Source organism: Triticum aestivum, chromosome 3D (genome assembly GCF_018294505.1).
Source record: "Triticum aestivum cultivar Chinese Spring chromosome 3D, IWGSC CS RefSeq v2.1, whole genome shotgun sequence".
In the NCBI taxonomy this organism is placed as follows: domain Eukaryota; kingdom Viridiplantae; phylum Streptophyta; class Magnoliopsida; order Poales; family Poaceae; genus Triticum; species Triticum aestivum.
Genome location: NC_057802.1, coordinates 106,436,184 through 106,508,272, shown reverse-complemented (window position 1 = coordinate 106,508,272; position 72,089 = coordinate 106,436,184).

Here is a 72,089-nt window from a genome sequence, read left to right as displayed (position 1 = left end):
CTAGTGTTATTTCTTTTTGAATCTTGTCCAATTCTTTTAGGATGTCCCTCAGGATAAAGTGGTTCCTGAGTCATTTTACCTCCTCTAGTTGCAACTCTAACAGCAAAGTCATGCATATTATGATTCACTTCATCAAGCAATTCTCTTTGTGAATTAGCAACTTTTTCTAGCTGAGTTTGAACCATAGAAGCATGGTTTCCAACACCTCTAACATCATTTGAAATTCTAAATAACAAGTCACTCAAGCGAGCAATCATATCAGAATTATATTTCAATTGTTTCATAACATTTGCATTGAAGTGATCTTGTTTTCTAATGTAATTTTCAAACTCAAAAAGGCATTGGCTAGGATGCATATTGTGAGGACTATCATTTTCATTGAACTTCATAAGACAATTTACCTCTACCACCTTAGGCATTGGTGGTGTATTAAGCCCATGTATTTCTTCAATATGAGGTAAATTTTTAACATCCTCAGCTTTAATACCTTTTTCCTTCATAGATTTCTTTGCCTCTTGCATATCTTCAGGACTGAGATATAATATACCCCTCTTCTTAGGAGTGGCTTTAGGCGGTGGTTCAGGAAGATTCCAATCATCATAATTTTTCAATATTTTAGTCAATAATTCTTCAGCTTGAGCAATAGTTCCTTCCGTGAAAACACAACCAGCACAACTATCTAGGAAGTCCCTAGAAGCATCGGTTACTCCATTATAGAAGATATCAAGTATTTCATTTTTCTTAAGAGGATGATCAGGCAAAGCATTAGTTAACTGGCAAAGCCTCCCCCAAGCTTGTGTGAGACTCTCTTCTTTAGTTTGCACAAAGAAAAATATTTCCTGTAAGGCAGCTTGTTTCTTATGAGCAGGAAAATATTTTTCAGAGCAGTAATAAATCATATCCTGGGGACTACGCACACAACCAGGAGTAAGAGTATTGTACCAACCTTTAGCATCACCCTTTAACGAGAAAGTAAATAATTTGAGAATAAAGTAATAGCGAGTTTTCTCATCATGAGTAAAAAGGATGGCTATATCATTCAACTTAGTGAGATGTGCCACAACAGTTTCAGTTTCATAACCATGGAAAGGATCAGATTCAACCAAAGTAATTAACTCTGGGTTGACAGAGAATTCATAATCCTTATCATCAATAAAGATAGGTGAAGTAGCAAACTTAGGATCACATTTCATTCTAGCATTCAGAGATTTTTCTTTATACTTGCATAGTAATTTCTCTAGATCATCTCTATCTCTACAAGCAAGAATATCTTTAGTTGCCTCCTCATTCATAACATAACCTTCCGGTACCTTAGTCAATTCATATCTAGGAAGGCTAGTTCTAGCAGGTGTTTCAGGAGATTTAGTTTCAAGCTCATCATCAGATTCAACAACATCATGTTGTATTACTCTAGCAATTTGTGCATCAAGAAAATCACCAAGTGGCACATCATCATTATCAAGCCAGGTACTAGCATCATCATAAGCATTATCCATAGCAGAAGTAGCTTCGTCAATAACTTGCGACATATTAGAATTGATAGCATGTGGTGGTGTTGCAAGTTTACTCATAACAGAAGGTGAATCTAAAGCAGAACTGGATGGCAGTTCCTTACCTCCCCTCGTCCTTGAGGGAAATATCTTAGTCTTTGGATCCTTCAGATTCTTCATAGTGATAAATTGATAATAATCCCAAGTGACTCAACAAATATAGCTATGCTCCCCAGCAACGGTGCCAGAAAAAGGTCTTGATAACCCACAAGTATAGGGGATCGCAACAGTTTTCGAGGGTAGAGTATTCAACCCAAATTTATAGATTCGACACAAGGGGAGCCAAAGAATATTTGAAGGTATTAGCAGCTGAGTTGTCAATTCAACCACACCTGGAGATTAATTATCTACAACAAGTGATCGGTAGCAAAGTAGTTTGATAGTTCTAATAGTAGTGACAGCAGCAATGGTAACAGTAACTGTGATAGCCGTAATTTGGTAGCAAGTGTAACAGTGATGATAGCAGTAGTAACTTAGCAGAAACAATATAAGATAAATTCGTAGGCATTGGATCGGTGACTTGTTGGATGATATTCATCATGTGACAGTTATAACCTAGAGCGATACGGCACTAGCTCCAGTTCATCGATATAATGTAGGCATGTATTCCGTAAATAATCATACGTGCTTTATTAAGATAACTTGCATGACATCTTTTGTCCTACCCTCCCGTGGCAGTGGGATCCATATTGGAAACTAATGGATATTAAGGCCTCCTTTTAATAGAGAACCGGAACAAAGCATTAACACATAGTGACTACATGAACTCCTCAAACTACGGTCATCACCGGGAGTGGGCCCGGTTGTTGTCACTCCGGGGTTGCCGGATCATAGGTGACTATAACTTGCAAGATCGGATCTAAAACATGGATATAATGATGAATTCATAAACGGTTCAAACCTGAGTTCGTGGCACCCGGGCCCAAAGTGACAAGCATTAAGCACGGCAAAGTCATAACAACATCAATCTAAGAACATAGTGGATACTAGGGATCAAGCCCTAACAAAACTAACTCGATTACACGATGAATCTCATCCAACTCCCGACCGACCAGCGATCCTACGAAGGAATTACTCACTCCCGGTGGGGAGCATCATGGAATTGGCGATGGGGATGGGTTGATGATGACGAAGAACGAAGACCCCCCTCTCCGGAGCCCAAAACGGACTCCAGATCTGTCCTCCCGAGGAAGAACGGGGCTTGGCGGCGGCTCCGTCTCATGGAACGCGATAATTCTTTCTCCTTGATTTTTTTCTAGAAATATGTGATTTTATAGTATCAGGGGGTCGTCAGCGGGGCCACCAAGTGGGTACAACCCACCTGGGCTTGCCAGGAGAGGGGTGTGCGCGCTGGTGGGTTGTGCCCACCTAGGTGCCCCTCTCCGGCAGGTCTTGGCTACAGAAATTCTTATTATTGACATAAAAAATCCTCGCAAAGTTTCGTTCCATTCCGAGAACTTTCATTTCTACACAAAAACAACACCATGGTAGTTCTGCTGAAAACAGCGTCAGTCTGGGGTTAGTTTCATTCAAATCATGCAAATTAGAGTCCAAAACAAGAGGAAAAGCGTGAGAAAAAGTAGATACGTTGGAGATGTATCAACAAGCAGCAAGGATCCCGGCGACATCGCCGTGCAGGAGCTGACCTTCTTCAGAGTTCCGCCCAAGCTGTTGGCTGGGGCTAAGCTGGTGTCCCTCCACATTCAGATTGACAATATCACGTCCTAAATGATTCTACAGTGCCTTCTGTTTATCTTAGTTATATTCTAATATAGAGGTTAGCTTGGTCTACTTTAGCTTAAGAGATGGTGGGTTTTGGTGGTGATGCAGCAATTACTTCGACATCAGATTAGCAGTTAAAGTAATTTCCAACAGTCCAACGGATATTTTGCGTCTGTTGGATATAAAGATCCTTTGGGTAAGAAGTATAACATCTTATAAGAAGTATAGCAGCTTATATGCTTGTTTGTTCAGGAAGTGTTGCATACTTGTGCGAGTTGACGCGACACATCAAAGTAGTACTACTACTAGTAGTACTCCCTCCGATCCTATTTTTTCTGCGCATAAGGCTGGTCATTGTGGGAGTAACATACACTAGGTAGTAACATAGATGCCACATAAGCAAAAATGATGAGGTGGCATGTAATTAATGAGGAGAGAGGCAAATAGAGTAACATAAATATGTTACCATCACATAGCGCTTTCCAATGCAAAATGAGTCTACAAAGTAATAAATGAAGACATCTATGTTATCACATACTGACACTACCCACTATTAAGGTAGTAACATAGACTAGTAACATATGCATGTTAGTACTAGTCTATGTTACTATCCACTATGACCAGCCTAAGTCGAGGCGCAGATACCAAGGAGGGCCTGGTTGTGTGTATACTTGGACAACTCGCCCGATTGCATGCGCACCAGGCAGACGAAGTTCGTGTCGTGTTGGTGCCGTTTGCGGCCCGAACATTAACCAAAACCTCGCACCTCCAGCTTAGCCTCCGTGTTTTAAACTTCTCAATCTCAAGGCCAAGGAGCAAAGTGAAACCTATGATAGAGCCAATCGGATGGTTGAGAACACTACAATTCATAGCTACACATGGGTGTGTGAGAGAGGACGAGTGCGTGCGTGCACCTCTTCTCTTCTTGTAGAATGTACTAAACTGTACAAGTGTATGTGGGTGGCATCGACCTAGGGAGCTAGAGATGGTGCGAGCGAGAAGTCTCGAGAGATAGGTGTAATGCGTCTGGAAAAAAGACTAGTCTGTAGCTCGCCACAAGGCTATTCCTGTCGAACACCCCAATAACCGTAAGATATGTATCCGACGGTGCCAGTTATTGCACATACACAGCAGTAGAAAAAGAACTACCATGGCATACGCTACACCACGGCCGAGAACACGGGCCCACGTTACGCCATCCGGGAATAGTGCCGCACTTCGAAACTAGAACCGTCAATAAATTTTGAGCTTTCGTCTCGTCACATTTAAAATTACTACTACCATGCTATATTTAATTGCAAACTTGTTCACACCGATCACAACCTAAATGGTTTCCCACTTAGGAGCGTATTATAAATACTACTATGCCAAGATGAGTGCACATTCCTCCTCAACTCATCATCCACAAAAACAAACAAGCCATTCAGCATCCTTCCCTTGAGTCTGACATGGCGAGCGTGAGTTCTGGGTCGAGAGATTACCATCAGGGAGAGGCGAGCATGGAAGCGGAAGCACGAGAGATGTCCCGCCTCGCCGTGAAAGCAGCTGACATGTCCCGCCGCATGAAAGTAGCAGCACAGAGGTCCTGCTGCGCCGCCGAAGCAGCACGGAGGTCCCGTCGCGCCGTCGATGCAGCAGACTGGTCCGGCCGCGCCGCGGAAGCAGCAAAGATGTCCCATCGCACCGCGGAAGCAGCAGAGATGTCCCACCGTGCCGCGAACGCAGCAGATATGTCCCGCCGCACCACGGCGGCCTGGGAAAATGTCTCGCGGGCAGGCGACGACTCTTACAGGCGCATGCATGCGATCGTCCATAGCCAGATGGATCAGATCTCCGGCTGGGCGAGCTTGCAAGACGACATGAAAGCCTTGTTTGAACAGGCTACCGGCGTCATCCGGCAACTAAGGGAGGGCAATGAGAGGCTCCGGGCTGAGCGCGACCTGCTGAGGGCGAAGATCGTCCGAAGTACAGAGCAGCAGGAGGAGACCAGTGCCTTGTTGAAGAGGACCGGCGTCATCGTTAAGAAACTTATGGACGAGAATGACATGCTCCGCATCGAGCGCCAAAGGCTGGTGGAGGAATCTATGGATGCTCTCAAGCAGCATCTTGAGGACACGACAGAGCTCATCGCCGCTCGCCGCGGAGACTAGTTCCCGCGGCCTGCAGCAACGCATCAAGAAACTAGAGACTAGCGAGCCAGATCGTTGTCTTCCTTCTTATTTTGCCCTTGTGTATTTCGGGTATAGCCACATGTCGCTTTTTTAATTATCTTCCTAATTATGTAAGACAATTATTATCCACTGTTGTCGTCCTTATATATTCATCAGTCCTGCTATAAGTTGCAGTAGATGCTATATAGGTCCGTCGGATCTTACATCAAGATCCGTGCAAAATATTCTTTTCAGATTTTCTTTTTTCTCTCTTAAATCTCAGTCGAGTGAGACATAGCCACGCCATTAAACAGAGGCTCGGGCGCCATTAATGGAGACCTTGGGAGAGAGGTGGACGACAGATGGAGGTCAAAGGGCTCTCCTCCCGATAAGCACGCGTAGGGCTCTGATTGCACGCCTCCCGTACTCAAATAGCTACCTTGCACGGCGCCTCCTAGCAAATAAAAAAAGGGAACGCGTGGCGGCAAGTAAATGGTAAATATAACGCCCACGGTTTCAATAATACTTGTGTTTCCGACTGTAACGTGACAACATTTGTTCCAAAATGACTTTGTTGATTATTAATGTGTGCGCCTTCGCAAATCGGACAGCAAAATTACCACAGCATGTTGGTGCACCAAGCCAAGTTTCATGATTTTCATGTGTGTTTTGGATTTACAGGAATTAAAAAACCAAGTTTCTCAATGCTTCCAGCCGAGCCACGACGCCCAGATGTTTGAATTTCATTCCCATTTCTTGCATGGGACCTAGTTTTCAACCAACTTTGGTGCACTAGATCATGTGCTTGTATTTCAAATTTGAATTATGCACACAAAGGTGACACGTTCCCTTTCAGAACCACGAGCCTTCTTGAGAGAAGCTCCGGTTTGCAAGAAACTTATACCAAAACTTGTTCCTATTCTGCCATTTTTTTACCACAGCATGGTAGTACCATGGCATGACACCATGCCATGGTTCATGATTTTCAGGCGTGTTTTGGATTTACAAGAATTTTAAAACCAAGTTTCTCAAAGTTCTCGGCCGAGCCACGATGCCCAGATGTTTGAATTTCATTCCCATTTCTTGCATGGGACCTAGAAATTCACCCGAGGACACACATGTGATCTTTCAAACAACTTTGGTGCACGGGAGCATGTGCTTGTAGTTCAAATTTGAATTATGCACATTAAATGACCAGAAACTCAATTAATGTATAAAAAAGGCCAAACGAACCGGGAATAATTACAAAATTTAACAGGGCGCTCATGTAGTTCTATGTTGCCTCTGTAAAGAAACTCAAGGGGGGGCAGCGTATATCGTTTCACACTCAAAGGTGACACGTTCCCTCTCAGAACCACGAGCCTTCTTGAGAGAAGCTCCGGTTTGCAAGAAGCTTATACCCAAACTTGTTCCAAATCGGCCCAATTTTTTACCACAGCATGTTAGTGCCATGACATGACACCATGCCAAGTTTCATGATTTCTAGGCGAGTTTTGGATTTACGAGAATTAAAAAACCAAGTTTCTCGATGTTCTCGGCCGAGTCACGATGCCCAGATGTTTGAATTTCATTCCCATTTATTGCATGGGACCTAGAAATTTACCCAAGGACACACATGTGATTTTTCAACCAACTTTGGTGCACCGGAGCTTGTGCTTGCAGTTCAAATTTGGATTATGCACATTAAATGTCCAAAAACTCAATTAATGTATAAAGAAGGCCAAACAAACCCGGAATAATTCCAAAATTTAACAGGGCACTCATATAATTCTATGTTGCCTCTGTAAAGAAAATCAGGGGGAGGCAGTGTATATCGTTTCGCACACAAAGGTGACACGTTCCCTCTCGGAACCACAAGGCTTGTTGAGAGAATATCCGGTTTTGCAAGAAGCTTATACCAAAACTTGTCCCAATTCAGCCAAAATTATACATATGAAAACAGGGTTTAGATCATCCCGAACATCTCGCCACCTAGACCAGTGTACTCTGATTTGAATTCAACATAAAATGGATACAAATATTTGAATTGGAGATCGTATGTTACATGTAGTTCATAGTGAAATATGATTACTGCTATATGCATGTTTTTTGTTATCAAGATAATATTTAAATGATTGTATAACTTGACAACAATCGTATTCAAATAAGGAAAACTGATTCAAATTTAGTCCATATGGTAGACGACAATATATATGTTCGTAGGGTGGATTAAAATGTTCATATATGATGGAAGATCAAAATGTAGGACTACATCCATTATAAACCGCAAGGTCGCCTAACGATATATTCGAATTCAACATAACGTGGATTCAAAAATTGAAATTCAAGATCCTGGCATTTGTAATCATATAAAAAGGGACATGACTCTTTCTTTTGGAGGGAATTGATTTGTTTTTGTTGTTGTAGAGGGAAGTGCGAATCGGTTTGGTACTGTACAGGGTAATCTTGTTCTCCTGATTTTTTTTACATTTTTCTTGTAGTTTTTTCAATGAAATTTATAGCAATATAGTAAAAGGGGACATGACTCTCTTGTGTCTTGTATGAATTGTATTTTTGTACACGTTAAGTTTGTTCTGCCGAACAAGGAATTCGCGCTTTGTTATCCCAAAATTTTCAAGCTCGAGTATCTTTTGTCTCATCTGCTTTGAAACTCCCGCCTCTTCAACCCGCGCCGCTCCTTGTTATCCCGAAATTTTGATGCACGCGAAAACACCCTCCTCATCCGAAATCGGTCCCGCAGCCCAAACACGCGGAATCCCCCTTCTACCCCTCAGCCAGAAATGTCGGCTCGACGTGGCGGTGTCAAAACCGATGGGGCTACACTGGTAACTTACCCTACATTTCGGACAAGCACGGCCCTAAGCCATGGCTCCCCTTACATTCCCCTTCGCCCCCCCCCCCCATTCGTACACCGAGGCTGCCAAAACCCATGAAACCCCAAGCTCCTCGCTCGGCCTCCCGATCGCCACCCAGCCGGAGACTCTTCCCCGACGACGTCGTCCACTGCAACAGCTCGCCGTCCCTCATCCACTGCATCGGATGAGGATCCATCGTCGATCTCGTCATCCCGTCGGATCAGCCGCCCCATCCTCCACCTCCAAGGAGCTGCCCCGACGTTCGCCTCATCTATCGCGCCACCTCCATCCCCACAGTGTTGTCTTGACCTACCCCACCGGAACCGCAGCACCCTCACCAGTTCCTCCAATGAAGCCGAGGCCAACTCGGCACCACCAAGGAGGTTCTGCACTCACCGCTGCATTTTATCTTTTATTCGATCTCACGGGGCTGCCGGTGCTCGATGCTGAGCAGCCATGGCGGGTCTCCATCGACGGCGCCGTCGCCGGCCACTTCGTGCACGGCATCTCTCCCCCATGTTGTTGCTTCCTCGGCGGCGACTTCCACACCGGCACTAGCTGCAGCTGCTCCAGCTCTCGCTCGCGCTGCTGCTGTTGCTGCTGCTCCGGCTCTCGCTCGCGCTGCGGCTCTGTTCTTGCTGTCGGTCGCGCTGTTGCACTGATCTTGCTTTTGTTTGTGTTGTTGCTCTACTCTGCTATTGCTGTCGGTCACACTGCTGCTCCGCTCTTGCTCTCATTCGTGCTGCTGCTCTGCTCTTGCTCTCGCTCGCGATGCTGTTGCTGCACGACCTCCGGCAACTACAGGAGTTGCTGCTTTAGCACTCGCTCGCGGTTCTGCTGCACGAATTGCTCCCTGCTAGTGCGTTCCCTGCTCGAGCGTCTGCTGATTTAGATCACTGCTTCTCTGCTACTAGTGCTCGAACGCCCTAAACATCTATTGCAATGGTCTTCTACTATTTCAATCAGTTTCAATAGTAAAATTCAGTTTCGACTGTAAAGTTCAGTTTCTTCAGTTAAGTTCAGAGCAAACAGTATTTACAACAACTGTCGGGGTGGTCGTGGCACGGCTGATGTGTTTTACATCTAGCGCTTTTTGGTGATGTATTTCACATCATCTATTGCAGATGATATTAGAGTCCCACTTCAGATTAACGTTGTGTCTTCTCCTACTTCAACCTCGCTACCGTACACCTCAACGGAGCTACTCCAATGACGGAACCATCCATCACAGCGGAGCAGTACCCTCGGCACCGTTTCCAGAGGCCTTGGATCTTCTTCCCCGCCTCTGACAGTCACACCAGCATCACCATCCTCCACGTCCAACCCAATGATGCTGAGGTCGACAAGGCTATGCCAAAGAGGTTGTACACTCGTTGCATCACTTTGTTACTCTGCATTCATGTCGATCCCTTAGGGATCCTTTGCTATGGAACTACTATGGTGCTACTATTCATGCATTTGGTTAGGAGTGGAGCAAAGCAAAACTAGGGGATTTTTTCCTTTGGTGTCTCTTTCAAAGAAAAAACGTAGGAATTTTAATATCCAGTTGGACGTCCTTTCCAAATTAATATGCATGAAGAACAGGAGTAATTGCATTACTGGCATAATAAGATTCTCATTTCTTCATTTTCACGTGGCTTGACCTTAATTTGACCATGTTTCTCCATTCCTGTGTTCTTCCAATTCATGTGAACCAAACACCCAGGTTCACAGAAATCCTATGTTTCCAAATGCTCTGTTTTGCACGTGCATTCCTATCCTATTCCTGTGTTTTTCCTGTCCCTGCGTTTATAGAATCCTCCAATGCTAAGGAGCCCTTACAAATTTACTTCATTTATAGATAGGCGTCAAAGAAAACTCTGTGTGTTATGTCTTGCTCCTGCCGTGCCGTCATCCACCCCACCTGAGGTGCACCATCGACAGAAGCGTTCACTGCATTAGAGATTCCCCCTGCAGACTTTCTTTCGCCGCCTCAGATCATCTTCCCCGTTGCCGGCAGCCACGCCAACTGCATTACCATCATGGACTGGGCAGATGAACCTGGGGACTACATAGTTCCGGAAGAGAGGTCGCAGTCTTTCGTGTTTGCTTACGTTATACATCGGGTATTATTACCTGCTACTTTATCGTTCAAACTTGAGTTTTAAAATGCCCGTGGGTCTCATACCGTGGCAGCAACGAATAGTATCTGTCTACTATATGGTTCATCTGGGGTCTTCTGTGTGGTTCTTGTTGGGTGGGCAACAGACAGTAGATGATCCATTGTCTATCTTTTTAAACTGAAGCTATAATCTACCTGCTATCATTAGTTTTGGATCTATCCACTCGTCTGCTACCATCAATCTTGATTTCTGCATGCACCCCTTAGGCCTTAGAAAAAGTATCTAATTTTTTGTTATGCATGTCAGTTATTGTACACAATCGTACTGAACATGTAGAGAAAAAGAGAAGACCGTTGCGTGGGAATATAATGTCATGCGGACGCCGCTTCATTGTGGGTGAAGTGCCCCCCTCCCGCCATTCCAGATTGTATTCCAGAGGAAGATAATGTTCAGATGGGGATTCAGAGGGAGCCGACCACTCCTATTTACTACCTGAGGTGTTTACTCTAACCTGGCATGCTGATGTTGGTCATATCATGCATATGGCGCCTCGCATTGCTTACATTATACATCTCATATGTCATCAGCTTAGTTTACATTTGCTTTGCGTGAATGCCACCTATTTGGTTTCTATTTCATACTCCCATCGTTCCTAAATATTTGTCTTTTTAGAGATTTCAGCAAGTGACTACATACGGAGCAAAATGAGTGAATCTACACTCTAAAATAAGTCTATATACATCCGTATGTGGTAGTGCATTTGAAATCTCTAAAAAGACAAATATTTAGGAACGGAGGGAGTATATGGGAATTATGCAATGCCATCTTCTTTAGCCAGCCATCATATACGTGAATCATGCAATGCCATCCTATTTAGCCAGTCATCATATATGTGAATTGTATCGTGCCATTTTTTTCATAATGTATTCCATTTCTCAACAATGTTTATACATTCATCTACTCTTCCTGTGCATCAGCCTTTTGAGTCGGTCTTGGGAAAATGTGGAGTGAAAACAAGGTCTTCTGAGCAGTCAGTGCTACCTGTCGATGCAAATTTCTTGCTGGTTACAGATAACTCCTCGGAGGAGAACTCAGAGACAGATGACTCCGAGGTGCATGCTCTAACTTGGCAGGGTTATATTGCTCATATCATGCATATGGTGTCTTGCATTGCCATGCCATCTGCTTAGATTAGACATGCTTTGTGTGAATGCCTCCTGTTTGCTTTCTATATCAGATATGTGAATTATGCAATGCCATGTTTTCAGCCAGTTATCATATATGTGAATTATGCACCGCCATGTAGCCAGGCATCATATATGTGAATTATCTCATGACATCTTTTTTTCATTACGTATTCCATTTGTCGACAATCTATGTATATTGAACTACTCTTCATGTGTATCGGCCATTTGAGTCGGTTATGGAAAAATCTGGAGTGAAAACAAGGTCTTCAGAGCAGGCAATGGTACCTGTTGAACCATATATCTCGATGGTTACAGGGAGCTCCTCAGAGGAGGATTCAGAGACAAATGACCAGTCCTATATCCCACCTGAGGTGTATGCTCTAAGTTGCAATGTGTATATTTCTCATATCATGCATATGGTGTCTTGCATTGCTTAGTTTAGACATCAGATGCACAATATTGAACTCCATCTGCTTAGTTTAGAGATCATACATGCGAGTGCTAGCTGCTTAGTATATGAATCAATTATGTCAATTATATCGTGCCATACTGTATACTTAGACAACATTTATGTGAATTATTTAATCCCAACCTATTTTAGAAAGACATCATATAGTTTTGTCATGTCATCCAGTTTAGATACTCATCATATGTTGAATTATGCCATTATATCTTGTTAAGTTATTGATAACCCACAAGTATACGGGATCGCAACAGTTCTCGAGGGTAGAGTATTCAACCCAAATGTATTGATTCGACACAAGGGGAGCCAAAGAATATTCTCAAGTATTAGCAGGTGAGTTGTCAATTCAACCACACCTGGATAACATAGTATCTGCAGCAAAGTGTTTAGTAGCAAAGTAATATGATAGTAGTGGTAACGGTAAAAAAGTAACGGTACCAAAAGTAATATTTTTGGTGTTTTGTAGTGATTGTAACAGCACCAACGGAAAAGTAAATAAGCGAAGAACAATATGTGAAAAACTCGTAGGCATTGGATCGGTGATGGAAAATTATGCCGGATGCGGTTCATCATGTAACAATCATAACATTGGGTGACACGGAACTAGCTCCAATTCATCAATGTAATGTAGGCATGTATTTCGAATAAAGTCATACGTGCTTACGGAAAAGAACTTGCATGACATCTTTTGTCCTACCCTCCCGTGGCAGCTGGGTCCTAATGGAAACTAAGGGATATTAAGGCCTCCTTTTAATAGAGAACCGGAACAAAGCATTAGCACATAGTGAATACATGAACTCCTCAAACTATGTTCATAACCGGGAGTGGTCCCGATTATTGTCACTTCGGGGTTGCCGGATCATAACACATAGTAGGTGACTATAGACTTGCAAGATAGGATCAAGAACACACATATATTCATGAAAACATAATAGGTTCATATCTGAAATCATGGCACTCGGGCCCTAGTGACAAGCATTAAGCATAGCAAAGTCATAGCAACATCAATCTCAGAACATAGTGGATACTAGGGATTAAACCCTAACAAAACTAACTCGATTACATGATAGATCTCATCCAACCCATCACCGTCTAGCAAGCCTACGATGGAATTACTCACGCACGGCGGTGAGCATCATTAAATTGGTGATGGAGGATGGTTGATGATGACGACGGCGACGAATCCCCCTCTCCGGAGCCCCGAACGGACTCCAGATCAGCCCTCCTGAGAGGTTTTAGGGCTTGGCAGCGGCTCCGTATCATAAAATGCGATGAATTCTTCTCTCTAATTTTTTTATCCCCGAAAGCAAATATATAGAGTTGGAGTTGAGGTCGGAGGAGGTCCAGGGGGCCCACGAGGTAGGGGGCGCGCCCTAGGGGGGAGGGCGCGCCCCCAGCCTCATGGACAGGGTGTGGGCCCCCTGGTCTTCAACTTTTGCAAGGATTTTTTATTATTTCCAAATAGACGTTCCATGGAGTTCCAGGTCATTCCGAGAACTTTTGTTTCTGCACATAAATAACACCATGGAAAGTCTGCTGAAAACAGCGTCAGTCCGGGTCAGTTCTATTCAAATCATGCAAGTTAGAGTCCAAAACAAGGGCAAAAGTGTTTGGAAAAGTAGATACGACGGAGACGTATCAACTCCCCCAAGCTTAAACCTTTGCTTGTCCTCATGCAATTCAGTTGATAAACTGAAAGTGATAAAGAAAAACTTTTACAAACTCTGTTTGCTCTTGTTGTTGTAAATATGTGAAGCCAGCATTCAAGTTTTCAGCAAAGATTATGACTAACCACATTTGCAATAACTCTTAGGTCTCATGTTTACTCATGTCAATAGCATAATCAACTAGCGAGTCATAATAATAAATCTCGGATGACAACACTTTCTCAAAACAATCATGCTATGGTATAACAAGATGGTATCTCGCTAGCCCTTTCTGAGACCGCAAAACATAGACGCAGAGCACCTTTAAAGATCAAGGACTGACTAGACATTGTAATTCATGGTAAAGGAGATCCAGTCATAGTCATACCCAATATAAATTAATAGTAATGGATGCAAATGACAGCTGTGCTCTCCAGCTAGTGCTTTTAAATAAGAGGGTGATGACTCAACATAAAAGTAAATAGATGGGCCCTTCACAGAGGGAAGCAGGGATTTGTACAGGTGCCAGAGCTCGGTTTTGAAATAGAGATAAATAATATTTTGAGCGGCATACTTTCATTGTCAACATAACAACCAAGAGATGGCGATATCTTCCATGCTACACACATTATAGGCGGTTCCGAAACAGAATGGTAAAGTTTATACTCCCCCTCCACCAACAAGCATCAATCCATGACTTGCTCGAAACAACGAGTGTCTCCAACTAGCAACAGTCCTAGGGGGAGTTTTGTTTGCAATTATTTCGATTTAGTTTGCATAAAGCATGGGACTGGGCATCCCGGTGACCAGCCATTTTCTCGTGAATGAGGAGCGGAGTCCACTCCTCTTGAGAATAACCCGCCTAACATGGGAGATACGGACAGCCCTAGTTGATACATGAGCTATTCGAGCATACAAAACAGAATGTTAATTTGAAGGTTTAGAGTTTGGCACATACAAATTTACTTGGAACGGCAGGTAGATACCGCATATAGGAAGGTATAGTGGACTCATATGGAATAAGTTTGGGGTTTAAGGGATTGGATGCACAAGCAGTATTCCCGCTTAGTACCAGTGAAGGCTAGCAAAAGACCGGGAAGCGACCAACTAGAGAGCGACAACAGTCATGAACATGCATTAAAATTAATAAACATTGGATGCAAGCATGAGTAGGATATAATCCACCATGAACATAAATATCGTGAAGGCTATGTTAATTTTGTTTCAACTACATGTGTGAACATGTGCCAAGTCAAGTCACTTAAATCATTCAAAGGAGGATACCACCCCATCATACCACATCACAACCATTTTAATAGCATGTTGGCACGCAAGGTAAACCATTATAACTCATAGCTAATCAAGCATGGCACGAGCAACTATGATCTCTAATTGTCATTGCAAACATGTTTATTCATAATAGGATGAATCAGGAACGATGAACTAATCATATTTACAAAAACAAGAGAGGTCGAGTTCATACCAGCTTTTCTCATCTCAGTCAGTCCATCATTTATCATCATAATTGCCTTTCACTTGCACGACCGAACGATGTGAATAATAATAAGAGTGCACGTCCATTGGACTAAGCTGGAATTCCCCCAAGCTTAGGCTTTAGTTGGTTCATTGCCACGGATGGCCTGGCGGATACCCGTAGGTGTAGCTGGGGTCGTACTACGATGCAGCGGTTATCGCCTCCTGAGCTGCAGCGTGGCGGCGAGTTGCTTCCGCTCTCCTCTCGTACTCATCTGCCTCCTCTATGGTGATAAAATGTCTTCCTTTTGCCTGATAATCAAAGAACGCAGGAGCAAGAAGAGTAATACGGAAAGCATGACGTCTGTAAAAGATTAAGCAATATCGGAGAGGTGATTCATTCCTCTCGACAAACTTGTGATAGACCATAGAATTGTAGTCTAAATAAGTAGGAGGCAACTCAATGTCATCCTCATGAACGTCCACACCAAGAAAATCAGCTAAGCGGGTTGCATAAATTCCACCAAAGAAATTGCCATTAAATCTATTATTATGCAACCTACGTGCAACAATGGCTCCCAAATTATAAGATTTGTCTCCTACACAGCACTCCTAAGAATACTGAGGTCAGGCACACACATATGACATGCTTCATCTTTACCATTTATGCACCTACCTATGAAGAGAGCAAAATAATGTATAGCAGGAAAATGAATGCTCCCTATGGTAGCTTGTGCTATATCTCTAGATTCCCCCACGGTTATACCAGCAAGAAAGTTTCTAAATTCAGATTTACGGGGTTCACTAACACTACCCCATTGTGGAAGTTTGCAAGCAGAAGTAAAATCCTCTAAGTCCATGGTATAAGATTTTTCATAAAGATCAAACAGGACAGTTGGAGAATTACGTGAAGATGAAAATTCAAACCTCCTCACAAATGTACTAGTGAGATAGTGGTACTGGCGGCATTTGTCTATCTCAAAGCTCACAAGATCAGCATTACGCAAATATGCGTTAAATTCTTTCTTAATTCCCGCTCGATCCATAAAATTTTCTGAAGGCCATTCACAGGGCTGCACTGGAGCCTGGGCCCTTGCTTCCTTGAAGAACCACCTTGGAACATTTTCCTAAGCATATTTCTTCCTCTGAAAAATTTCTGAAATTTTTAGTAACTTCAAACAGAAGTGAACCAACCTTAATAGAACTGATAGCAACTACTCCTACAAGTGCCTAGAGATTATATCAAGCATTAGAACTACTTGGAACCATATAAATTTGACATGCAAGCTCAAGAACATGGTCACCTAGGCAGCACAAATTTGCAATGAATAAAGCACTAGAGCAAAAACTAATTGGACCAATGGAGGAGTCACATACCAAGGTACAATCTCCCCAAGCAGTTTTGTGAGAGGTGCTTTGAGCAAGGAGATCGAAAATCGTAGCAAAATGAGCTAGAACTCGTGCTTCAGCTGGATATTGGTGTTTGTGGGAGGAAGAAGGAGTGTACGGGTGCAGGAATAAGTGGAGGAGGGCCACCATGGGCCCACGAGGCAGGGGGCGTGCCCTGGGGGTAGGGCGCGCCCTCCACCCTCGTGGACAGGTACTTGCCCCTCCTGCTGTGTTCTCAGTGCCAGAAATTCTGAAATATTCTAGAAAAAATCATATTCCATTTTCAGGGCATTTGGAGAACTTTTATTTTCGGGGTATTTTTATATTGCACGGATAAATCAAAAATACTATTTTTACTTTATTTCAACTAAATAACAGAAAGTAGAAAGAGGGTACAGAAGGTTGTGCCTTCTAGTTTCATCCATCTCGTGCTCATCAAAAGGAATCCGCTAACAAGGTTGATCAAGTCTTGTTAACAAACTCATTCCGAATAATCATGGAACCGGAGAAATTTTGAATAACACTATGTTACCTCAACGGGGATATGCACATCCCCAATAATAAGAATATCATATTTCTTCTTGACAGTAGGAAGAGGAAATTCAAAACCTCCAAATATAATCGATGGAATTTTTCCAATAGAGCTGATACTATGAACTTGAGGTTGTTTCATCGGAAAGTGTACTGTATGCTCATTACCATTAACATGAAAAGTGACATTGCCTTTTTTGCAATCAATAACAGCCCCTGCAGTATTCAAAAAAGGTCTTCCAAGAATAATAGACATGCTATCGTCCTCGGGAATATCAAGAATAACAAAGTCCGTTAAAATAATAACGTTTGCAACCACAACAGGAACATCCTCACAAATACCGACAGGTATACAAGTTGATTTATCAGCCATTTGCAAAGATATTTCAGCAGGTGTCAACTTATTCAAGTCAAGTCTACGATATAAAGAGAGAGGCATAACACTAACACCGGCTCCAAGATCACATAAAGCAGTTTTAACATAATTTCTTTTAATGGAGCATGGTATAGTAGGTACTCCTAGATCTCCAAGTTTCTTTGGTATTCCACCCTTAAAAGAATAATTAGCAAGCATGGTGGAAATCTCAGCTTCCGGTATTTTTCTTTTGTTTGTCACAATATCTTTCATATACTTAGCATAAGGATTCATTTTGAGCATATCAGTTAATCGCATACGCAAAAAGATAGGTCTAATCATTTCAGCAAAGCGCTCAAAATCCTCATCATCCTTTTTCTCGGATGGTTTGGGAGGAAAAGGCATGGGTTTCTGAACCCATGGTTCTCTTTCTTTACCATGTTTCCTAGCAACAAAGTCTCTCTTATCATAATGTTGATTCTTTGATTGTGGGTTATCAAGATCAAGAGCAGGTTCAATTTCTACATTATTATCATTACTAGGTTGAGCATCATCATGAACATCATTAATATTTTCACTAGGTTCATGTTCATTACCAAATTGTGTTTCAGCATCAGAAATAGAGATATCATTTGGATTCTCAGGTGGTTCAGCAATAGGTTCACTAGGAGCATGCAAAGTTCTGTCATTTTTCTTTTTTGCTTTTTAGAAGAACTAGGTGCATCAATGTTATTTCTCTGAGAATCTTGCTCAATTCTCTTAGGTTGGCCTTCAGGATACAAAAGGTTCGTGAGTCATCTTACCAGTTCTAGTAGCCACTCTAACAGCATAATCATTTTTCTTACTATTCATTTCATTGAGCAAATCATTTTGAGCTTTAAGCACTTGTTCTACTTGAGTGGTAACCATAGAAGCATGTTTAGTAATGAGTTTAAGTTAACCTCTAACATCAGCCATGTAATTACCCAAGTGTTCAATCATATAAGCATTTTGTTTTAATTGTCTACCAAAATGAGCATTGAAATCTTCTTGCTTAACCATAAAGTTATCAAACTCATCCAAGCATTGGCTAGCAATTTTAGTAGGAGGGATTTCAGCTCTATCATATCTATAGAGAGAATTTACCTTTACTACCTGTGTCGGGTTATTAAGACCATGAGGTTCTTCAATAGGTAATAGATTAAGATCATATGTTTCTTCAACGGGCGGTAGATTAAGACCATGTATTTCTTCAATAGGAGGTAAATTCTTAACATCTTCAGCTTTAATACCTTTTTCGTTCATAGATTTGTTTGCCTCTTGCATATCTTCAGGACTGAGAAATAGAACACCTCTCTTCTTCGGAGTTGGTTTAGGAATAGGCTCAGGAATTGTCCAATTATTTTCATTTGTCAACATATTATTCAATAGGATTTCAGCTTCATCCAGTGTTCTTTCCCTGAAAACAGAACCAGCACAACTATCCGGTGTTCAGCTTCATCTCTGGAAGCATCGGATAGTCCATTGTAAAAGATATTAAGTATTTCATTTTTCTTGAGAGGATGATCAGGCAAAGCATTAAGTAACTTGAAAAGCCTCCCCCAAGCTTGTGGGAGACTCTCTTCTTCAATTTGCACAAAGTTGTATATTTCCCTCAAGGCAGCTTGTTTCTTATGAGCAGGGAAATATCTAGCAGAGAAGTAATAAATCATATCCTGGGGACTACGCACACAACCAGGATCAAGGGAATTAAACCATATCTTAGCACCACCCTTTAATGAGAACGGAAATATTTTAAGGATATAAAAGTAGCGAGATCTCTCATCATTAGTGAACAAGGTGGCTATATCATTTAATTTAGTAAGATGTGCCACAACAGTTTCAGATTCATAGCCATGAAAAGGATCAGATTCAACCAAAGTAATTATATCAGGATCAACAGAGAATTCATAATCCTTATCGGTAACACAGATAGGTGAAGTTGCAAAAGCAGGGTCAGGTCTCATTCTATCATTAAGAGATTGCTGATTCCATTTAGCTAATAATCTCTTGAGCTCATATCTATCTTTGCAAGCTAAAATAGCTAAAGAAGCTTCTTTATCAAAAACATAACCCTCAGGAATAACAGCCAAGTTTTCATCATCACTTTCATCAATATAATTAGTTTCAATAATTTCTTTCTCTCTAGGCCTAGCAATTTGTTCATCAAGAAATTCACCAAGGGGTACAGTAGTACCAAGCATAGAAGTAGTTTCATCATAAGTATCATGCATAGCAGACGTTGCATCATCAATAACATGCGACATATCAGAACGAATAGCAGAAGCAGGTTTATGTGTCGCAAGCTTACTCAAAACAGAAGGTGAATCAAGTGCGGAGCTAGATGGCAGTTCCTTACCCCCCCTCGTAGTTGAGGGATAAATTGTTGTCCTAGTGTCTTTCAAGTTCTTCATAGTGACCAGCAGATATAAATCCCAAGTGACTCAAAGAATAGAGCTATGCTCCCCGACAACGGCGCTAGAAAATAGTCTTGATAACCCACAAGTATAGGGGATCGCAATAGTTTTCGAGGGTAGAGTATTCAACCCAAATTTATTGATTCGACACAAGGGGAGCCAAAGAATATTCTCAAGTATTAGCAGCTGAGTTGTCAATTCAACCACACCTGGATAACTTAGTATCTGCAGCAAAGTGTTTAGTAGCAAAGTAATATGATAGTAGTGGTAACGGTAACAAAAGTAATGGTAGAAAAAGTAATATTTTTGGTGTTTTGTAGTGATTGTAACAGCAACAACAGAAAAGTAAATAAGCGAAGAACAATATGTGAAAAGCTCGTAGGCATTGGATCGGTGATGGAGAATTATGCCGGATGCGGTTCATCATGTAACAATCATAACATAGGGTGACACAGAACTAGCTCCAATTCATCAATGTAATGTAGGCATGTATTCCGAATATAGTCATACGTGCTTATGGAAAAGAACTTGCATGGCATCTTTTGTCCTACCCTCCCGTGGCAGCGGGGGCCTAATGGAAACTAAGGGATATTAAGGCCTCCTTAAGAGAGAAACAGAACAAAGCATTAGCACATAGTGAATACATGAACTCCTCAAACTATGGTCATCACCGGGAGTGGTCCCGATTATTGTCACTTCGGGGTTGCCGGATCATAACACATAGTAGGTGACTATAGACTTGCAAGATAGGATCAAGAACACACATATATTCATGAAAACATAATAGGTTCAGATCTGAAATCATGGCACTCGGGCCCTAGTGACAAGCATTAAGCATAGCAAAGCCATAGCAACATCAATCTCAGAACATAGTGGATACTAGGGATCAAACCCTAACAAAACAAACTCAATTACATGATAGATCTCATCCAACCCATCACCGTCCAGCAAGCCTACGATGGAATTACTCACGCACGGTGGTGAGCATCATGAAATTGGTGATGGAGGATGGTTGATGATGACGACGGCGACGAATCCCCCTCTCCAGAGCCCCGAACGGACTCCAGATCAGCCCTCCCGAGAGGTTTTAGGGCTTGGCAGCGGCTCCGTATCGTAAAACGCGATGAATTCTTCTCTCTGATTTTTTACTCCCCAAAAGAAAATATATAGAGTTGGAGTTGAGGTCGGAGGAGCTCCAGGGGGCCCACGAGGTAGGGGCGCGCCCTAGGGGGGGAGGGTGCACCCCCAACCCTCATGGATAGGGTGTGGGCCCCCTGGTCTTCAACTTTTGCAAGGATTTTTTATTATTTCCAAATAGACGTTCCATGGAGTTTCAGGTCATTCCAAGAACTTTTGTTTCTGCACATAAATAACACCATGGAAAGTCTGCTGAAAACAGCGTCAGTCCGGGTCAGTTCTATTCAAATCATGCAAGTTAGAGTCCAAAACAAGGGCAAAAGTGTTTGGAAAAGTAGATACGACGGAGACGTATCAGTTATCCATCATATATCTGAAACTGTGTCATGCTATCTTTTTTAGTTAGGCATCATATATGTGAAATTGTGTCATGCTGTCCTGTTTGGTTAGACAACATATATGTGAATTACCACATCTGTCTATCATACAATGTCTATACGTTCAATTTCTTTTATTGTTTATCAGCCATTTGAATTGGAGGGGGTGATGGCAGTATCTAAGGGAGCAAAAACCCGTTCTTCACAAAAGACAGTGCTACCCGTCGATGCAGATAGAACCATGGTTGTACTGGCCCACAAACTAGCCCCACCACACATAATCGAGACTCTTCAAGATTGCACACTTACACCGTTGGGCAGAGAACTAGCTACAACCCATCTAACCCCAACCCCAGCTTATAGTAACCCACTTCTAGTTGACAAAGCACCATGTCCACCACAGAGTATCCCTACACGAGCAGTTAGTAAAGCAACTGCAGTGCCCAAAGCACGAAGACCGCCATAGCGAACCAAAACTCCACATTTAAAGCAGAAGAGCAACTGTTCTCCGGTCAGATTCCGTACCTATGGTCCATACTCCTTTCCTGTTGCATCACTGTATTTACTCATACCAACTACTTTCGAATTTGAAGGATCCAATTGAAACTCCAATGGCGCAACAGGTATGTTTTAAACCTATTTCTTTAACTGGATTGTTGTTCTAACTTCTTGCTTTATGTTGATTTCAGTTTCAGTTGTATAAACAATTATGTTCTCATGTGATGCACATTACAAGTGTTGCCAATGCTGGTAGTTTCTCCCACTTATATTCTGTTTATGCTGCTGTGTCTTAAAAATAGATGAGTTGAACTGTGTCTTTATCTTGATTTGGCAACATAAACTAGAATGATATGGATAATACAGTGACCGTAGTACATAGATATATGTTTGTTTCATGCTGTTATCCTGTCCACCTTACTACTGAACCGGTTTACCAAAATGAGTTTCGTATACTACATGCTAAACCTGTGATGTGTCTGCTTGTTTCTCTTGTAGTATGCGAACAGAATATTGGAGAAGAGCACCCCACTATGCAATGGTAGAAAAAGTAATGCAGATAAGGTTCAAGATAGTGAGACAGCCCTGTTGGTCTCCAAGAAAGGTGATAAAAACGATCTTGTAGACAGTGAGAAAACCCCACAGTCCTGCATTGATGTAGTGTTCGAGTTACTGGCCAGTACCGCTGGCACAAGCTCTTCGAACTCGCAGCCTGAATCACTTCGGCTTCTTCAGTCTCAGCTACAAGCTGAAAGGCATCAGTCAGCTATGCTGTGGCAAGAAGCCGAAGGGATGAGGATGTCCCTGTAGAATTCAGATGCATACTTTCTTGTGCAACAACAAGTGCTGGAGGATTTAAGCGCCAAACAAGAGAAAGTTAATAAGCTTGCTAAGCATCTTGCCAACATTATGGGTACCCAGGATATTGTTTCTTGAGCTGTTCTGAAGTGGTTTCAGTTCGGGACTTGTTTTGCTGCGGCGTTTATTTGCACTGGTCGCCAACTTTGACAACTAGTGTATATGATTTGCTGCTTTGTTCCCTATATTTGCACTGGTGGTGAACTTTGATGCCCAGTGGATGTAATATGTGTAATAGCCGTGATAGCCTAGCGTAAGTTGCTTGCTTATTTATTTCCTTGTTGTCTTGTTTATTTGTTTGCTTGTAGTCAGTCCAGTTCTTTTTCCGCAGTTTGCTAGTGGCCGCAATAACCTATTTTTTAAAACTAGGCCACCATAACCATGGGCTACATATTTACTGTAGTTACCGTGGGCCTCCTACGGGCCGTAGAAACAATGGGCCTTCTAAGGGCCATATAAATAATGGGCCTTCTACGGGCCATAGCATCAATGGGCCTTCTACGGGCCGTATGATCGATCGGCCAAACATGGGCCAATAACGGACCTTATTATGGGCCTTGAACGGGCTAGAGTTGGAAACGTCCATTCATGGGCCGACCATAACGGGCCGTTGTTAATTGGTCGTATTGATGACGCTATGAAAATGGCCTGACGGATTAACGGGCCACAAACGGGCCGACTATAACCACGGGCTGAATTTGACCCACAATCAGAAAAGGCCAGTAACAGACCGTAAGTAACCGAATGCTGGAAATGAGCCCGAGAATAATTGGGCCCTGAGAAGGTCGAAAGATAACATGGGCTTGAAAGGGCCCAATGGAATAATGGGCCGTTAATGGGTATAAGGTGATATACTGTTCATTACGAGCCAGTTTCACCACGGGCCATTAATGGGCCAAGACTTATAAAGTGCCTCATATGGGCCGAAAGACGTCATGGGCCAGACATGGGCCGAAAGTTACAACGGGCTAGAATCATGTTGGACGGCCCACATGACGCTACTGGGCCTAATTCTGATAGGCTGTAACGAGCCCTAGGTTAGCGGGTTGTAAATGGGCTATGTGCGAACAGGCCGTTAACATGCTTTCCGTGGGCTGGCCCACTATCTTATGACCAAGTCAAACGGGCCGGCCTTTTCACCAGAATGGGCCTCTGTTGGGCCATGCCACATGTCGACGTATCATTGGCGCATTCTGTCCAATGAGTGGATGACATCTGTCCCAACGGTGAGCCGACACGTGTTTCCTCCAGCCAATGATAATTTTACACGTGGGAAATCCCCATTGGTCCGGGCTGTTAAAGGGTTATCGAATCCAAAACCGGACCCGATAGCTTAACGGTGACCCGTTACGGTGGATACCACGTGTCGGTCACCCTTGACGAAAGCACTTCTATGACGCACGATTTATCGTCATGGAAGTGGACACTTCCGTGATGATAATTTCGGTAATGTCATGGAACACTTCTATGACAGCACAAGTATGACTATCTTGATTCTGTCATAAAATCGTCATGGATGTACATGCATGACAGAAAACGTGACCTACTGTGACAAACACGTATCATCACGGAAGTGTTTTTTCTTTTAGTGATGTGATTAACACCAATAGTTCACATCACCATGCGACCAACACCCAAAGGGTTTACTAGAGTCAATAATCTAGTTCACATCGCTACGTGATTAACACCCAAATAGTGCTATGGTGGATCATGTTTTGCTTGTGAGAGAGTTTTAGTCAACGGGTGTTGCCACATTCAGAGCCGTATGTATTTTGCAAATTTTCTATGTCTACAATGCTCTGCATGGAGCTACTGTAGCTAATTGCTCCCACTTTGAATATGTATCCAGATTGAGACTCAGAGTCATCCGGATTGGTGTCAAAACTTGCATTGAGGTAACCCTTTACGACGAACTCCTTATCACCTCCATAACCGAGAAACATTTCCTTAGTCCTCTTAGGTAACTAAGGATAATTTTGACCGCTATCCAGTGATCTACTCCTGGATCACTATTGTACCCCCTTGCCAAACTCATGGCAAGGTACACAATAGGTCTGGTACACAGCATGGCATACTCTATAGAACCTATGGCTGAGGCATAGGGAATGACTTTCATTCTCTTTCTATCTTCTGTTGTGGTCAAGTTTTGAGTCTTACTCAACTTCACACCTTGCAACACAGGCAAGAACCCTTTCTTTGACCGATCCATTTTAAACTTCTTCAAAATCTTGTCAAGATATGTGCTTTTTGAAAGTCCTATTAAGCGTCTCAATCTATTCCTATAGATCTTGATGCTCAATATATAAGTAGCCTCACTGAGGTCTTTCATTGAAAAATTCTTATTCAAGTATCCTTTTATGCTATCCAGAAATTCTATATAATTTGCAATCAATAATATGTCAACCACATATAATATCAAAAATGCTATAGAGCTCCCACTCACTTTCTTGTAAATACAGGCTTCACCGGAAGTCTGTATAAAACCATATGCTTTGATCACCTCATCAAAGTGTATATTCCAACTCCGAGATGCTTGCACCAGTCCATAGATGGATTGCTGGAGCTTGCACACTTTGTCAGCACTTTTAGGATTGACAAAACCTTATGGTTGGATCATATACACCTCTTCTTTAAGAAATACATTAAGGAAATTCATTGTTGACGTCCATTTGCCAGATTTCATAATCATAAAATGTGGCAATTGCTAACATGATTCGGACAGACTTAAGCATTGCTACGGGTGAGAAAGTCTGATCGTAGTCAACCCCTTGAACTTGTCAAAAAACCTTTTGTGACAAGTCGAGCTTTGTAGATAGCAACATTACCATCGGCGTCAGTCTTCTTCTTGAAGATCCATTTATTCTCTATGGCTTGCCGATCGTCGGGCAAGTCAACCAAAGTCCATACTTTGTTCTCATACATGGATCCTATCTCAGATTTCATGGCCTCAAACCATTTATCGGAATCTGGGCTCATCATAGCTTCTTCATAGTTCGTAGGTTCATCATGGTCTAGTAACATGACTTCCAAAACAGGATTACCGTATCACTCTAGGGCGGATCATGCTCTGGTTGACCTACAAGGTTCAGTAGTAACTTGATCTGAAGTTTCATGATCATCATCATTAGCTTCCTCTCTAGTTGGTGTAGGCATCATGGGAACGGTTTTCCGTGATGAGCTACTTTCCAATTCGAGAGAAGGCACAATTGCCTCATCAAGTTCTACTTTCCTCCCACTCAGTTCTTTCGAGAGCAACTCCTTCTCTAAAAAGGATCCATTCTTAGCAACAAAGATCTTTCCTTCAGATCTGTGGTAGGTGTACCCAACAGTTTCTTTTGGGTATCCTATGAAGATGCACTTCTCCGATTTGGGTTCGAGCTTATCAGGATAAAAGCTTTTTCACATAAGCATCGTTACCCCAAACTTTAAGAAACGACATCTTAGGTTTCTTGCCAAACCATAGTTCATACAGTGTCGTTTCAACAGATTTAGATGGTGCCCTATTTAACGTGAATGCAGCTGTCTCTAATGCATAACCCCAAGAATGATAGTGGTAAATTGGTAAGCGACATCATAGATCGCACCATATCTAATAAGGTACGGTTAAGACATTCGGGCACACCATTACGCTGTGAGTTGTGAAACTATTCCACATTGTTAAATGAAGGCCAAACTCGTAACTCAAATATTAGCATCCGCGAACAGATCGTAGAAACCATTTTTTGTTACGATGATTCTCCACTTCACTCTGAAATTCTTTAAACTTTTCAAATGTTTCAGACATGTGTTTCATTAAGTAGATATACACATATATGTTTCAGACGTGTGTTTCATTAAGAAAATAACGATACCCGCCGCGTGCCTCAACACTCATCGGACCGCATACATCGGTATGTATAAGTCATTGGCTCGCTCCATTGTTCCGGAGAACAGAGTTTTAGTCATCTTGGCCGTGAGGCATGGTTCGCAAGTATCAAATGATTCATAATCAAGTGATTCCAAAAGTCCATCCATATGGAGTTTCTTCATGCGCTTTACACCAATATGACCTAAATGGCAGTGCCACAAATATGTTGCACTATCATTATCAACTTTGCATCTTTTGGAATCAATATTATGAATATGTGTATCACTACGATCGAGATTCAATAAACCATTCACATTGGATGTATAACCATGTCAGATTCGGGGTTCCGTAGACCCTTAAGAGGTTCGAACTCTGGAGTGCGCACGGAGGACTCTTTCTCCCCAGCCTGCCTACCCAACGATCCCACGGCCTAGCTCGATGAACCCAAAGAACATGAGACACATAGGTTTATACTGGTTCAGGCCACCGCGTGGTGTAATACCCTACTCCAATGTGGTGGTGGATTGCCTCGAGGGCTGAGGATGAACTAGTACAGTGGATGAACGGCCTCCGGTGGAGAGGTGTTTTTGAGCTCGATGAGCTGGTGGATGTGAGGATGGAATGGATCCAATCCAGGATCAGTTGCCACCTATGGTGGTGGCTAGTCCTATTTATAGAGGCCTTGGTCCTCTTCACAAATGTAGGCGGGAAGGGATCCCACAACGGCCAATTTTGAAGGGAGACAACTAGTACAAGCTATCCTGACAAAAGTGGTCTTCTCCTGCCAAAGGCTCTGGTGGTGACGTTGCTGTGGGCTTCGTGATGACCTCCGTCCTACCGTCCTGCTGGTCTTGGTCTTGTTGCACCGATATGGAAACCTTTGCCTGATGCCTTGGGACTCCTCGCCTGCGCTCGCCTCTTTAGCACCAAGGAGGAAATTGGTACACTATGCCCGCTAGCGCCCGCCTGGCCTTGGTCGTCATGGCTCACATCACGTGAACCTCGCGAGGTGCTCCTGCATAGATATCTCCGCTCCTCGGGAGCCGGCCTAGGGAGGCCGCCCCAGGGAGGTCTTGGTGTCGTCCGCCTCGCCAGGCTTGGCCCCTCACGAGGGTCTTGAGTAGTTTCTGTCGAAGCTGGGCCGTACCGGGCTGTTGGTGGAGCCACGCCATGGGCCGCAGGTATGCAATTTTGGGCACCCCCGTTCCCAGGACGCCGACAGTAGCCCCGGGGCCCAAGGCGCGCTCGAACTTGGCTTCGAGGCGAAGCCAAAGGGCAATTGCGGAGCGCCGCGGGTCCTAACCGCCTGCGGCCTTGATTGACGCGTGGCGATTGGCGGGACGTGGGCGCCTCCGCTTCCCCACGCTGCCTCGGCAACCGTCCTCGCCCGACAAAAGGCGGGCGTACGCTACAGAGCCTTCATTGCCTTCCTTCGTCTTGCTCCAGCTCCCCTTCTTCTTGCCCCGAGAGACTCCAGATCCACCAAGACTTCTCCTCGAGCTTGCAACCGATGGCGTCCGACAAGGTGAAGGCCACGCGCTCGCCCTCCTGGTACGAGCCCGCCTTGAGCACGCTCACGGGGAAGAAACTTGCCGCCACGCTCCTGATGACGGCGGACGGCAGCAATGAGGGGGAGCAGACCGTGCTCCGGGCCGGCTCCGCCGAGCCGGAGGCCTCAGGCAGCACCTACTATCGTTTCTTCGACTTCTTCTACGCCGTCCTCAGCCACTACAATCTTCACGCCCTCCATCTTCATCCCAACTCCGTCCTCCGTCCTCCTTCTGTCGATCTTTGCTTTTTATTGCGAGGCATCCGTGGGGGTGATGCCGTCCGTGGCGTTGCTTCTCCACTTCTTCTACCTCCGGATCAAGGAGGGCCAGTTCTCGGGGTGTGCCAACTTCATCACGACCAATGGGGCCAATGCAATCTCAAGAGCCGGGAAGAAGGTGGAGGGGTTCAGGAACAAGTGGGTCCTCATGGATGCGAAGATCTCCTACCCTCGGCTGGCGCTGCCGACGGGGATGCCAGCGCCTCACGAGGGGTGGACCAGCACGAAGCTCACCGACCCCCAAGCAGAGCAGCTGCTGGCGAGGATGACGGGTGACCTGAAGCCCGATGACCCGAAGGCGGAGAAGCTGACGGGGGCCATGATCGTCAGGGAGTTTCTGATGCGGCGCCTGGCTCCGCTCCAAGCGCGCTCGCGCCCCTTGTGGAAGCTAATGGACGAGGGGGGGGACCTCCGCTTGCGCCCGGGTGCCTTGTCCGACGAAGAGCTGGACAAGACCTTCCACCTCCTGGTTGCGGGGGACCAAGGGTACCCGCCGGATACTCATCTTCCGTTGTATCGCCACCCGGACGAGGCGAAGATTGTTGCCGCCATGCCCATCTTCAACAAGCGCGGGCTCGTGCCGCCGGCGCCCAGCGGGGACCCAGTGGTGGTGTCCTCCTGCGAGTCTGGCGAGGAAGTGGGGTTGGACTCGGAGGTGACCCGGGAACGGGCGGGGGTGACTTCTCCTCCGCGTGTTATCGATCTCCTCCGCACCTTCCCCGACGACGGCGACGCCGATGATCATATGGTGAGAGAGTCCCCGCTCCCCGCCGGGTAACCACGAGGTCGAGGGGCACCCCCTCGAAGAAGCCACAGACCGGGGTCCCCAAAAGGGGCAGGTCGGCGCTGATTTTTTGAAGCAGTGCCCCCGGTTCGCCGCCGGCCGGCGCCGCTACAGACCCGGCCACCTTGCCCTCATCAGCCCCTGGGGCCCGTGCACCGGTGCCGCAGGCTGCGAGGACTCCGGGCTTGGTACTTCAGAAGAGGCCATGGGAGTATGCCGCCGTAGATCAGTAAGTGCTTCGCCTGATCTTGTCGCTACTTCTACCGCTGCTTCTCCCTTGTATCGTCAGGCCAACGCTGGCGGCGAAGAAGAAGAGGGAGGCGGCCGTGACACCTGGGGCTCAGCAGCCTGCTGCGGCCGTGCCTTCTCTGGCGCGGAAGGATGGTGCTGGCCCTCGTGCCTCAGCGGCCGGGTCATCCTTGCAAGATTCTGAGGCACGGCCTCAGGAGAAGGTGGTCTCCATGGCCAAGCCGGCTGCGGAGGCGCCCACCCCCAGCTCGCCTGCTGAGGTTTTGAAGGCTCAGGAGCCCCCGGTCTCTTCTGCTGTTGCCCACTTGCAGGCCTTGGCGCTGACGCCGCCTCCTCCTCTTCCTATCACGCCGCTGGACCGTGACCCTTCTGCCTCGCCTGACGCTTTGGACGAGGCTTTCTCAGCGCTGACCCGGCTTCAGGAGGACCTTCAGGGTGCCGACCATCGCCTGGCGTCGGGGCGCCTGGAGTTGATCTCGGGGTGGCTACGATCCGATGCGTCTGTCAGGGCAGCATTGGGCCAGGCCATAGCAGCCTCTAAGGAAGGCAAGCGGACTGTTGTCCTAGCTGCTGCCGCCCGTGACGCAGCGCTAAAGGATGCTGAGGCCACCGAGGAGCGCTGCTGGTTGGCGGAGGCCGAGCTGGAGACCATACACAATGAGCGCACCGCCGAGGCTCGTGAGCATGAGGCATGGGAGGAGCAGATGAGGGCCTGAGAAGACGCGGTCGCCGGCCGTGACATCGGGTAGGAGCAGTCGGCGCGGGTGCAGGCCGCGGAGCGCAGCCGCCTGGAGGAGCTGGAGAAGAAGGTGGAAGCAGAGAAGGCCCAGCTGGAAGTCAAGGCGAAGGTTCTCGCTGAAGATCGTGTGGCCTTCAAATCCCTTGAACTGAAGTCCCGCGAGCCGCTGAAGGAACTCTACGGGAAGGGCTTGAAGGGGCCGTTGGCGACTGACGAGGAAGGCCCCGCCGAGCTACTCCCCTACCTCATCACGGTGCTCGAGGGCGTCATTAATGGGATCGGCCCCATGGTGGAAGGGGAAGCCCGCGCGCTTTCCTCTTTGGCCCTGACGCGCGTCTTCAACCACCTTCATCTTCGCGACGCCGACATTGACCTCGGAGCCCTGCTCGAGCCTATGGACGAAGAGAACTGCACAACCGCTACCGAAGCCGTGAAGGACCGGATGGATGCCCTACTAGAGAAGTTCCTCGTCATCGACCTGGCGCCTCCAGCTGGTGACGCCGCCGACCCTGCAGCTACGGCCGACGGTGATGCCGACGTTGAGGGGTCACTCCTTGCGGGCGATGGCAGTGCCCAGGGCTGAAGAGAAGGCTTGCTGGCAGCACTTCCCTCCGCTTTTATTTCCTACGACATGCACTGTGCCTCGTGGAGGCGTTCAAACTTATGTTTGGTACTTGTAGAACAATATGTTTTGTAATAATTGCTAGGATTCTACAATTTCCTTCTCGTTTGCTTTAGTGTTCTGCGTCGGCAGAGCCCGGCCACGCGCATACCTCAGCCGCCGCTGGCTCGTCCGGATTGTCAGGATGAGGCCAGGGGGTGAGGGGCTACGTGACCAGTTAGGCCCCTGAGTCGCGATGCTCGTGAGTCCCCCTTGACGTACGAACAACCTTCGGGAAGGAAACGTGAAGCTAGGCCTCAGCATTCTGTGTCGGCAGGGCCCGGCACCGCGCATGCCTCAGGCGCCATTGGGTCGTCTGGATCGCCAGGACGAGACCAAGGGTTGAGGGGCTACGTGGCCAATTAGGCTCCTGAGTCGCGATGCTCAGGAGTCCCCCTTGACGTACGAACAAACCACCATACCTGTCCTTGCCGAGGTCCCGCTCGGGAGGGGTGCGCGACGACCAGGTCTGAGGGACCTGGCAGGGTGGCGTACGCTTGGCGTGACCTGAGCGTAGCCCCTGTGCCTAGCCCCCTCGCGCAACTCTCCCGAGGGAAAAGTGTTGCGACGAGGCCGGACACCGAGCCTGATGGCTCCCTAAGGTTGATACGGCCATGGGGCCGCACTCAGTTGTTTATCACCAGCGCGGAGCATAGCACTTCCGCACTTGCGCGGGCATAGCCGCTCCTCGACCGTGTCGACTGCCAGCGCAGAGCATGGTGCTTCCACTGGTACGTGGGTGGGGGCCCCCTCTGAGTGGAGCCCCTGGGGCGTGTACAACCCTGCCCTGACACGTGGCTTGCACGGCAGGGCTAGACGAGGTGTGTCTGGGCACTCATGAGCCAGCGCAGGACTCAAGAGACCCTACCTCAAGGCGGGTTGCACCTGGTCTTGGTTCTTGATAGCTATGGTGGTCCTGCGAGATGGTTAGGCAACCTGCGCCGAATGAATCTCCTGAGGTGATCACATGAGAAGGCCAAGCACCAACGACCCCAGGAGGTGACGTGAACGGGGCTGGCCCGCCAGACAGAGCTCAGTCGTTGGGTTTATCGACGCAGCAGGACGGACCCGAGCACAGACGTCGTGCCCAGTCTTCTCATGCGAAAAATCCTGAAGAAAGACAACCGGCGCGCGGCTCCCATGGTGGCGAGTCATCGGGCCCCGCACCCTGGCTCGTCCGTCCGCGATAGCTCATGCGAGAATAAGGCACCAAGGGCCATGGGAGGTGACGTACATGGGAGTTGGCCCGCGAGCCAGAGCTTAGCCTCTTGGGTTTAGCGATGTTGCGGGGACGGACCTCAGCACAGACGTCTTGCCAGTCCTTAATCATGAGGCGGTCGTGGGTGGGCTTGCAAGGGCGCACGACGTTCATGGTATGTGATAATCATAAGATGACTCATAGGAGGCAAGCAATGCTAGCTCAGATAGATGCAAGGACGATACATGCCACAGGGACGGACCCATTCGGCATGGGGATGATGCAGCCCGAGGGGCGCCCCAAACAGGGTAAATTAAGGATGCAAAAGGATATACGTCGTAGGGACAGGCCCGTGCGACCTGGGAATGATGCATCCCGAGGGACGCTCCCAGCTGAATAAACCAGAAAACGTCCCCTGGCACCGTTGTTGAAGAGGTGTTGGGGTAGCTGAAGCCGCGCACCGAAGAAGTTGCCCCTCACGAGCCGCCAGGGTCCTGAGCCACATGAGGCTTGGGGAGGCCGGGGGCCTCGTGAAGGACCGTCGCCATCTCCGCCTGGACCGCCTGGTGCCTGGCTTCCTGGGCCGCCAGGATGCTCTGCAGGTTGCGCTGGAAGGTGACAGCCGCGTTCAGCAGGCCGAAAGGCATGCGAACATAGCTGCGAGGTGGGCCTTCACACCGGCCAACGCGCGATGGCCAGAAGCGCTCCTGAGATGCGGCCATGCTGAACCCTGGAATGTCGATGCAGACGCGCAGCTCGTCGTCCGCGCCAGGACAATGAGTTGTGCCGGGTGTTGGGCGGCGGTCGCCGTGCACGACTCTTGCCTCTTGAAGCTGCTTGGTGGTTTTGGTGATGAACTCCTGAGCACCAGGCACCCCGTGCCTTGTGCCGTGATGCGGGAAGCGTGCGGTGAAGCACGCCTCCACGTGGTGCATGAGCACCTCCCTCGTGACGTTTGCTAGGTCTGAGGCCCTACAGAAGAGAGCCCCGAGCCCAGCCTGAGGAGGGCGCCGGGCACACCTTTCTATGTGATGGAGGGAGGCGCCCCATCTGCAGGAGCAGGTCCTGAGGTGGTTGATACGTCTCCAACGTATCTATAATTTTTGATTGTTCCATGCTATATTATATTCTGTTTTGGATACTATTGGGCTTTATTATACACTTTTATATTATTTTTGGGACTAACCTATTAATCGGAGGCCTAGCCCAGAATTGTTGTTTTTTGCCTATTTCAGAGTTTCGCAAAAAAAGAATATCAAACGGAGTCCAAACGGAATGAAACCTTCGGGAACGTGATTTTCGGAACGAACGTGATCCAGAGGACTTGGACCCTATGTCGAGACATCAACCAGGAAGGCACGAGGTAGGGGGCGCACCTACCCCCTGGGCGCGCCCTCCACCCTCATGGGCCCCACGTTGCTCCACCGACGTACTTCTTCCTCCTATAAATACCTACGTACCCCCAAACTACCAGATATGGAGCCAAAAACCTAATTCCACCGCCGCAACCTTCTGTACCCGTGAGATCCCATCTTGGGGCCTTTTCCGGAGCTCCGCCGGAGGGGGGCATCGATCATGGAGGGCTTCTACATCAACACCATAGCCTCTCTGATGATGTGTGAGTAGTTTACCTCAGACCTTCGGGTCCATAGTTATTAGCTAGATGGCTTCTTCTCTCTTTTTGGATCTCAATACAATGTTCTCCCCCTCTCTTGTGGAGATCTATTCGATGTAATCTTCTTTTGCGGTGTGTTTGTTGAGACCGATGAATTGTGGGTTTATGATCAAGTTTATCTGTGAACAATAATTGAATCTTCTCTGAATTCTTTTATGTATGATTGGTTATCTTTGCAAGTCTCTTCGAATTATCAGTTTGGTTTGGCCTACTAGATTGATCTTTCTTGCAATGGGAGAAGTGCTTAGCTTTGGGTTCAATCTTGCGGTGTCCTTTCCCAGTGACAGTAGGGGCAGCAAGGCATGTATTGTATTGTTGCCATCGAGGATAACAAGATGGGGTTTATATCATATTGCATGAGTTTATCCCTCTACATCATGTCATCTTACTTAAAGCGTTACCCTGTTCTTTTGAACTTAATACTCTAGATGCATGCTGGATAGCGGTCGACGTGTGGAGTAATAGTAGTAGATGCAGGCAGGAGTCGGTCTACTTGTCTCGGACGTGATGCCTATATACATGATCATACCTAGATATTCTCATAACTATGCTAAATTCTATCAATTGCTCAACAATAATTTGTTCACCCACCGTAATACTTATGCTCATGAGGGAAGCCACTAGTGAAACGTATTAATCTCCCGTCAACAAGCTATTTCTGGCGCTGTCGTTATTTTGCTTTCTTTACTTTGCATCTTTATCATAAAAATACAAAAAATATTATCTTATCATATCTATCAGATCTCACTCTCGTAAGTGACCGTGAAAGGATTGACAACCCCTTTATTGCATTGGTTGCGAGGATTTATTTGTTTGTGTAGGTGCGAGGACTTGTGCGTGGCCTCCTACTGGATTGATACCTTGGTTCTCAAAAACTGAGGGAAATACTTAGGCTACTTTGCAGCATCACCCTTTCCTCTTCAAGGGAAAACCAATGCAGTGCTCAAGAGGTAGCAAGAAGGATTTATGGCGCCGTTGCCGGGGAGTCTAGGCAAAAGTCAAGACATACCAAGTATCCATCACAAATCATTATCTCCCGCATTACATTATTTGCCATTTGCCTCTCATTTTCCTCTCCCCCACTTCACCCTTGCCATTTTATTTGCCCTCTCTTTTCCGTTCGCCTCTTTTTCGCTCGCTTCTTGTTTGCTCGTGTGTTGGATTGCTTGCTTGTCACGATGCCTCAAGATAATACTAAATTGTGTGAATTTAGCAATACCAACAACAATGATTTCCTTAGCACTCCGATTGCTCGTCTTACCGATACTGAATCTTGTAAAATTAATGCTTCTTTGTTGAATCTTGTCATGAAAGATTAATTCGCCGGCCTTCCTAGTGAAGATGCCACTACCCATCTAAATAGCTTCGTTGATTTGTGTGATATGCAAAAGAAGAAAGATGTTGATAATGATATTGTTAAATTGAGGCTATTTCCTTTTTCGCTTAGAGATCGTGCTAAAGCTTGGTTTTCGTCTTTGCCTAAAAATAGTATTGATTCTTGGAATAAGTGCAAAGATGCTTTTATCTCTAAGTATTTTCCTCCCGCTAAGATCATCTCTCTTAGGAACGATATCATGAATTTTAAGCAACTTGATCATGAACATGTTGCACAATCTTGGGAGAGGATGAAATTAATGATACGTAATTGGCCTACTCATGGTTTGAATTTGTGGATGATTATACAAAAAATTTATGCCGGATTGAATTTTGCTTCTAGAAATCTTTTAGATTCGGCTGCGGGAGGCACTTTTATGGAAATCACCTTAGGAGAAGCAACTAAACTCCTAGATAATATTATGGTTAATTATTCTCAATGGCACACTGAAAGATCTACTAATAAGAAAGTGCATGCGATAGAAGAAATTAATGTTTTGAGTGCAAAGATGGATGAGCTTATGAAATTATTTGCTAATAAAAGTGTTTCTTCTGATCCTAATGATATGCCTTTGTGCACTTTGATTGATAATAATAATGAATCTATGGATGTGAATTTTGTTGGTAGAAATAATTTTGGTAACAACGCGTATAGAGGAAACTTTAATCCTAGACCGTATCCTAGTAATTCCTCTAATAATTATGGTAATTCCTACAACAATTCTTATGGAAATTTTAATAAGATGCCCTCTGAATTTGAGACTAGTGTTAAAGAATTTATGAATTCGCAAAAGAATTTCGATGCTTTGCTTGAAGAAAAATTGCTTAAAGTTGATGAATTGGCGAGGAACGTTGATAGAATTTCTCTTGATATTGATTATTTGAAACTTAGATTTATTCCACCTAAGCATGATATCAATGAGTCTCTCAAGGCCATGAGAATTTCCATTGATGAGTGCAAAGAAAGAACCGCTAGGATGCGTGCTAAGAAAGATTGCTTTGTGAAAGCGTGTTCTTCTAATTTCTATGAAAATAAAGATGAAGATCTAAAAGTTATTGATGTGTCCCCTATTAAATCTTTGTTTTGCAATATGAATCTTGATAATTATGGGACTGAATATGATCCACCTTTACCTAGAAGGTGTTCCAAAAATTCGGAGTTTTTAGATCTTGATGCAAAAATTGGTAAAAGTGGGATTGAAGAGATCAAAACTCTAGATATTAATGAACCCACTATTTTGGATTTCAAGGAATTTAATTATGATAATTGCTCTTTGATAGATTGTATTTCCTTGTTGCAATCCGTGTTAAATTCTCCACATGCTTATAGTCAAAATAAAGCTTTTACTAAACATATCGTTGATGCTTTGATGCAATCTTATGAAGAAAGACTTGAGTTGGAAGTTTCTATCCCTAGAAAACTTTATGATGAGTGGGAACCTACTATTAAAATTAAAATTAAAGATCATGAATGCTACGCTTTGTGTGACTTGGGTGCTAGTGTTTCCACGATTCCAAGAACTTTGTGTGATTTGCTAGGTTTCCATGATTTTGATGATTTCTCTCTAAACTTGCACCTTGCGGATTCCACCATTAAGAAACCTATGGGAAGAATTAATGATGTTCTTATTGTGGCGAATAGGAATTATGTGCCCGTAGATTTTATCGTTCTTGATATAGATTGCAATCCTTCATGTCATATTATTCTTGGTAGACCTTTCCTTAGAACGATTGGTGCAATTATTGATATGAAGGAAGGGAATATTGGATTCCAATTTCCGTTAAGGAAAGTCATGGAACACTTCCCTAGAAATAAAATAAAACTACCATATGAATCTATTATGAGAGCCACTTATGGATTGCCTACCAAAGATGGCAATACCTAGATCTATCCTTGGTATTATGCCTAGCTAGGGGCGTTAAACGATAGCGCTTGTTGGGAGGCAACCCAATTTTATTTTTAGTTTTTTGCTTTTTGCTTCTGTTTAGGAATAAATATTTGATCTAGCCTCTGGTTAGATGTGTTTTTATGTCTTAATTAGTGTTTGCGCCAAGTTAAACCTATCGGATCTTCTTGGATGATAGTTATTTGATCTTGCTGAAAATTCCAGAAACTTTCTGTTCACGAAAATAATTGTTAAAAATCACCAGAACCTGATAAAATATTAATTCCAATTGCTTCTGATCAATAAACAAATTGTCTAGGTCTTCCTATTTTGGCTGAATTGTTGGAGTTCCAGAAGTTTGCGTTAGTTACAGATTACTACAGACTGTTCTGTTTTTGACACATTCTGTTTTTCGTGTGTTGTTTGCTTATTTTGATGAGCCTATGGCTAATAAAATAGTTTATAAACTATAGAGAAGTTGGAATACAGTAGGTTTACCACCAATATAAATAATGAATGAGTTCATTACAGTACCTTGAAGTGGTGTTTTGTTTTCTTTCGCTAACGGAGCTCACGAGATTTTCTGTTAAGTTTTGTGTTGTGAAGTTTTCAAGTTTTGGGTGAAAGATTTGATGAATTATGGAACAAGGAGTGGCAAGAGCCTAAGCTTGGGGATGCCCATGGCACCCCAAGATAATCTAAGGACACGTAAAAGCCAAAGCTTGGGGACGAACCGGAAGGCATCCCCTCTTTAGTCTACTTCCATCCGTAACTTTACTTGGAGCCATATTTTTATTCACCACATGATATGTGTTTTGCTTGGAGCGTCTTGTATTATTTGAGTCTTTATTTGTTAGTTTACCACAATCATCCTTGCTGTACACACCTTTTGAGAGAGTCACACATATATTGGAACTTGTTAGAATACTCTATGTGCTTCACTTATATCTTTTGAGCTATATAGTTTTGCTCTAGTGCTTCACTTATATCTTTTAGAGCACGGTGGTGGATTTGTTTTATAGAAATTATTGATCTCTCATGCTTCACTTATATTGTTTTGAGAGTCTTAAAATAGCATGGCAATTTGCTTTAATTATAATATCATGAGAAAATTGATTCTTGATAATTGTTTTGAGATATAAAGGTAGTAATATCATAGTTGTGCTAGTTGAGTAATTGTGGAATTGAAAAATACTTGTGTTGGAGTTTGTGATTCCTGTAGCATGCACGTATGGTGAACCGTTATGTAACGAAGTCTGAGCATGAGGTATTTATTGATTGTCATCCTTTGTGTGGCGGTCGGGATCGCGCTATGGTTAACTCCTACCAACCCTTCCCCTAGGAGCATGTGTAGTAGTACTTTGCTTCGAGGGCTAATAAATTTTTGCGATAAGTATATGAGTTCTTTATGACTAATGTGCGTCCATGGATTATACGCACACTTACCTTTCCGCAATTTTCTAGCCTCTTCGGTACCGTGCATTGCCTTTCTCATCTTGTGAGTTGGTGCAAACTTCGCCGGTGCATCCAAACCCCGTGATATGATACGCTCTATCACACATAAACCTCCTTATATCTTCCTCAAAACAGCCACCATACCTACCTATTATGGCATTTCCATAGCCATTCCGAGATATATTGCCATGCAACTTTCCACTGTTTCATTTATCATGACACGCTCCATCATTGTCATATTGCTTTGCATGATCATGTAGTTGACATTGTATTTGTGCCAAAGCCACCATTCATAATTCTTTCATACATGTCGCTCTTGATTCATTGCATATCCCGGTACACCGCCGGAGGCATTCCCATAGATTCATATTTTGTTCTAAATATTGAGTTGTAATTCATGAGTTGTAAGTAAATAAAAGTGTGATGATCATCATTTTTAGAGCATTGTCCCAAGTGAGGAAAGGATGATGGAGACTATGATTCCCCCACAAGTCGGGATGAGACTCCGGACTAAAAAAAAGAGGCCATAAAAAAGAGAAAAGGCCCAAATAAAAAAATGAGAGAAAAAGAGAGAAGGGACAATGCTACTATCCTTCTACCACACTCGTGCTTCAAAGTAGCACCATGATCTTCATGATAGAGAGTCTCCTATGATATCACTTTAATATACTAGTGGGAATTTTTCATTATAGAACTTGGCTTGTATATTCCAATGATGGGCTTCCTCAAATGCCCGAGGTCTTCATGAGCAAGCAAGTTGGATGCACACCCACTTAGTTTCTTTTGTTTGAGCTTTCATACACTTATAGCTCTAGTGCATCCGTTGCATGGCAATCCCTACTCCTTGGATTGACATCAATTGGTGGGCATCTCCATAGCCCGTTGATTAGCCTCGTTGATGTGAGACTTTCTCCTTTTTTGTCTTCCCACATAACCCTACCATTACACCTTATTCCACCATAGTGCTATATCCATGGCTTGCGCTCATGTATTGCATAAGAGTTGAAACGGCTGAAGCGCGTTAAAAAGTATGAACCAATTGCTTGGCTAAAACCGGGGTTGTACATGATATGAATATTTTGTGTGGGGAAGATAGAGCATAGCCAGACTATATGATTTTGTAGGGATAACTTGCTTTGGCTATGATATTTTGATAAGACATAATTGCTTGGTTAGCATGCTTGAAGTATTATTGTTTTTATGTCAACATTAAACTTTTATCTTGAATCATATTAAATCTGAACATTCATGCCACAATAAGAAGAATTACATTGAAATTATGCTAAGTAGCATTCCACATCAAAAAATTTGTTTTTATCATTTACCTACTCAAGGACGAGCAGTAATTAAGCTTGGGGATGCTTGATACGTCTCCAACGTATCTATAATTTTTTATTGTTCCATGCTATATTATATTCTGTTTTGGACACTATTGGGCTTTATTATACACTTTTATATTATTTTTGGGACTAACCTATTAACCGGAGGCCCAGCCCAGAATTGCTGTTTTTTTGCCTATTTCAGAGTTTCGCAGAAAAAGAATATCAAACGGAGGCCAAACGGAATGAAACCTTCGGGAACGTGATTTTCGGAACGAACGTGATCCAGAGGAGTTGGACCCTACGTGAAGACATCAACCAGGAAGGCACAAGCTGGGGGTGCGCCTACCCCCCTGGGCGCGCCCTCCACCCTCATGGGCCCCATGTTGCTCCACCGACGTACTTCTTCCTCCTATATATACCTACGTACCCCCAAACTACCAGATACAGAGCCAAAAACCTAATTTCACCGCCGCAACCTTCTGTACCCATGAGATCCCATCTTGGGGCCTTTTCTGGAGCTCCGCCGGAGGGGGCATCGATCACGGAGGGCTTCTACATCAACACCATAGCCTCTCTGATGATGTGTGAGTAGTTTACCTCAGACCTTTGGGTCCATAGTTATTAGCTAGATGGCTTCTTCTCTCTTTTTGGATCTCAATACAATGTTCTCCCCCTCTCTTGTGGAGATCTATTCGATGTAATCTTCTTTTGCCGTGTGTTTGTTGAGACCGATGAATTATTGGATTATGATCAAGTTTATCTATGAACAATATTTGAATCTTCTCTGAATTCTTTTATGTATGCTGGAGACTCCACTCTCCTGAGGCCCTTGGTGGAGCAGCTGCTTTTTCTTCTTAGGGATGGCCTCAGGAGGGTAGATGGCTCCTTCGTTGTCTGGGTCCTCAACCGCCGCAGCCTGATAGGCGCGCTCGAGAGAGCACACCGTGTCCTTTTCTTCGCAGGCGATCGTGATGACGCCGCAGCTCCCTGGCATCTTGAGGACGTTGTAACCATGATGAGTCACTACCATGAACTTGGCCAGGGCTAGGTACCTGAGGATTGCGTTGTACAGAAGGCGAATGTGGGTGACGTCGAAGTCAATGAGCTCAGTGCGGTAGTTGTCGCGCTTTCCGAAGGTGATAGGGAGGCGGATCTGCCCTATCGGGGTGGTGGAGCCATCGGTCACTCCTGAGAAGGGCTTGGTCGGCTGCAGCTGATCATATGGCACTTGGAGGCAGTCGAACATATTGATGGAGAGAACGTGGAGCCCTGCACCGCCATTGATGAGGGTCTTGGTGACAAGGACATTGCTGACAATGGGCGAACAGAGCATCGGGAGGGCGCCGGTAGTTGCCGCGCACTTGAGCTGGTCGGGCGAGCTGAAGGTAATGGTGCACTTGGACCACCTGAGTGGGCGCGTGGCCTCGAGCCTGGGGAGGGCCGCGTTCACCTCACGAGCAAACTGCTTGAAGATGCGCTGGGAGCCTGGGGCCTGAGCGCCACCCAAGACGCAAGCGATGGCGCGCGGCTCCTGGAAGCCCCCAGCCCCCTCGCCCTGGTGATGGTCGCCGTTCCTCCTTGGCGGTAGTGGCAGCGGAGGGAGGCCAGCCTTGCCCTAAGGACAGTCCTCCCGAGGCTGATCCCTCCAGTCGCCCTCGCGAGACTAGTCCTGCCAGCGGTGCTCACGAGGCTGGTCGCGCCACTCCTGGCGGGGGCCGTGGTCGTCCCAGCGTCCTCCACTTCATCCTCCTCCTCGACCGTAGCCCCGGTGGTTGCGCTCGGCATCCACCGAAGTGCCCATCAGGGATGGCCCTGAGCTCCTGATAGTCGTTGGTGTTGTGGCTGTGTACGTTGTGGAAGGCGCAGAACGGGCGGCCACCCTTGGATGACTCTAGGTGGTCGCGGCCGTGCTTCATCTCTGGCTCAGCCATGAGCACGGCCTCTCCCTTGCGCTTCACATCCTTGGCCTTGGTCTTCTTGTCTTCTAGGTCGGCAGCTGGAAGCTCGAGGAGGGAGAGGCGCCCCTCCTCAGCTCTCGCGCACTTGGACGCCATGTTGAACATCTCCAGAGCCGTGCATAGGTCCTCGTGGATGGCAAGCTCCTCCTTCATCTTGATGTCGCGGACGCCATCAGAGAACACGGAGATGATGGCCTCGTCCATTACCTTGGGGATCTTGAGGTGAACGCTGTTGAAGCACTGGATGTACTTTTGCAGGTTTTCCCCTAGTTGCTGCTTGATGCGTCGTAGGTCTCCTGCGGCCGGCGGGCGGTCGCGAGTGCCCTGGATGTTGGCGACGAAACGCTCGCGCATCTCGCCCCAGGAGGAGATCGATCCCGCGGACAGGTTCAGGAGCCACGAGCGCGCGCCATCTTTGAGGGCCATGGGAAACCAGTTCGCCATGACTTTCTCGTCTTTTTTTTGAAAAGTGAATGACAGTGGGAGAGGCTCCCACTGACTTTTGTATTACTCACAAAGGAACAGTTACATAGTTGTTACAACAGGGGTTAAAACGGTCCCCCGGCCGTGTGGGCTTGTGTAACTACAACACTAAGTTCCAAGTTTACAATGTAAATAGACAGGAAAGGACGAAGTTCCTCTCTGCAGTTATGGATCAATAGCTCTAGGATATTTTTTAATCTAGCCAACCATGACCCGAATGAGTGATGTATCCCTCTGAAATCTTGATTGGTTCTCTCCATCCATAAACTCCAAGCAGCCAATAGAAAAATGTCCATGAAGAGAGGATGACGCCAGGTATCTCTGCCCCCATGCAGCAGTGCTATTCTATTGCCTCTGATCGGCCAGGTCAATCCAGCCTTACTCCAGCACTGTTGACTAAAGGGGCATAAGAAGAACAAGTGTTCAATGGTTTCCTCGGGGGGGCTTTGACAGAACATGCAGGCATAATTGTTCCCCGTGACAGTGAAGTGTCTACGTTTAAGCATATTTCTGGTATTCAGTCGATCCACCAGAAGCAACCACCCAAATATTTTAAACTTGATCGGGCTCTTGGCCTTCCAAAGCCAGCGAAAGCCTCATCAGCCACGATCTCCTTGTCACAATGATCATAGAATTTTTTCGAAGAGAAGCGCCCGAGCGTGCTCTCCCAGGTGTCATGGCGGCCATCGGCCACACACACATGCATCGAGCCCTGCTGGATTTGTCTGACCTCCTCCCTTGCCTGGGTCGAGAGGGGTAAGCTAAAGATCGTGGCCGGATCGGTGGCAGTGAGAACCCTAGCAACGGAGTCATCCTCATTCAGGCAGAAGGAGAAAGCCCGCGGGTACACTTCCATGATTGGAGCATCATCGTCGCCTTCAAGCCAGACATCTTTCCAAAATAGAGAGCTAGAACCATCGCCTGGGATGACCCTGGTGATCCCACAAAAGACCCCATTGAGCTGCATTACATCTTTCCACCAGAAAGAACCAACGGCGTCAGTTGCATGAGGGATTTTGTTTTTGTAATACGCGCTCCAAATCTACTCCACCCAGGGGACATCGTCATGGTTATAGAATTTGAACAGATGCTTTAAAAGCAGGGCTACATTCTGTGTCTTGATATCAATTACACCAAGGCCACCACACCGCTTTGGACGGCAGACAAGTTCCCAGGCCGCAAGGGAGTTGTTTTTGACACGAATTTCAGAGTTTTTTTCCCAAAGACAATAGCAGCGCAATTTATCTAGATGTTCAACCACCTTCGGATGTAATTTGATTGTGCACATTGCGTAGATCAACATCGACGTCACGACAGAATTGACCAAGGTCAGTTTTGCTCCTGACGACATCAGAGAAAGTGCTGTGGATGTCTTCCTCTCAACTGCGTGCAGCATCGGCATAAGATCCAACACGCTGGGCCTCGTCGTCCCCATCGGGAGACCAAGGTAGGTGAAGGGTAGGGATCGAACAGAGCATCCAAACACCCCCGCCAACTCACTAGCACGTTGGTGATCAATGCTAATGGGGATAAGAGTTGATTTGTGAAAATTGATTTTTAGACCAACCGATGCAGCATAGTCTTCCAGAATAGATTTCATACCGGCAGCTTGGTCAGCACACGCCTGCATTACCAATATCCTGTCATCAGCATATTGCATGACCGGGAAATGTCCAGCACTGTCCCGAGGGAGAGGAAGATCAATAAGGCCGCTAGCAAACGCATCATTAATCGCAGCTTGAAGGAGGTCCGCGGCAAGGACAAAGATAAGTGGTGAGAGAGGGTCACCCTGTCGCACGCCACATTTGCATTGGAATTTCCGACCAGGGACTCCATTAAGGAGTACCGAAGAGACCCCAGAACCAAAAATCGTTTCCATCCAACCTAGACACTTATCATCAAAACCCATATGCTTCATGATCTCAAGCATGGGAGCATGTTCAATCGTGTCAAACGCCTTGGTGAAGTCAAGCTTGAGGAGGATTATCTCCCGCTCCGAGGCATGACATTGATGGATATATTCAAAGGTCCACGCCAAGCAATCCTGGATCGTCCTCCCCTTAATGAAACAGTACTGGTTCTTGTGGATAATTTTAAGAATGACTTTCTGCAGCCGATTAGCCAGGATTTTTGTGATGATTTTCATACAACAGTTCAGTAAAGTGATTGGTCTGTAATCATTCGCAGTTTCTGGAGAAGAGATCTTAGGGATCAAAGTGATGTAGCCCTCACTAATGCTGGTGATATCAAGCCCCCTAGCTTGGAAATCATGGCACATTTTGTAGAAGTCCGTTTTGATGATCTGCCAACAACTCTTAAGAAAACATCCATTAAAGCCGTCGGGCCAGGAGCCCTGTCATTGGGAATTTCCTTAATAACAGCGTTGATCTCCTCATTGGTGAAAGGTGCTGACAATTGGTCCAGCCCCTCAATCCTGTGGATGATTCTAGAGAGATCAAATCGCATATTAGTGGGTTTAGAAGAACCTAAATGCTCCTTATAGGTTTTATACAGCACCCCCTCTTTGCCAACATGGTCATTGATTTCCACATTATCCTGACGAAGTGTGGCGATAGAGTTGTGCCTATATCTCTCAGTGGCTAGAGATTGGAAGAGCTTGGTGTTTTCATCGGAAAACCTGAAAAATCTGATCGTACATCTTTTCCTCCAATAATCATTCTGATACTTGAGCAACGTCTGCAAATGGAGTTTTAAGATACATCTGAAGTTTGACTCCTGTATAAAGAGAGGTCTTTTGTCCTCGAGATTGTCCATCATAGCTAGTATCTCATTGTTGTTCTATATCATAATTTTCAGCTTCGAGATACCTCTACTCCATTTCTTGAGATCATATCTCAGTGTTTTAAATTTTTTACAAATGCTAGCAATAGAATTCTGAGCATGACAAGGCTTGGACCAGGAGGCAGCAACCACATCAGAGAAACCCTCGTGGTTAACCCAGAAATTCTCAAAGCGAAAAAGCTTGGACTTGGGGATTTTAGATTCAATTGCTACCACACATGGTATATGATCAGAAACCGGTTTCCCCAACGGCAGGATCATCGTATTTGGAAAGGAGGTAGTCCAGCAGGTGGATGAGAAGAACCAATGCAGCTGTTCAAGCAGAGGATCATCCTGCATATTGCTCCAGGTGTATGTTCTGCCCTTCACACGGAGTTCCATCAAGGATTGCGCCCGCATGATTTCATTAAAAAGCAGCATATCTGCAGCATCGCCACCGTTTTGTTTCTGTTACTCGTAGAACGAATGAAGTTGAAATCGCCCAGGATCAGCCAGTTTTCATCATTAGGTATGTTTAGATCAAACAACCAATTCGTAAAATCCACCCTACGCTGACCCGTGCAAGGCCCATAGACATTGATCAGCTTCCAGGATTCACTGGATTGAGTGGCAACAAAAGAAACACCGACCGCAAATGAATCAACATACCAAGGCGTGCCCACTAACACAGAACTATTCTAGATAGTAATAAGGCCACCCGAAGCACCCACTGAAGATGAAAACACAAACTTATCAAAGCGTTTGGGGCAGAAAGATTTAATAAACGCTAAATCAAAAGATTCACGCTTAGTTTCCTGGATACATAGCACAGAACAACCGCTAGTATCAATAGCATTCCTAAGAGCCAAAAGTTTTTTATCAGAATTGATGCCTCTGATATTCCACGACAGCACATTCCACGATTTATTCATTGGCAAGGGAGAGCTCAGTCGCTGGCTCCAGAAGATGAGCGCTGGCCATCCAGCAGCCTCTCGGGAGATAGAGCTTCCTGCGCAATCCCGCAACGGCTGCCCATCTGTTGGAGTTCTTCAATCGAAGTAGGAGGTGGACAAGCATCAGCAACAACCTGCACATGAGCAGCAGCCAAAGACACCGCAGTGACAAACGAGGTTTCACGGGGTTTCACCCTTGACTTGGAGCGCTTGGTGTCAGGAGCATGATTGATCTTAAAGCCATCGTATTTGTTTGATCTTGTGCTTCTTTTTACGACAGTGGTGTTGAGCGGCACCAGAACATTATGGGACTGCGGTGCATTGTATAGAGAGGAAGAGGCAATCACCTGAAGAGCATTACCTTGATCTGACAGTGAGGCTGACTGAAACTCTGCATCATTAGAGACAAGTTGAGGGATTGCTTTGAGACCAGGAGAGCGAGCAGCCAGCTCCCAATCAGCATCATTGAGCTCGGACCTGATATCACAAGACTCCTGCAGCAGAGATTTGGGGACGACGGCAGCACCCAACTGAAAGGTTGAACCGAAAATAACTGACAGAATATCAAACTCTGGGATAGCACCTTCAAGCCAGGCTGCAGCTATAACATTCAGTTGGTTTTGGATGACCCTGAATGGATTCAGAGGTAGCATAACTGATGCGGGTTGCTCAAAAGTGAGTGCAGGCGTATATATGCATTTAAGCATCCCCCAATCCAAAGCAGAAGATCATGGTCGACAGGCACAAAGAAATTGATTGAATCTCCACCCGCTCTGACGAACGCGAGACGTGCAGCAGGGTTCCCAAGAACAAAACTATCTGCCAGCGCTTCCACAGCCTGGAACTCAGCATCAGAAGACCAAACATCAGAAAGATTATCCTGAATATTGTGCTCCGGGTCCACACCATCCATCAGAGACGGCCCATCATATTGGAAGAAGTTTCTGAAACTGAATCCTGTGTATGGTGGAGGAACCACAGGCCACATGCGCCATCCATTTTCCTGAATGTGTTCCTGTTCAGGTTCCGGAGCATTCCAGGCAGCTTCATTCAGAGCATCTTGCGCGTTCATCTCATCAATTCTTGCCTGCTGCATGAGGGTGTAGTATGGAAGCTCATATGGGTGAGGTGAAGCATTCAGAAGGGGAGGAACATCCTCATTACCAATGAGATTGGGGATTGTATTTCTGCCATTCAGCACATACACTTGAACTGACCAAGAACGAGCAAGACCCGGCATCAATCCAACTCTCGTGACCAAGAGACTATGAGGCACCTCAGCAACATCCTTAATATGACACTTAACCAGGACTCGAGCTTTGTTATGACCCGGGCGCGGCCAGACAAGAAGTTTTCCAAAGTTAGAAACAGCCTTATGGATATAGTGCTCCGTCTGATAATCCATTGGAAAAGCAAGAAACATGACCCAAACCTCATATTCAAAAGCAGGCACGCGCATATTTATACTTTCATCATGAGGAACTAAGGAAATAGTTGAATCATCAGTCAGGGCATGAGGCCCCTCTCTAATCGCAGCATCTCTACTCTCCATATCCACAAAAACCACACATCCTATGCCCAGCGGGTAAATGAAATCATCCACCAAATCATACTCTAAATCCATAGTGATAATGCGGCAGACTTCGGCAAGCCAGAACTCCTTTTGATGATCGGGGACTGGAGGATCGACGGAGATAATGGCGTACCTGTCATGGTTGAGGGGAGGATCATCCACCACAATGACATGGCGTTGAACTCGATGAGCTCGGCCTCGATCAAAGGTCGATCCGTCCGGAGCGAAGGCGAATGGGCGCACCGGGAAGTTCGCCATAGCTCGAGATGCCGGAGAGTGTGTAGCCGCCGGGGGAGAGGTCGCCGGTGGAAGGCAGAGCAGTAGCTGGTGCGATGGCGATGGCGATGAAAGTGGAGGTGGCAAGCTCGAGGAAGACGTCTGCACACCTGATTGGGGTTTTTGGCAGGCGGAATTGACTACACCCTGACCAGGGAGGCGTATCGTCAAGCAATGGGAGGTGGCCACGTCCGAGAAGCGTGGGATTTTCTGTTTCTGTTTCCAAACCCAGCCTGCACGCGTATCCCGAACAGCGCGGGCCATACCAACAACCATAGAGTTACCAACTACAGACTTATCCGATTCACCCCGAGGAAAAATCCTCTCAGACTGTGTTGCTTGCGGTGATTTTTGTATCCAAGCCCAATGCGGTACAGCTTTGCAGTAACTGGGCTTACGGGCCTCATGACCCAGACGGTGACAAAGGGAACATCCACGAAGCCCAGGACAGAACTTAACTGTGTGATCAGCCGCGGAACAAGCATTGCAGAGAGAAGCAGTAGGATCTACGCCCACCTTGCATGGCACAAGCTTGTGAGAGTTTGTACGTGAAGAGAAACAGGGACAATCCCCAGAGACATCCCCACAGCATTGAAAAAAGATCCCAGTATAAGTCTCTGCAACATGTCCAAGTCTATCACAAATGGAGCAATGTTTGAGCCGTTTATAAATATAATCCTTGGTTGGGACCGATGTAATTTGCACCATTAGCTTGACACTGTCATTATCATAGCCAGCCTGCCAACCATCGAGGATGGAATACAGAGTATTATCGGGAAAGGAATCCCATAAACCTTTAGTGAACAACACTCCTCAAAAAGAAGGTAACGTGGACGGAATATTGGAGGATATAGGTAAAGATATGGTCCGAATCCGAAAATTATCCTGAGAAACCGGAGCCAAAAAACTGCCAAAAGAAATCTCCGCAGGAGGCTCGCCGGAATGTATGTCCGTCGGCGGCGAGATCAAACCCAATTTCTGAAAAACTGGTACCGAAGCAGGATCCATAGGCACATTATGATGTGAAGATAACCACTTAGATCTAATGGCCGGACCCGAGGAAGAAGCCAGACCATTAAGCTTGGTATCCGCATGCCAAGATTGAATCCGGGGCTGAGAGACCACTTCACGATGCAAATGAAAGTGGCGGATAAAGTCCGGCCAGATACGGTCTCGTAAGCCAGACCACTCCATGACTTTCTCGTCGCCGTTGGCCGCCTCGATGCTCAGCTCGTAGAGCTGCAGGAACTCAGCAGAGTCGGGGGTGCCGTCATAGCGCGGACGCAGGTCGGGCTTGAACTTCCCGGGCCAGACGACGTTGCGCAACTCGGGAGTGAAGGTGCGGCAGCCCGCTATAGTCACTGGAACCCGTCGTGGAGGCGAAACCTGGTCTTGGTGCCCACGCGCTGCCACCGCAGGCGGCGCACGGTCTTGACGAGGTGGTGCTGGGAGTGCAGGAGCAGCTTCTTGTGGCCGAGGGACCTCCTGGCAGCTTCCTACTTCACGCGCGGGCGACCTGCGCGGTGGGTCGTGCCGCGGGCCGCACGTCTTGGTGCGAGGGCGACGTCTTGACACAGAGGTGGTGGAGGTGCTCAGTGGGCCACGTCGCCCGCAGTAGGAGGCGGAAGAGGCAGCGAGAGGGATTGTGCAGGAGAGCCCCCAGCGGCGCTGACGAGCTCGGTGATGCGGTCCAGCCAGTCCTCATAGAGGTCGTCGACTGGGCGATAGCGCAGGAGCTCGCGCGCCATGAGTAGCGCATGGAACTGGTGGAGCGGTGGAGCATCAGCCATGGAACTGGTGGAGCGGTGGAGCATGGATCAATGGAGGAAAAGCTTCGGCGCACCCCTACCTGGCGCGCCAAATGTCGGATTCGGGGTTCCGCAGACCCTTGAGAGGTTTGAACTCTGGGGTGCGCACGAAGGACTCTTTCTCCCCAGCCTGCCTACCCAATGATCCCACGGCCTAGCTCGATGAACCCAAAGAACACGAGACATAGAGGTTTATACTGGTTCGGGCCACCGCGTGGTGTAATACCCTACTCCAGTGTGGTCGTGGATTGCCTCGAGGGCTGAGGATAAACTAGTACATTGGATGAACAGCCTCCGGTGGAGAGGTGTTCTTGAGCTCGATGAGCTGGTGGATGTGAGGATGGAATGGATCCAATCCAGGATCAATTGCATCCTATGGTGGTGGCAAGTCCTATTTATAGAGGCCCAGGTCCTCTTCCCAAATGTAGGCGGGAAGGGATCCCACAACGGCCAATTTTGAAGGGAGACAACTAGTACAAGCTATCCTGACAAAAGTGGTCTTCGCCTGCCAAAGGCTCTGGTGGTGACGCTGCTGTGGGCTCCGCGATGACCTCCGTCCTGCCGTCCTGCTGGTCTTGGTCTTGTTGCATCGATATGGAAACCTTTGCCTGAAGCCTCGGGACTCCTCTCCTGCGCTCGCCTCTTCAGCACCAAAGAAGAAACTGGTACACTGCGCCCGCTGGTGCCCACCTGGCCTTGGTCGTCATGGCTCACTTCATGTGAACCACGTAAGGTGCCCCCTGCATAGATATCTCCGCTCCTCGGGAGCCGACCTAGCGAGGCCGCCCCCTAGGGAGGTCTTGGTGTCATCCGCCTCGCGAGGCTTGGCCCCTCGCGAGGGTCTTGAGTAGTAGCTGCCGAAGCTGGGCCGTACCGGGCCGTTGGTGGAGCCACGCCGTGGGCTGCAGGTAGGCAAGTCTGGGCACCCCCGTTCCTAGGATGCTGGCAGACCATTGAAGGTTTTATTCATGTAAACAGAATAACAATTATTCTCTGACTTAAATGAATAACCGTATTGCAATAAACATGATATAATCATATTCATGCTCAACGCAAACACCAAATAACATTTATTTAGGTTCAACTTTAATCCCGAAGGTAGAGGGAGTGTGCGATGGTGATCGTATCAACCTTGGAATCACTTCCAACACACATCGTCACTTCGCCCATAACTAGTCTCTGTTCATTCTGGAACTCCTGTTTTGAGTTACTAATCTTAGCAACTGAACCGGTATCAAATACCCAGGGGTTACTATGAACAATCGTAAAGTACACATCAATAACATGTATATCACATATACCTTTGTTCACTTTTCCATCCTTCTTATTCGCCAAGTATTTGCGGTAGTTCCGCTTCCAATGACCATTTCATTTGCAATAGAAGCACTCAGTTTCAGGCTTGGGTTCAGCTTTGGGCTTCTTCACGGGAGTGGCAACTTGCTTGCCATTCTTCTTAAAGTTACCTTTCTTTCCCTTTGCCCTTTTACTTGAAACTAGTGGTCTTGTTTAACCATCAACACTTGAGGCTCTTTCTTGATTTCTACCTTCGCCGATTTCAGCATCGCGAAGAGCTCGGGAATCGTTTTCATCATTCCTTGCATATTATAGTTCATCACGAAGTTCTAGTAGCTTGGTGATAGTGACTAGGGAACTTTTTCAATCACTATCTTATCTGGAAGATTAACTCCCACTTGATTCAAGTGATTGTAGTACCCAGACATTCTGAGCACATGCTCACTAGCTGAGCTATTCTCCTCCATCTTATAGGCAAAGTACTTGTCAGAGGTCTCATACCTCTCGACACGGGCATGAGTCTGATACCAATTTTAGCTCTTGGGACATCTCATATGCTCCGTGGGATTTCAATACATTTTTTAAGTCCCGGTTCTAAGCCATAAAGCATGGTGCACTAAACTATCAAGTAGTCATCATTACGAGCTTGCCAAAACATTCATAACGTCTACATCTGCTCCTGCAACAGGTCTATCACCTAGTGGTGCATCAAGGACATAATTCTTCTGTGCAACACTGAGGATAATCCTCAGATCACGGACCTAGTCCGCATCATTGCTACTATCATCTTTCAATTATTTTTCTCTAGGAACATATCAAAAATAAATGGGGAGCTACCACGCGAGCTATTGATCTACAACATAATTTGAAAATACTATTAGGACTAAGTTCATGATAAATTAAGTTCAATTAATCAAATTACTTGAGAACTCCCACTTAGATAGACATCCCTCAAGTCATCTAGATGATACGTGATCCAGATCAACTAAACCATGTCCGATCATCACGTGAGATGGAGTAGTCATCAATGGTGAACATCTCTATGTTGATCATATCTACTATATGATTCATGTTCGACCTTTCGGTGTCAAGTGTTCCGAGGCCATGTCTATACATGCTAGGCTCGTCAAGTTTAACCTGAGTATTCCGCATGTGCAAAACTATCTTGCACCCGTTGTATGTGAACTTAGAGCTTACCACACCCGATCATCACGTGGTGTCTCAGCACGAAGAACTTTCGCAACGGTGCATACTCAGGGAGAACACTTATACCTTGAAATTTGAGTAAGGGATCATCATATAATGCTACCGCCGTACTAAGCAAAATAAGATGCATAAAATATAAACATCACATGCAATCAAAATATGTGATATGATATGGCCATCATCATCTTGCGCATTTGATCTCCATCCCCAAAGCACCGTCATGATCTCCATCGTCACCGGCTTGACACCTTGATCTCCATCATAGCGTCGTGGTCATCTCGCCAACTATTGCTTCTACAACTATCGCTAACGCATAGTGATAAAGTAAAGCAATTACATGGCGTTTGCGTTTCATACAATAAAGCAACAACCATAAGGCTCCTGCCAGTTGCCGATAACTTTTACAAAACATGATCATCTCATACAACAACGTATATCACATCATGTCTTGACCATATCACATCACAACATGCCATGCAAAAACAAGTTAGACGTCCTCTACTTTCTTGTTGCAAGTTTAACGTGGTTGTATGGGCTTCTAGCAAGAACCATTCTTACCTACGCATCAAAACCACATTGGTGTTTCGTCAAGTTTGTTGTTTTAACCTTCAACAAGGACTGGCCGTAGTCAAATTCGATTCAACTAAAGTTGGATAAACAGACACCTGCCAGCCACATTTATGCAAAACTAGTTGCATGTCTGTCGGTGGAACCGGTCTCATGAACGTGGCCATGTAAGGTTGGTCCGGGCCGCTTCATCCAACAATACCGCCGAATCAAGATAATACATTGGTGGTAAGCAGTATGACTATCACCGCCCACAACTCTTTGTGTTCTACTCGTGCATATCATCTACGCATAGACCTGGCTCGGATGCCACTGTTGGGAGACGTAACATGCAATTTCAAAAAAAATCCTACACTCACGCAAGATCTATTTAGGAGATGCATAGCAACGAGAGGGGAGAGTGTGTCTATGTACCCTCATAGACCGTTAAGCAGAAGCGTTTATCACGCGGTTGATGTAGTCGTACTCTTCACGATCCGATCACGATCCAACCGATCTAGTGCCGAACGGACGGCACCTCCGAGTTTAGCACACGTGCGGCTCGATGGCGTCTCCTCCTTGATCCAGCAAGCGGGAGAGGGGAAGTAGATGGGATAACAACCAACACGACAGCATGGTGGTGATGGTGGTGGTGGAACACCGACAGTGCTTCGCTAATCGTCGCCGGGACGAGGCGGTGGAACTGCGGAGTAACTGGAGAGAGAGGGGCGCCAAGGGCTTGGTGTGTTCTCTTGGGGCACCCCCTCCCCTCTATATATAGGTGGAGGGGCGTGGTAAGCAGACCCTCCAAGCCCTAGGGTGCAGCTAAGGGGGAGAGGACCTGGACTCCAAGTCCAATCCTATTCCTACTAGGACTTCTTCCTTTTTTGCCTTCCCTAGCCACATGGGCTTTTGAGGACTTGGTGAGCCTAGCCCAATAAGGCCAGGGCGCCTCCCCGCAGCCCATGCTAGCCCTTGGGTCATGGTGGAACCACTTGTGGACTTCCGGACCCCTCCAGAATCCTCCAGAACCTTCTAGAAGCTTCCCGATACAATACAGAAAAAACTGCAGCTTTTTTCGGAACCCAAAATATGAATTCCCATATATAAATCTTTACCTCTCGACTATTCCGAGACTCCTCATGACGTCCAGGATCTCATCCGGGACTCTGAACAACATTTGGTTACCACTCATCAAATATCCCAATACTACTCTAGCGTCAACGAACGTTAAGCGTGCGACCCTGCGGGTTCGAGAATTATGTAGTCATGACCGAGACACGTCTCGTGTCAATAACCAACAGCAGAACCTGGACGCTCATATTGGCTCCTATATATTCTACGAAGATCTTTATCGGTCGAACCGTTATGACAACATACGTTATTCCCTTTGTCTATCGGTATGTTACTTGCCCGAGATTCAATCGTCGGTATCTTCATACCTAGTTCAATCTCATTACCGGCAAGTCTATTTACTCGTTCCCTAATACATCACCTCATGACTAACTCCTTAGTCATTTGCTTGCAAGCTTATGATGTGTATTACCGAGAGGGCCCAGAGATACCTCTCCGATACTCGGAGTGGCCAATCCTAATCTCGATCTATGCCAACCCAACAAACACCTTTGGAGATACCTGTAGAGCATCTTTATAATCACCCAGTTACGTTGTGACGCTTGATAGCACACAAGGTATTCCTCAGGTATCCGGGAGTTGCATAATCTCATAGTCGAAGGAATATGTATTTGACATGAAGAAAGCAATAGCAATAAAACTAAAAGATCATTATGCTAAGCTAACGGACGGGTCTTGTCCATCATATCATTCTCCTAATGATGCGATCCCGTTATCAAATGACAACTCATGTCTATGGTTAGGAAACCTTAACCATCTTTGATCAACGAGCTAGTCTAGTAGAGGCTTACTAGGGACACGATGTTTGTTTATGTATTCACACATGTATTAAGGTTTCCGATCAATATAATTCTATCATGAATAATAAACCTTTATCATGAATAAGGAAATATAAAATAACAACTTTATTATTGCCTCTAGGGCATATTACCTTCACTTAATACACTAGATGCATGCTGGATAGCGGTCGATGTGTGGAGTAATAGTAGTAGTTGCATGTTGGATAGCGGTCGGTCTACTAATCTTGGATGTGATCCCTATATAATGATCATTGCCTGGATATCGTCATGATTATTTGAAATTCTATCAATTGCCCAATAGTAATTCATTTACTCACCATTTGCTATTTTTCTCGAGAGAAGCCACTAGTGAAACCTACGGCCCCCGGGTCTCTTCTTTATTATATTTGCCTTTGCGATCTATTTTTATTTGCTTTTATTTCAGATCTATTAAACCAAAAGTACAAAAATACCATGCTGCAATTTATTCTTATTTATTTTATCTCGCGTTCCCGCGAGATCTATTTATCCAATCTATCATATTTTTATCCCGTCTTTTTGCCAATTTCTGGCGCCGTTGCCCGAAAGGGATTGATAACCCCTTTAATACGTCGGGTTGCGAGTATTTGTTATTTGTGTGCAGGTGCCGTTCACGTAGTGTTGCATGATTCTCCTACTGGTTCGATAACCTTTGTCTCATCACTGAGAGAAATATCTACCGTTGCTGTGCTACATCATCCCTTCCTCTTTGGGGAAATACCGACGTAGTTCAAGCAAACATCAAAAGAAATTTATGGCGCCGTTGCTCGGGAGACATCATCAACATCTACCAGGTTCCTAATCACAAATCTCATCTCGTTGCAATTTACATTATTGGCATTTGCCTCTCGTTTTCCTCTCCCCCACTTCACAAAAAATTGTCGTTTTATTCGCCCTCTTTTTCGTTCGCCGTTTTCTCGTCAGATCTGTTTTTGAGTGCAATCTTGTTGCATAGTCACAATGACTCAAGAGAACACCAAGTTGTGTGATTTCTCCAATACCAACAACAATAATTTTATTAGCACTCCGATTGCTCCTCCCGCCACTAGTACGGAGTCTTGTATATTAATACTGATTTGTTGAATCTTGTTATGAAAGATCAATTTTCCGGTACTCCTAATGCGGATGCCGCGTCCCATCTTAACACATTCGTGGAATTATGCGATATGCGAAAGAAAAAAGATGTGGACAATGATGTTGTGAAGTTGAAATTATTTCTGTTTTCTTTGCGAGATCGTGCAAAAATTTGGTTTTCCTCTTTGGCTCGCAATAGTATCGATTATTGGGATAAGTGCAAATACATTTTTATTACTAAGTATTTTCGGCCCATGAAAATTATTTCCCTTAGAACCTAGATCATGTATTTCAAGCAACTTGATCATGAGCATGTTGCACAATCTTGGGAAAGGATGAAGTTGATGCTAAGGAATTGCCCAACTCATGGGTTAAATCTTTGGATGATCATACGAAATTTTTACGCGGGGTTGAATTTTGTTTCTCGTAATCTTTTAGATTCCGTCGCGGGTGGTGCTTTTATGGAAATGACTTTGGGTGAGGCCACCAAATTGCTTGATAATATCATGGCAAATTATTCACACGAAAGAGCTCTACTAGTAAAAAAGTTAATTCGGTTGAGGAAATTTCTTCTTTGAGCGAAAAAGTTGATGCTCTTATGAAATTGGTTGCTAATAAAAGTTCTCCTATTGATTTTAATGATGTGCCTTTGTCTACTTTGATTTACCAAAATAGTGATGCCATAGATGTGAATTTTATCTTGCGAAATAATTTCAATAACAATGCTTATATAGGTAATTTTAATCCTAGGCCTTTTCCTAGTAATTCCTCTAATAATTATGGTAATTTCTATGGTACTCATTCTTATAATAATAATAGGAACACCTCTGATCTTCAGAATAATATTAAAGAATTTATCAATACTCAAAAAGTTTTCAATGCTGCAATGGAAGAAAAATTGAATAAGATTGATGATTTGTCTAGAAGTGTTGATAGAATTTCTCATGATGTGGAAAATCTCAAGATGAAAATTTTTGTGCCTACGGTTGAGGAATCAATTAAAGCTCTTTATGTTTCTATGGATGAAAGTAAGAAAAGAATCGCTATGCTTAGAGCTAGAAGAGAATTTTTTGAAAAAGTGTTTTCTAGTGATTGCTTTCATAAAAATGATGAACATCTTAAAATGATTGGTGTTTCTTCTATTGATTCCTTGTTTAGAAAAATTAAGATTGATGAAAAAGGGACTGGAGAAGAGTCAACTTTAGCTAGAAGGCGTCCCGATAATTCGGAGGGTGAAAATCTTGTTCAGAAAATATATAAAAGTGGGTTTGAAGAGGTCAAAACTTTAACTAGTGATGTGCCCACTCTTTTGGATTACAAAGACTTTAATTATGATATCTGCTCTTTGATTGATTGTATTTCTTTGTTGCAATCCATGATGAATTCACCCCATGCTTATGAACAAAATAAAGCTTTTACTAAACATATTGTTGATGCTTTGATGAAAGCTTTGGAAGCAAAATTGGAATTAGAAGTTTCAATTGCTAGAAAATTACATGATGAGTGGGAACCTACTATCAAAGTCAAGATTAAAAATTATGAGTGTTTTGCTTTATGTGACTTGGGTGCTAGTGTTTCTACAATTCTGAAATCTTTATGTGATGTGCTTAGTCTTACCGATATTGAAGAATGCTCTTTAAATTTGCACTTGGCGGATTCTACTATTAAAAGCCTATGGGAAGAATTAATGATGTTCTTATTCTTGCAAATAGGAATTATGTGCCCATAGATTTTATTGTTCTTGATATTGATTGCAATCTGTCTTGTCCAATTATTCTTGGTAGACGTTTTTACGCACTATTGGTGTCGTGATTGATATGAAAGAAGGCAATATTAAATTTCTATTTCCACTAAGGAAGGGTATGGAACACTTCCCTAAAACAAGAATTAGGCCACCATATGAATCAATCACGAGGGCATCTTATGGATCTATAAACAAATATGACAATACTTAAATCCTTGCATTATGCCTAGCTAGGGGCGTAAAACGATAGTGCTTATTGGGAGGCAACCCAATGAATAAATTTTTTGTATTTTGCTTTCTCTTATTGAGTGTTTGCACAATTATGCTACTGTTATGATTGCATTTTTTGTGTTTTAATTAGTGTTTGCGCCAAGTAAAGCCTTTGGGATCATGTTAGGTGATAGTTGATTTGATCTTGCTGAAAAACAGAAACTTTTGCACTCACGAAAATAATTCTAATTTTTAACAGAAATGTGATAAAATACCAATTCTTTTTGCAGAAGATTAATATACAAATTTCTCACGTCGTCCTAAATATTTAGAATTTTTGAAGTTTCAGAAGTATTCGAAATATCCAGATTGCTACAGACTGTTCTGTTTTTGACAGATTCTGTTTTCTTTGCGTTGTGTGCTTGTTTTGATGCTTCTATGGTTTTCTTGGAAGAGTTTATTCCGTAGAAAAGTTGGAATACGGTAGATATAATGCAAGAATAAAATATTAATGGGTTTGCAATAGTACTTATAGTAGTGATTTATTTTCTTATACTAACAGATCTCACGAAGGTTTTGTTAAGTTTTGTGTGATTGAAGTTTTCAAGTTTTGGGTGATATTACGATGGATGAAGGAATAAGGAGTATGAAGAGCCTAATCTTGGGGATGCCCATGGCATACCAAGATATTACCCAAAGAGAAGCAAGCAACTAAGCTTGGGGATGCTCGAGTGGCATCCCCTCTTTCTTCTAACGACCATCGGTATTTTACTCGGAACTATATTTTTATTCATCACATACTATGAGTTTTGCTTGGAGCGTAATGTACGCTATGAGTCTTGGCGTGTTTTGCTTTTTGTTTTAAGTCTTGAATCATTGCTGGACACACCTATTTGAAAGAGACAAAATTATGCCATGACTTGTTAGAATTGCTCTCTATGCTTCACTAAAATCGTTATGAGCTATGGAATTGCTCTAGTGCTTCACTTATATCTTTTTGAGCATGGTGTGCTTTATTATTTTTGAGAAATGCTCACATGCTTCACTTAGATTTATATGAGAGTTAGTAATTTTTTTAAGAAATTCTCTCTTGCTTCAATTAAATTATTTTGAGAGAAAGAAATATGATGCTCATGATCTTCGCTTATATTTGTTTGAGCTTATCGAAAGCAACACATGAAAATTAGTTCGAAAGTGATAGATATCCAAAGAGGATATAATAAAAACTTTCATGAAGATCATTGGAAAAAATAAACTTGATTCCTTGTAATAGTTTTGAGATATGATGATGTGATATGTGAGTCATGTTGATGAGTAATTATGCTTTAGTAAGAATATTGGTGTTAATGTTTGTGATTCCCTATGCAAGCATGAAAGTCAATAGTTATGCAATGAAATTACATCCAACTGTTGGTGCATTATTCGGTGTTAATTATACTTAATGCTCGCTTATGACATTTTTCGTTTCTTGGTTGGTCGCTTCTCAATCTTTTGCTAGCCTTCATTTTGCACTAAGTATGATCACTACTTGTGCATCCAAAATACTTTAAACCAGTTTTGCCACATGAGTCCACCATACCTACCTATATGCGGTATTTCTGTGCCGTTCTAAGCAAATTTGTATGTGCCATCTCTAATTTTCAAAATAAATTTCTCTTTTGTGTGCTCGTACCGCTCATGAAACGTTAGGGGGTGGCTAATATATTTCCATGCTAGATATGTTATTCTCACGATGGAGTGTTTATTCACTTGTCATTGCATGAGAGTAAGGGAAAGGTCTTAGGGGTGCCCAGTCCCGAAATGTAAAATGAAATTACTTTATGTAGTCAAATAATAAATTCCTTGGAAAGTGTTAGCATGGAAGGCACCCGTGGATACGGCTAGCCATGGAAATTGAAAGTATGGTTGAAAAAGGAATAAACATTAATTTCTGTTTCGGAACCGCCAATGATATATCTAGCATGGAAAGTATTGGGAACTACTCGATCGTTCTCGTTGATAGGAAAAGCATGACTCCCAAAATGTTTTTATCTCTATCTTTGTCGCTTTGAGCTCTGGTGATGTCTACTACACAACCTTCTTCGTCTAGACTCGTGTTGGGCCTCCAAGCGCAGAGTTTTGTAGGATAGTAGCAAATTTCCCTCAAGTGGATGACCTAAGGTTTATCAATCCGTGGGAGGCGTAGGATGAAGATGGTCTCTCTCAAACAACCCTGCAACCTGATACGTCTCAAACTATCTATAATTTATGAAGTATTCATGCTGTTATTTTATCATTCTTGGATGTTTTACAATCATTTTAAGCAACTTTATATCATTTTTTGGGACTAACCTATTGACCCAGTGCCCAGTGCCAGTTGCTATTTTTTGCTTGTTTTTTACATCGCAGAAAATCAATATCAAACGGAGTCCAAACACCGCGAAACTTTTTGGAGATTTTTTATGGACCAGAACACCCAGGATGGGCCAGAGAAGCACCTTGGGGGTGCCTCGAGGGGGAACAACTCACCAGGGCGCGCCTGGGGGCCCAGGCGCGCCCAGGTGGGTTGTGCCCACCTCGATGGGCCCCCGCACCCCCTCTTTACCGTATAAATTCGCAAAAATTCCAGAAACCCTCGGGGTTAACCTAGATCAGAAGTTCTGCCGCCGCAAGGCTCTGTAGCCACCGAAAACCAATCTAGACCCTGTTCCGGTACCCTGCCGGAGGGGGGAATCATCACCGGTGGCTATCTTCACCATCCCGGCGGCCACCACGATGAGGAGGGAGTAGTCCACCCTCGGGGCTGAGGGTTTGTACCAGTAGCTATGTGTTTAATCTCTCTCTCTCTCGTGTTCTTGAGATGTCACAATCTTGATGTATCGCGGGCTTTGTTAATATAGTCCGATCATATGGTGTTTTCCCCTCTCTATCTTGTTGTGATGAATTGAGTTTTTCCCTTTGAGATTTTGTTGTTATCGGATTGAATACTTTTATGGATTTGAGAACACTTGATATATGTCTTGCAATTGAATACTTGTGGTGACAATGGGGTATCGTATTGATTCACTTGATATATGTTTTGGCACTCAACTCGCGAATTCCCGAGGTGACATTGGGGTAATCTATGCATAGGGGTTGATGCACGTTCTTGTCTTTGTTTCTCTAGTAGAAATCTTGGGGCACTCTTTGAAGTTCTTTGTGTTGGATTGTGTATTATGAATATGAATTTGCTTTGGTGTTATTTTAGTACGAACTCTAGGATAGATCGAACGGAAAGAATAGCTTTGTGTTATTTTAGTCCGGACCCTTGAATAGATCGAACGGAAAGAATAGTTTTGAGGTGGTTTTGTACCCTACGAACAATTTATTCTTATGTTCTCTGCTAGATAGGAACTTTGGAGTGATTCTTCATCACACTTTGAGGGGTAGTTATATGATCCAATTATATTAACATGGTTGAGAGGTTGCACTAGTGAAAGTACAAACCCTAGGCCTCATTTTCAAGCATTGCAATACTGTTTTTGTGCGCGTTTACTATTTGCTACCTTGTTGTTTTTATTTATTAAGATTATAAAAATACATTTCTACCATCCATATTATAGTTTTATCACCATCTCTTCGCCGAACTAGTGCACCTATACAATTTTCCATTGTATTGGGTGTGTTGGGGACACAAGAGATTTCTTGTATTTGGTTGCAAGGTCGTTTGAGAGAGGCCGTCTTCATCCTACACCTCTCACGGATTGATAAACCTTAGGTCATCCACTTGAGGGTAAATTGCTATTGTCCTACAAAACTCTGCGCTTGGAGGCCCAACACGTGTCTACAAGAACAAAGTTGCGTAGTAGAGATTAAGCTCTTTTCTGGCGCCGTTGCCGGGGAGGTGAGTGCATGAAGGTATATCTTTAAATCTTGCAATCGAGTCTTTTAGTTTCTTGTTTTATCACTAGTTTGGTTTATAAAAGAAAACTACAAAAAAATGGAATTGAGGTTGCATCATATTATTGATCAACTTTATAATATCTTTCTTGAAAATTATGGTTCAGAAAATTGTGCTCAATTGTTAGAAGAAGAAGTCAATAAAATGTTTGGCACAAAATATTTTAATGATGAGGATGATTGCAATGTTGTTAGTATGAATTCTTTGAATATCCATGATACTAATGATATGCAAAGCCATAAGATTGGGGATTCTATATTTGATGAATATGATATTTTTAGTCCCCCAACTTTTGATGAGAAATTTATCATGATGATTGCATGCCTCCTATTTATGATGATTATATTGATGAAAGTGGATTTGGAGAGGTCATGACTTTATTTAGTGATGAATCCACCATTTTGGATGAGGCTTCAATTGACTATGACAACAAAGTTGCTATCTATGATGATTATGGTGATGACATGTATGCTATTTTGAATAATGATAACCATGAAAATTGTCATCATGATCTTAATTTTCAATCACATGATAGTTATTTTGTTGAGTTTGCTCCCACCACTATTGATAAGAATACATTTGCTTATGTGGAGAGTAATAAGTTTTCTATGCTTTTGTGTCATGAAAAGAATGCTTTATGTGATGGTTATATTGTTGAATTTCTTCATGATGCTACTGAAAATTATTATGAGGGAGGAACTTATGCTTGTAGGAATTGCAATAATATCAAGTTTCCTCTCTATGTGTTGAAAATCTTGAAGTTGTGCTTGTTTTGCCTTCCTATGCTAGTTGATTCTTGTTCCCACAAGTTGTTTGCTCACAAAATCCCTATGCATAGGAAGTGGGTTAGACTTAAATGTGCTAGTCATATGCTTCATGGCGCTCTCTTTGTGTTTCAATTATTATCTTTTATGCGAGCATCATTGAAATCATCATGCCTAGCTAAAAGGCATTAAAGAAAAGCGCTTGTTGGGAGACAACCCAACACTTTTACCTACTTTTTTTGTGTGTTAACATGACTAGGCTACTGTAGTAATCATTTTTATAGTTTTTGTTTCAATAAAGTGCCAAGTAAATCCTTTGGGATCATGTTGGGTGATAGTTGATTTGATCTTGCTGAAAAACAGAAACTTTTGCGCTCACGAAAATAATTATCATTTTTAACATAAGAGTGATTTTGAGTTGACTCTTTTTGCAGAAGATTAATATACAAATTTCTCACGTGGTCCTAATTGTTCAGAATTTTTGGAGTAGCAGAAATATGGTTGGAGTACAGATTACTACAGACTATTCTGTTTTTGACAGATTCTGTTTTTCATTGGATAGTTTGCTTGTTTCCTAGTTTCTATGGCTTATATTGCTCAATATAAGTTGTGGAAATGATATGCTACAGTTGGCATTGTGTGGAAACAATTATGAATATTTTCTTTGACAGTACCAAAGTGAAATGGTTTGCTCTTTATCATACTAATCTATCTCACGAAGTTCCGTTAAGTTTTGTGTGATTGAAGTTTTCAAGTTTTGGGTGGGATGTAGATATGAGGAGAATGAGGAGTGACAAGACCCTAAGCTTGGGGATTCCCAAGGCACCCCAAGTTAATATCCAAGGAAGATCCAAGGGACAATTGCATTTTTGCCCCTAGTTGGTTCCTACCCACGGGTTTTGCCCTTACTTTTCGAGCTTGCTCAGTTTTACCCTTACTTTTTCCGTCGTGGTCCCTCGAATGCCCATTGACCGTTTGACCAAAACTTTGAAAATTCATAACTAATTCCTATGAACTCAGAAAAATTCAAATAAGATATCAAAATGTTCAGATAAACATTACCTTTATGTGCATATCATTTGCATTCAGGACAAAAGCACCCTTTAAACTACCTAAGGTAATTAATGTTATTAACATTTTTAAAAATAAAAAGGTATAAACAATATTTTTTCCATGAATAAAAATTACATGCAAATGTAAGTGATGTTTTCTGAACATCCAGATATCTTATTTTCATTTTTCTGAGTTCATATCATCTTGTTATGAATGTCCTAACGACTTTGACCATTATTTGGAAACTTCATAACAAGTTGATACGAACTCAGAAAAATGCAAATAAGATATCAGGATGTTCAGAAAACATCACCTACATTTGCATGTAATTTTTATTCATGAAAAATATTGTTTATACCTTTTTATTTTTAATAATGTTAATAACATTAACTACCTCAGGTAGTTTAAACGATGATTTTGCCCTGAATGCAAATGATATGCACATAAAGGTAATGTTTATCTGAACATTTTGATATCTTATTTGCATTTTTCTGTGTTCATATGATAGTTATGAATTTTCAAAATTTTGGTCAAACGGTCAAAGGGCATTCAAGGGACCTCGACAGAAAAAGTAAGGGCAAAACTGAGCAAGCTCGAAAAGTAAGGGCAAAACCCGTGGGTAGGAACCAACTAGGGGTAAAAATGCAATTGTCCCAAGATCCAAGCAACTAAGCTGGGGCATCCCCTCTTTCGTCTTCAACATTATCGGTAACCTCACTTGGAGCTATGTTTTCATTCGTCACATGATATGTGTTTTGCTTGGAGTGTCAATTTATTTTGTTAGGATTTGCTTGTTGTTATCTAGAATAATGTTTTGCATCTTTTATTTCAATAAAAGTGGCAATGATAGCCTTTGTCATGCTTATTTTACAAGTCTACATGTTGCTGTTTGAAAACAGATAGTTTACCGCTGTTGCAAAAATTCCCTAGAAAAGTCAGAATGTGATAAAATGTTGAAACTCTTTGTACAGTTAGCTCTGATAAATTTTCTACAGTGTGGTAAATTTTCATAATTTTTTGAGTTAGGTAAGTATGATGAATTTTGCGTTCTTTATAGACTGTACGGTTTTGGTAGATTGCTGTTATGTTTGCATATGTTTGCTTGTTTAATGATCCTATTTGAGGATAGGAGTATTAAATATGCAGAGGAATTTAGTATGCAATGTTGAATAATAATTTAGTGATTTGCTACAGTAGATAATGATAAGGTTTTTACATTGGTTTATACTAACTTATCTCACGAGTTCTTGTTGAGTTTTGTGTGGATGAAGCTTTTGAGATTTAGGAAAACCATGATATGAGAAGAATTAAGGAGACACAAAAGCTCAAGCTCGGGGATGCCCAAGGCATCCCAAGATAATATTTCAAGAAGTCTCAAGCATCTAAGCTTGGGGATGCCCCGGTAGGCATCCCGCCTTTCTTCTTCAACAATTATCGGTTAGTATCGGTTGAGCCTAAGTTTTTGCTTCTTCACATGATGTGTGCCGTTCTTGAAATGTCATTTTTTTGTTTTGCTTGCTGTTTTAATAAAATACTTAGAACTGAAAGTTTTTAAATAAAATAGAGTCCTCAAATAGTTTCCAGAGAGGCTAGGTAAGTGGCATTCACATCCCGTCAACAAAGCTCTTTTCTATGGAATTACTCTTGTGCTTCACTTATATCCTATGAGTAAATTGTTGAATAAATTGAATGTCATAAAGTTTAAATCATATCATGCCTAGTGGTAGCCTCACATTGGGTTTAGAAAGTGAAATCTTTTGAAGCTTGACAATCACAACATTAGTCATACAAGCAATTCATGAATAATTAGTATAAGAGGAAGAGAACTTTCACATGCAAATACACTATCTTGGAAATCTTCTGTGATCGTGAGCCCCCTTCAAAATATTATATGCCAAAATTGTTGATGTTGGACAAGGAAGACAACGTAATGGTTTATGTTTGTTCATATTCACATAGAAGTTATATTGTCATAGATCCTTCAACATGTGCTGCTTGCCCCCCATCTTTGCTAGCCAAAAATTCCGCACCAAGTAGAGATACTACTTGTGCATCCAAAAACCCTTAAACCCAAATCTTATTTTCATAAGTCCACCATACCAACCTAAGGATTGAGCAAGATCCTTCAAGTAAGTTTTCATCGGTACAATAAGGCAATAAAAATTGCTTCTAAAACTGTTAGATCATTTAGTGTAAGAGAAAATTGAGCATTGTACGAACTTGTGATGGCAAAGAATAAAAGCGACAGACTGCATAATAAAGGTTGCTATCATAAGGGGCAATATAACGTGACGTTCTTTTGCACTAAGGGGTTGAGCATACAAACAAATAAGTGCATGGAAACCTCTGCTTCCCTCTGCGAAGGGCCTATCTTTTATTTTATGTATTTACTTTTATGCAAATAGTTAAAGTTTTTCTCTCTATTCCTTTTTATTTTTCTCTTTTGGCAAGCATCATGTGGTGAGGAAAGATCTAGGCACATATATCCAGTTGGATATGGGTAGCATGAGTTATTATTGTTGTCATCACCCTTAAGGTGAATACGTTGGGAGGCAAAATTATAAGCCCCCACCTTTCTATGTGTCCGGTTGAAACGTTTTGGTCATGTCTATGCGGTGAGTGTTAGCAATCATAGAAGACTATAAGATGGTTGAGTATGTGGAGCTCTTACTTAAACTCCGTTGAATAAGTTGAATTGCAATTGCTTGGTGACTAAGAACATAGGTTGATGAGTTTCAAGAGAATTCATTGTTTGAACCTTAACATGTGAATTGGTAGCTACTTTAAACATGAGAAATTTTATAAGAAAGAGTTGTTGTCATGATGCTAGGAAAAGTGATTGAAATTATCATTGATCAAACTTACGCACCTTGCTAGCATTCACACTTCATAAATAATTTCTTTTATCATTTACCTACTCGAGGACGAGTAGGAATTAAGCTTGGGGATGCTGATACATCTCCAACGTATCTATAATTTATTAAGTATTCATGCTGTTATTTTATCATTCTTGGATGTTTTACAATCATTTTATAGCAACTTTATATCATTTTTTGGGACTAACCTATTGACCCAGTGCCCAGTGCCAGTTGTTGTTTTTTGCTTGTTTTTTACATCGTAGGAAATCAATATCAAATGGAGTCCAAACACCGCGAAACTTTTTGGAGATTTTTTATGGACCAAGCACCTGGGGGTGCCCCGAGGGGGGCACAACCCACCAGGGCGCGCCTGGGGGGCCAGGCGCGCCTAGGTGGGTTGTTCCCACCTCGATGGCCTCCCGCACCCCCTCTTTACCCTATAAATTCCCAAAAATTCTAGAAACCCTCGGGGTTAACCTAGATTAGAAGTTCCGCCACTGCAAGGCTCTGTAGCCACCGAAAACCAATCTAGACCCTGTTACGGCACCCTGCCGGAGGGGGGAATCATCACCAGTGGCCATCTTCACCATCCCGGCGGCCACCACGATGAGGAGGGAGTAGTCCACCATCGGGGCTGAGGGTTTGTACCAGTAGCTATGTGTTTAATCTCTCTCTCTCTCTTGTGTTCTTGAGATGTCCCGATCTTGATGTATCGCGGGCTTTGTTAATATAGTCAGATCATATGGTGTTTTCCCCCCTATATCTTGTTGTTATGAATTTAGTTTTTCCCTTTGAGATTTCGTTGTTATCGGATTGAATACTTTTATGGATTTGAGAACACTTGATATATGTCTTGCAATTGAATACTCATGGTGACAATGGGGTATTGTATTGATTCACTTGATATATGTTTTGGCACTCAACTCGTGGATTCCCGAGGTGACATTGGGGTAATCTATGTAGAGGGGTTGATGCACATTCTTGTCTTTGTTTCTCCAGTAGAAATCTTGGGGCACTCTTTGAAGTTCTTTGTGTTGGATTGAGTATTATGAATATGAATTTTCTTTGGTGTTATTTTAGTACGAACTCTAGGATAGATCAAACGGAAAGAATAGCTTTGTGTTATTTTAGTACGGACTCTTGAATAGATCGAACGAAAAGAATAGCTTTGAGGTGGTTTTGTAGCCTACAAACAATTTGTTGTTATGTTCTCTGCTAGATAGGAACTTTGGAGTGATTCTTCATCGCACTTTGAGGGGTGGTTATATGACCCAATTATATTATCATTGTTGAGAGGTTGCACTAGTGAAAGTACGGACCCTAGGCCTCATTTTCAAGCATTGCAATACCGTTTTGCTGCCCATTTACTATTTGCTACCTTGCTGTTTTTATTTATTAAGATTATAAAAATATATTTTGACCATCCATATTATACTTTTATCACCATCTCTTCGCTGAACTAGTGCACCTATACAATTTACCATTGTATTGGGTGTGTTGGGGACACAAGAGATTTCTTGTATTTGGTTGCAGGGTCGTTTGAGAGAGACCATCTTCATCCTACACCTCTCACGGATTGATAAACCTTAGGTCATCCACTTGAGGGAAAATTGCTACTGTCCTACAAAACTCTGCGCTTGGAGGCCCAACACGTGTCTACAAGAATAAATTTGCGTAATAGACATCACAACCAAATAACAAAGAGTCTCTTGTGTCCCCAACACAGCCAATACAATAGTAAATTGTATAGGCGTACTAGTTCGGCGAAGAGATGGTGATACAAGTGCAATATGGATGGAAGATATAGGTTTTTGTAATCTGAAAATATAAAAACAGCAAGGTAACTAGTAGTAAAAGTGAGCAAAAACGGTATTGCAATGCTTCGAAATAAGGCCTAGGGTTCATACTTTCAGTAGTACAAGTTCTCTCAACAATGATAACATAATTAGATCATATAAAAATCCCTCAACATGCAACAAAGAGTCACTCCAAATTCACTAATAGAGGAGAACAAACGAAGAGATTATTGTAGGGTACGAAACCTCCACAAAGTTATTCATTCTGATCGGTCTATTGGGGTATTCCTATAAGTGTCACAAACAGCCCCAGAGTTCATACTAAAATAACACATTAAGACACACATCAACCAAAACCCTAATGTAACCTAGATACTCCAATGTCACCACAAGTATCCGCGGGTTTGATTATACGACATGCATCACACAATCTCAGATTCGTCTATTCAAACCAACACAAAGAACTTTAAAGAGTACCCCAAAGTTTCTACCGGATAGTCAAGAAGAAAACGTGTGCCAACCCCTATGCATAATTTCACAGAACCCGCAAGTTGATCACCAAAAATTACATCAAGTAGATCACGTGAATATCCCATTGTCACCACAGATAAGCACATGCAAGACATACATCAAGTGTTCTCAAATACTTAAAGACTCAATCCAATAATATAACTTCAAAGGGAAAACTCAATCCATCACAAGAAGGTAGAGGGGGAGAAACACCATGCGATTCAACTATAATAGAAAAGCTCGCGGTACATCAAGATCGTGCCATATCAAGAACACGAGAGAGAGAGAGAGAGAGAGAGAGAGAGAGAGAGAGAGAGAGAGAGATCAAACACATAGCTACTGGTGCATACCCTCGGCCCCGAGGGTGAACTACTCCCTCCTCGTCACGGAGACCACCGGGATGATGAAGATGGCCACCAGTGATGGTTTCCCCCTCTGGCAGGGTGACGGAATGGGCTCCCGATTGGTTTTTCTTGGCTACAGAGGCTTGCGGCGGCGGAACTCCCGATCTAGGTTTCTTTTCGGGGGTTTTTGTATTTATAGGAATTTTTGGCGTCAAGAACAAGTCAGGGGGTCCACGAGGATCCCACAAGGACGGAGGGCGCGCCCTAGGGGGTGGGCATGCCCTCCACCCTTGTGGAGGCCTCGTGGCTCTTCTGGCCCAACTCCTTTGTTTCGGGGGCTTCTTCTGGTCCATAAAAAATCACCGTAAATTTTCAGCTCATTTGGACTCCGTTTGATATTCCTTTTCTGCGAAACTCAAAAACAAGGAAAAAACAGAAACTGGCACTGGGCTCTAGGTTAATAGTTTAGTCCCAAAAATCATATAAAATAGCATATAAATGCATATAAAACATCCAAGATAGATAATATAATAGCATGGAACAATCAAAAATTATAGATACGTTGGAGACGTATCAAGCATCCCCAAGCTTAATCCTGCTCGTCCTCGAGTAGGTAAATGATAAAAACAGATTTTTTGATGTGGAATGCTATCAAGTGCACAAGTTTGATCAATGATAATTTCAATCCCTTTTCCAGCATCATTATATATCATAACAGTGGCTCATATGATAAGCTTTCCTGATCAAGTAACAAGCTATTCACATGTTAAAGCATAGACCATAAACTTTCTTGAAAACTAACAAACTATGTTCTCAGTCATCAAATAATTGCAATTCATCTTATTTTCAGGAAGGGTCTATGTAAGAGCTTTGATTTAGCAAATCCCTAATACTCAACTATCATATAGTCTTCCATGATTGCTACCACTCAAAGCATATTTTTAGAACAAATATCATCCATTGAACACAGAGAAAGATAGGGGCTTAATGTTTCGCCTCCCAACTTATTTATCATATAGATAATTGTCAACAATAATAATTCATGATCAAATATATTTGTATGGCCATATATGCTTAGATCTTTTCCCATCACATGATGCTTGCCAACTAAAGAGTAGGTTGGAATGAGAAGGAATACTACTGACTCTTGCATAAAAGTAAAAGATAGGCCCTTCACAGAGGGAAGCAAGGATTTGCAGAGGTGCCAGAGCTCGAAGCTTTTAAAACAGAGATGAAAATAATTTTGAGAGTATGCTTTCATTGTCAACATAACAACCAAGAGTTCCCAATATCTTCCATACTAGATACATTATAGGCGGTCCCCAAACAGAAAGGTAAAGGCTTTACTCCCTCTCCACCAACAATCACATTCCATGACTGGTCCGAAACAACGGGTATCGTCCAACTATCAACAATCCTGGGGGAGTTTTGTTTAATTTATTTGCGATTTTGTTTTCGATCTTTTTATCATAGGAGTGGGCATCCCAATTACCAGCCATTTTCTCGTGAATGATGAGCAGAGTCTACTCATCGTGAGAATAACCCACCTAGCATGGAAGATATTAACAGCCCCTAGTCGCTACATGAGCGATTCGGGCATACAAAACAAATTATTATTTGAAGGTTTAGAGTTTGGCACATGCAAATTTACTTGGAATGGTAGGTAAATACCGCATATAGGTAGATATGGTGGACACTCATGGAAGAAACTTGGTTCGAGGATTTTGGATGCACAAGCAGTAATCCCGCTTAGTACAGAAGTTTTGGCTAGCAAACGATTCTAAATAGCAAGCACCACATGTTGGAGGATCCATAACAATATAAGTTCTATACAAATATACCCAAACATAACTCATTATGTTGTCTTCCTTGTTCAACTTCAACTAATTTGCTCAAGTTTGAAAATAATTAATGGGGCTCACAATCATAGAAGATGTCCAAGATAGTATATTTATATGTGAAATCTCTCTTCCTTCAATATTCTTTCATGAATTGTTCAAGTGACCAATACAATGTTTGCTAACTTTCAATAAATTTACCACCTCTACTTCTTATATGTGAAGTCATTAATCTCCATGGGATATGCATATGAAACATATATAATTTCAGATTTATGATATTCGCTTCATTCAACCATTTACTCATAGGATATAAGTGAAGCACGAGAGTAAATGACAAACTACTCCAAAAAGATATAAGTGAAGACCAATGAGTAGTCAAATTATTTAACTATGTGAGACTCTCTCTCATAAATAAAATTTCAGATCTTAAGTACTTTATTCAAAAAGCAAGCAAAATAAAAGAGAATGACATTGCAAGGATAGCACATATCATGTGAAGAAGCAAAAACTTAGGCTCAACCAAAACTGACCGATAGTTGTTGACGAAGAAAGGTGGGATGCCAACCGGGGGATCCCCAAGCTTAGATGCTTGAGACTTCTTGAAATATTAACTAGGGATGCATTGGGCATCCCCAAGCTTGAGCTTTTCTGTCTCCTTAATACCTTTCATATCGTGGTTTCCCTAAATTTTAAAAACATCATCCACACAAAACTCAATAAGAACTCGTGAGATAAGTTAGTATAAATCAATGCATAAACCTTATCATTCTCTACTGTAGAAAATCACTAAAATTATTATTTGATATTGCCTACTAAATGCCTCTGCATATTTAACACTCCTATCCTCAAATAGAATAATTAAACAAGCAAACATTTGCAGACAATGCAAACATAACAGCAATCTGTCTAAACAGAACAGTTTGTAAAGAATGCAAGAGGAATCATACTTAATTAACTCAAAAAACTCTGAAAAATTACCACACTATAGAGAATTTATCCTAGCTTATTTTGCAAAAAAAATCAAAATTTTATCACATTCTGACTTTTCTAGGGAATTTTTGCAATAGTGACAAACTTTCTGTTTTGAAACAGCAACTCATATACTTGCAAATTGTGCATGGTGAAGGCTATCCTTGGCACTTTTATTGAATAAAAGATACAAAACCTTATTCTAAATAACAGCAAGCAAATCATAATAAAAGAAAATGACGCTCCAAGCAAAACTCATATCATGTGGTGAATAAAAATATAGCCTCAAGTAAATTTACCGATGAACGAAGGCGAAAGAGGGGATGACATCCGGGGCATCCCCAAGCTTAGTTGCTTGGGTATTCCTTGAATATTACCTTGGTGTGCCTTGGGCATCCCCAAGATTAAGCTCTTGCCACTCCTTATTCCGTA